Raw genomic sequence first — 72,089 nt, 5'->3', positions numbered from 1 at the left:
GGAACGTGAGGGAATGATGTCACTTCTGTGGGGGATAGATCCGCTGCCCGGGGGTCTACATTTTCCAGAAACTAGAGAGTCCCTGCTTTCGGGTGGTACCTGGGTCAAGCAGATCTAGCTGCTGTTTCCACAGATATTAGGGGTCAAAGATCAAGCAAACGCTATCCAGGAAGCTGGACGTGTCTCTGGTGTGGAGCTGGTTCCGGGACCCAATGCTTGAAATGCATCTGTGCTGCCCAGAGTGCCCTCACTTACCCTGCAGTGTGTAGAGCTGCCAGGAGTGTTAGTGCAGCTCTTCACTTTCCACTGCCAATGCACAGCCCCCTTGTGTGACATCACAGGTTCGAGGGCGGCACAGGGCAAAAGTGAGCTGTGCTCCACCACTGCTCTCAACACAATCTAGATGCATCTACAAAGATTCTATGCAATCATGCTGGAACCATGCATCATTTTCTCTCATCTAATCACATTGAAGTTTGTAGCTACTTTATCTTGATTCTAATAATGATGTCTCATCTTCCCACAGAGTGGGAGCTGGGAACAGGAGGAGGACGAGGACAGATAGGGCTGGGCTTGCAGCTTGTGTATCATCCAGCACAGTGGGTATCTGGCAATTATTTTTACTTGCGCTAGATCTGCATGGTGAGCTGGAGCAACTGCCCAGTATTTGTCTGCCTGACATAAAGGTACAGAGCTACTGTTTTACAGCCGGACCTGATTCATAGGTGCACGCATTTGCATGTACTAAAGACTCAGCCGCTGTCTTGTGCACAGAGAAAGCAGAAACATCGATAACAGAGCGCACATAAATCTGACCATTGGACCGATGAGTAATCTCCTGCTGTATCAGACAGATCGGCTTTAGTAAGCTGTTGAGGTCTCTCCATCTGTGAACAAAGTCACAGTGGATGAATTTGCAACACCAAGAAAATTATCCCAACACATCTGCTTTTTTCTAGCCACTCCCGGTTACCTCCTGTAAATGCTGACTACCAGTCACTCACTCTAAGGGGGTTATTCAGACCTGATCGTAGCAGCAAATTTGTTAGCAGATGGGCAAAACTGAGGGGGTCATTCCGACATGATTGCACGCTGCCGTTTTTCACAGCGCAGCAATCAGGTCACTACTGCGCATGCATATGCAATGCGCAGGCGCTTCGTATGGGTACACAACGGATCGTTGCTGGGTGATGGATTTAACAAAGAATCCATTTGCACAGTCGATCGCAAAAAGATTGACAGGAAAAAGGTGTTTATGGGTGTCAACTGACCGTTTTCAGGGAGTGGCTGGAAAAACGCAGGTGTGTCCAAACGTTTGCAGGGCGGGTGTCTGACGTCAATTCCGGACCAGACAGGCTGAAGTGATCGCAGCGGCTGAGTAAGTTCAGAGCTACTCAGAAACTGCACAAACTATTTTTGTAGTGCTCGGCTGCACAGGCGTTCGCACACTTGCAAAGCTAAAAAACACTCCCCAGTGGGCGGAGACTATGCGTTTGCAAGGCTGCAAAAAGTAGCTAGCGAGCGATCAACTCGGAATGACCCCCCATGTGCATGGCAGGGTAGACGACAGATATAACATTTGCAAAGAGAGTTAGATTTGGGTGGGTTATAACTTATTTTGTGATTTCAGTTTGAACACACCCCACCCAAATCTAACTCTCTCTGCACATATTATGTCTACCTCCCCTGCAGTGCACATGGTTTTGCCCAACTGCTAACAAAAATAAGATTTTACTCACCGGTAAATCTATTTCTCGTAGTCCGTAGTGGATGCTGGGAACTCCGAAAGGACCATGGGGAATAGCGGCTCCGCAGGAGACTGGGCACAACTAAAAGAAAGCTTTTAGACTACCTGGTGTGCACTGGCTCCTCCCACTATGACCCTCCTCCAAGCCTCAGTTAGGATACTGTGCCCGGAAGAGCTGACACAATAAGGAAGGATTTTGAATCCCGGGTAAGACTCATACCAGCCACACCAATCACACCGTATAACTCGTGATACCATATCCAGTTAACAGTATGAAACATAACTGAGCCTCTCAACAGATGGCTCATAACAATAACCCTTTTGTTAACAATAACTATGTACAAGTATTGCAGACAATCCGCACTTGGGATGGGCGCCCAGCATCCACTACGGACTACGAGAAATAGATTTACCGGTGAGTAAAATCTTATTTTCTCTAACGTCCTAGTGGATGCTGGGAACTCCGAAAGGACCATGGGGATTATACCAAAGCTCCCAAAAGGGCGGGAGAGTGCGGATGACTCTGCAGCACCGAATGAGAGAACTCAAGGTCCTCCTCAGCCAGGGTATCAAATTTGTAGAATTTTGCAAACGTGTTTGCCCCTGACCAAGTAGCAGCTCGGCAAACGTGTAAAGCCGAGACCCCTCGGGCAGCCGCCCAAGATGAGCCCACCTTCCTTGTAGAATGGGCTTTAACTGATTTAGGATGCGGCAGTCCAGCCGCAGAATGCGCCAGCTGAATTGTGCTACAAATCCAGCGAGCAATAGTCTGCTTATAAGCAGGAGCACCCAGTTTGTTGGGTGCATACAGGATAAATAGCGAGTCAGTTTTCCTGACTCCAGCCGTCCTGGAAACATAAATTTTCACGGCCCTGACTACATCCAGTAACTTGGAATCCTCCAAGTCGCTAGTAGCCGCAGGCACTACAATAGGTTGGTTCAAGTGAAAGGCAGATACCACCTTAGGGAGAAACTGGGGACGAGTCCTCAATTCTGCCCTATCCATATGGAAAATCAGATAAGGGCTTTTAAATGACAAAGCCGCCAATTCTGATACACGCCTGGCCGAAGCCAAGGCCAATAACATGACCACTTTCCACGTGAGATATTTTAGATCCACGGTCTTTAGTGGCTCAAACCAATGTGATTTTAGGAAACTCAACACCACGTTGAGATCCCAAGGTGCCACTGGAGGCACAAAAGGGGGCTGAATATGCAGCACTCCTTTTACAAATGTCTGAACTTCAGGTAGTGAAGCTAGTTCTTTTCGGAAGAAAATCGACAGAGCCGATATCTGTACCTTAATGGAGCCTAATTTTAGGCCCATAGTCACTCCTGCCTGTAGGAAGTGCAGCAATCGACCCAGCTGAAATTCCTCTGTTGGGGCCTTTCTGGCCTCACACCAAGCAACATATTTCCGCCATATGCGGTGATAATGTTTTACAGTTACATCTTTCCTGGCTTTAATCAGCGTAGGAATGACATCCTCCGGAATGCCCCTTTCCTTTAGGATCCGGCGTTCAACCGCTATGCCGTCAAACGCAGCTGCGGTAAGTCTTGGAACAGACAGGGCCCCTGCTGCAGCAGGTCCTGTCTGAGCGGCAGAGGCCATGGGTCCTCTGAGATCATCTCTTGAAGTTCCGGGTTTCTTCTTGGCCAATCCGGAACCACGAGTATTGTTCTTACTCCTCGTTTTCTTATTATTCTCAGTACCTTTGGTATGAGAGGCAGAGGAGGGAACACATAAACTGACTGGTACACCCACGGTGTCACTAGAGCGTCCACCGCTATCGCCTGAGGGTCCCTTGACCTGGCGCAATATCTCTCTAGTTTTTTGTTTAGGTGGGACGCCATCATGTCATGTCCACCTGTGGCCGTTCCCAACGATTTACAATCAGTGTGAAGACTTCTGGATGAAGTCCCTACTCTCCCGGGTGGAGGTCGTGCCTGCTGAGGAAGTCTGCTTCCCAGTTGTCCACTCCCGGAATGAACACTGCTGACAGTGCTAACACGTGATTTTCCGCCCATCGGAGAATCCTTGTGGCTTCTGCTATTGCCGTCCTGCTTCTTGTGCCGCCCTGTCGGTTTACATGGGCGACCGCCGTGATGTTGTCTGACTGGATCAGTACCGGCTGGTGTAGAAGCAGGGGTTTTGCCTGACTTAGGGCATTGTAAATGGCCCTTAGTTCTAGAATATTTATGTGTAGGGAAGTCTCCTGACTCGACCATAGTCCTTGGAAGTTTCTTCCCTGTGTGACTGCCCCCCAGCCTCGAAGGCTGGCATCCGTGGTCACCAGGACCCAGTCCTGTATGCCAAATCTGCGGCCCTCTAGAAGAAGAGCACTCTGCAGCCACCACAGCAGAGACACCCTGGTTCTTGGAGACAGGGTTATTAGCCGATGCATCTGAAGATGCGATCTGGACCATTGGTCCAACAGGTCCCACTGAAAGATTCTGGCATGGAACCTGCCGAAAGGAATTGCTTCGTAAGAAACCACCATCTTTCCCAGGACTCGCGTGCAGTGATGCACCGACACCTGTTTTGGTTTCAGGAGGTCTCTGACTAGAGATGACAGCTCCTTGGCTTTCTCCTCCGGGAGAAACACTTTTTTCTGGACTGTGTCCAGAATCATTCCCAGGAACAGTAGACGTGTCGTCGGAACCAGCTGTGACTTTGGAATATTCAGAATCCAACCGTGCTGGTGTAGCACCTCCTGAGATAGTGCTACTCCTACCAACAACTGCTCCCTGGATCTCGCCTTTATTAGGAGATCGTCCAAGTACGGGATAATTAAAACTCCCTTTTTTCGAAGGAGTATCATCATTTCTGCCATTACCTTGGTAAACACCCTCGGTGCCATGGACAGTCCAAACGGCAGCGTCTGGAATTGGTAATGGCAATTCTGTACCGCAAATCTGAGGTACTCCTGGTGAGGATGATAAATGGGGACATGCAGGTAAGCATCCTTGATGTCCAGGGATACCATGTAATCCCCCTCGTCCAGGCTTGCAATAACCGCCCTGAGCGATTCCATCTTGAACTTGAATTTTTTTATGTATGTGTTCAAGGATTTCAAATTTAAAATGGGTCTCACCGAACCGTCCGGTTTCGGTACCACAAACAGTGTGGAATAGTAACCCCGTCCTTGTTGAAGTAGGGGCACCTTGACTATCACCTGCTGGGAATACAGCTTGTGAATTGCCTCTAGCACAGCCTCCCTGCCCGAGGGAGTTGTTGGCAAGGCAGATTTGAGGAAACGGCGGGGGGGGGAGACGCCTCGAATTCCAGCTTGTACCCCTGAGATACTACTTGAAAGATCCAGGGATCCACCTGTGAGCGAGCCCACTGATCGCTGAAATTTTTGAGGCGGCCCCCCACCGTACCTGGCTCCGCCTGTGGAGCCCCACCGTCATGCGACGGACTTGGAAGAAGCGGGGGAGGACTTTTGCTCCTGGGAACCTGCTGTTTGTTGCAGCCTTTTTCCCCTACCTCTGCCTCTGGACAGAAAAGACCCGCCTTTTTCTTGCCTGTTTTTCTGGGTCCGAAAGGACTGTACCTGATAAAACGGCGCTTTCTTAGGCTGTGAGGGAACATGGGGTAAAAATGCTGACTTCCCAGCTGTTGCTGTGGAAACTAGGTCCGAGAGACCATCCCCGAATAACTCCTCACCCTTATAAGGCAAAACTTCCATGTGCCTTTTGGAATCTGCATCCCCTGTCCACTGCCGAGTCCATAAGCCTCTCCTAGCAGAAATGGACAATGCACTTATTTTAGATGCCAGCCGGCAGATCTCCCTCTGTGCATCTCTCATGTATAAGACTGAGCCTTTTATATGCTCTGTGGTTAGCAGAATAGTGTCCCTGTCTAGGGTGTCAATATTTTCTGACAGGGAATCTGACCATGCAGCGGCAGCACTGCACATCCATGCTGACGCAATAGCTGGTCTAAGTATAATGCCTGAGTGTGTATATACAGACTTCAGGATCGCCTCCTGCTTTCTATCCGCAGGCTCCTTCAGGGCGGCCGTATCCGGAGACGGAAGTGCCACCTTTTTAGACAAACGTGTGAGCGCTTTATCCACCCTAGGAGGTGTTTCCCAACGTGCCCTATCCTCTGGCGGGAAAGGGAACGCCATTAGTAACTTTTTAGAGATTACCAATCTTTTATCGGGGAAAGCCCACGCTTCTTCACACACTTCATTTAATTCTTCAGATGGGGGAAAAACTACGGGTAGTTTTTTCTCCCCCAACATAATACCCTTTTTAGTGGTACCTGGGTTTATATCCGAAATGTGTAACACCTCTTTCATTGCCTCAATCATGCAACGAATGGCCCTAGTGGACATTAGATTAGACTCATCGTCGTCGACACTGGTATCAGTATCCGTGTCGACATCTGCGTCTGCCATCTGAGGTAGCGGGCGTTTTAGAGCCCCTGATGGCCTTTGAGACACCTGGGCAGGCACGAGCTGAGAAGCCGGCTGTCCCGCATTTGGCATGTCGTCAAATTTTTTGTGTAAGGAGTCGACACTTGCACGCAATTCCTTCCATAAAACCATCCACTCAGGTGTCTGCCCCGCAGGGGGTGACATCACTTCTATAGGCATCTGCTCCGCCTCCACATAATTTTCCTCATCAAACATGTCGACACAGCCGTACCAACACACCGCACACACACCGGGAATGCTCTAACAGAGGACAGGACCCCACAGAAGCCCTTTTGGGAGACAGAGAGAGAGTATGCCAGCACACACCAGAGCGCTATATAATGCAGGGACTAACTGAATTATGTCCCCTATAGCTGCTATAATATTTACTGCGCCTAAATTTAGTGCCCCCCCTCTCTTTTTTACCCTTTCTGTAGTGTAGACTGCAGGGGAGAGCCAGGGAGCTTCCTTCCAGCGGAGCTGTGAGGGAAAAATGGCGCCAGTGTGCTGAGGGAGATAGCTCCGCCCCTTTTTCGCGGACTTTTCTCCCGCTTTTTTAAGGATTCTGGCAGGGGTAATTATCACATATATAGCCTCTGGGGCTATATATTGTGATTGTTTTGCCAGCCAAGGTGTTTTTATTGCTGCTCAGGGCGCCCCCCCCCCAGCGCCCTGCACCCTCAGTGACCGGAGTGTGAAGTGTGTATGAGGAGCAATGGCGCACAGCTGCAGTGCTGTGCGCTACCTTGGTGAAGACAGAAGTCTTCATGCCGCCGATTTTCCGGACTTCTTCTTGCTTCTGGCTCTGTAAGGGGGACGGCGGCGCGGCTCCGGGAACGAACACCAAGGCCAGTTCCATGCGGTCGATCCCTCTGGAGCTAATGGTGTCCAGTAGCCTAAGAAGCCCAAGCTAGCTGCAAGCAGGTAGGTTCGCTTCTTCTCCCCTTAGTCCCTCGTTGCAGTGAGCCTGTTGCCAGCAGGTCTCACTGTAAAATAAAAAACCTAAAATATACTTTCTTTCTAGGAGCTCAGGAGAGCCCCTAGTGTGCATCCAGCTCGGCCGGGCACAAAAATCTAACTGAGGCTTGGAGGAGGGTCATAGTGGGAGGAGCCAGTGCACACCAGGTAGTCTAAAAGCTTTCTTTTAGTTGTGCCCAGTCTCCTGCGGAGCCGCTATTCCCCATGGTCCTTTCGGAGTTCCCAGCATCCACTAGGACGTTAGAGAAATTGCTGCTACGATCAGGTCTGAGTTACCCCCTAAAGCAGGCATGTCCAAACTGCGGCCCTCCAGCTGTTGTGAAACTACATATCCCAGCATGCCCTGACACAGTTTTGCTGTCAGAGAATGCTAAAGCCTTGTCAGGGCATGCTGGGATGTGTAGTTTCTCAACAACTGGAGGGCCGCAGTTTGGACATGCCTGCCCTAAAGCCTCTGTGCATCTGCAAATTGCTAATTGTTCCCTGACATATGCAGTGCAGTTTTCGTACTTGCACAGTGACAAGAAATTGCTCCACTGCGTCCAACATAGCCAATCAGAATCAGCTTTATTGGCCAGGTGTACTCACATACACTAGGAATTCTTTGTGGCACAATGCATTGCCAAGCAGCAACATGAAGGGGAAATACATAGCATAAGAAGGGGGAAAAACGTAGCTGCGTGCGCCTCTGCATTACATTATGAGAATGAGATATGTTCAACTGAGCATTTACAAGTGTAATGATTTGGGGGGTAATTAGCTTGGTAAAGGGGTGAATTTGTGCAGTGTTATCTTAAATTCTACAAAAGTAGATGAAAATTAACATTTTCTAACCTTCTTTTGTAAAAATTTAGTTTTGTGGCCAATTATCATGAAGGTAGGGTTAGGGTTAGGCTGCGGGTGAGGAGGGTTAGGTTTAGTCAGCGGGGAGGGGAGGTTAGAGTTAGGTACCACTGGGGAGGATTAGGGTACGGCTGCAGATAGGGAGGGTTAGGGGAATTAAAGATTAAGGCTAGCCTACTTACCTGTTTGGTGTCAGGATCCTGAGCATCAGGATGCCGCTGTCAGTATTTTGACTGTTGGCATCCTAAGTGCCGGGATCCCGATACCATCTCAATTAGACAGGGAAGCTAGAGATGTTATTAAATTAACCAACAAAGTTAAAATTTAGTCTCTGATTTACTGATTAGTTAAACCAGAGCCATAACTAGACTTTTGGTGCCGTGCCAGAGAGAGAATTGGTGGCGCCCCCCGCCCTCCCACGAGGCATGCGCACAGCGTCTATTCACCGCTGCTCTGCTAAGCAGGGCAGCGAGTGCAGGAGCCTCCCAATTGCCCCCCCCCCCCCCCCACCCCGCGACACTGCAGTCCATGGGTGGGACAGCGGGACAGTCCTCAAAAAAGGGACTGTCCCGCGAAAATCGGGACAGTTGGGAGGTATGCTGTATACTGTATATTAAAGACTGTGTGTTGTTGAGCTGAATAAGATGCATGAAATAACCTGAGAGTTAACTACATAAACTAAGTAATATCATGTTTAACAACTGTCCTGGCTGTTTCCAGCAGTGAGAATGATAGTAAAAGGAGATTTATGGTAGACTTACTATGGTTAAATCTCTTTCTGCGAGGTACGCTGGGTTCCACAGGGAAAACATCAGGGTGTAGAGATGATCTTGATCCAGAGGCACCAACAGGCTAAAGCTTTAGACTGTCCCAGGATGTATTGCGGGGCCTCCTCTATATAACCCCGCCTCCAGGCACTGTGAGCTCAGTTTAGTTAACCAGTCCAATGCAGAAGCAGGTAAAAGAGAAGGCAGATGTTAGTCACATAGAACCACGTTCTCACGACAGGAGAAGGGACTAACGGCTAATGCCATACAAACCCCAAAAAGCTAAGTGCGTCAGGGTGGGTGCCCTGTGGAACTTAGTGTAACCTTGCAGAAAGAGATTTAACCATGGTAAGTCTACCATAAATCTCCTTTTCTGCAGCGGGGTACACTGTGTTCCACAGGGAAAACATCAGGGATGTCCTAAAGCAGTTCCTCAAGGGAGGGGATGCACCTTAACGGGTATGAGAACCTGGCGTCCAAAGGAAGCATCCTGAGAGGCGGAAGTATCAAAGGCATAGAACCTATTGAACGTGTTCACTGAGGACCACGTAGCCGCCTTGCACAATTGATCTGCGGATGCGTCACGGCGGGCCGCCCAAGAAGGTCCAACAGACCGAGTAGAATGGCCCAGCCTGCGCATAAGCTTGTGCAATCACCATTCTAATCCATCTGGCCATGGTTTGCTTATTCGCAGGCCAGCCACGTTTATCGAAATCAAAAAGTACAAAAAGGGTATCTGACCTCCTGAGAGAGGCAGTCCTCTCCACATAAACACGGAGAGCCCTTACCACATCCAAAGACTGCTCTTTGGAAGACAAGTCAGAAGAGTGAAGGCCGGAACCACAATCTCTTGGTTAAGGTGAAAAGATGACACCACCTTAGGCAAATAACCGGGACGAGTTAGGAGAACTGCGCAGCCACAATGAAATATCAAAAAGGGTGGACGACAGGACAAAGTGCCTAAGTCCGAGATACCTTCTGACAGAGGCAATAGCCAATAAGAAAAGGACCATAGCCGTAAGCCATTTAAGGTCCACTGACTCAAGAGGTTCAAATGGAGACTCTTGCAGGGTATTTAGGATAAAAGACAGATCCCATGGAGCCACAGGAGGGACATAGGGAAGCTGAATCCGCAGTACACCCTGAGTGAATGTATGAACGTCAGGAATAGACGCAATTTTTCTCTGAAACCCCACCGACAATGCAGATATGTGAACCATGAGGGAGGCCAAATGAAGTCCTAAATCCAGGCCCTGTTGCAAAAATGCCAGAAGTGTGGAAGTACTAAACTTATAAGCATCGTAGTTCTTAGCAGCATACCAGGTGAAGTAAGAATTCCAGACCCTATAATAAATCCGCGCAGAAGCTAGTTTGCTGACCTCTAGCATAGTTTGGATAACCGCCTCAGAGAATCCTTTGGCCCTCAGGAGTGAAGCTTCAAGAGTCACGCCGTCAAAGCCAGTCTGGCCAGGTCCGGGTAGACACAAGGGTCCTGAACAAGGATGTCTGGGCGTTGAGGAAGTAGAAGAGGATGCTCTATCGATAGACCCTGCAGATCTGAGAACCAATGCTGCCTGGGCCACGCTGGAGTGACTAGAAGTAGTATTCCTCCTTCTTGCTTGAACATCCTTAGTACTCTGGGCAGGAGTGACACTGGAGGGAACACGTAGGGCAACCGAAAGTGGCATGGAATTGCCAGTGCATCCACGAACGCTGCTTGAGGAACCCACTTGTCAACTAGTAGTTGAAAGACTTCTGGATGAAGACTCCACTCTCCGGCGTGCACGTCCTGACGACTGAGGAAGTCCGCTTCCCAGTTGCGGACCACCGGAATGAACACTGCCGACATTGCTGGCAGATGGCGTTCTGCCCAACAAAGGATTTTTGACACTTCCATCATTGCCATGCGGCTTTGAGTGCCGCCTTGATGATTTATGTAAGCCACCGTGGTGGCGTTGTCTGATTGTACTTGAAAACGCCTGTTCCGTATAAGAGGCAGGGCAAGAGTCAAAGCATTGAACACTGCCCGCAATTCCAGAATGTTTATTGGGAGGAGAGATTCCTCCCTGGTCCACCAACACTGGAGAGAGTGTTGTCAGGAGGACCCAGTTGGGAATCCATAAGGGACGGCCTCTGCTCAAATGCTGGTCCTGTAGCCACCAGGTCAGTAACAGACGAACCTCCGGAGTCAAGGAGATCATTTTAGACCTGATCCGATGAGGCAGGCCCTCCCACATGGAAAGGATTAACCTCTGTAGAGGGTGGGAATGAAATTGAGCGTACTCTATCCTGTCCTGAAGTTTCAGGACTTTATCTGGAGACAGAAAAAGTCTTTGACTGTGTATGTCCACCAGTGCCCCCAGGTGCACCATGCTCCGAGCAGGGAGCAGTGAGGACTTCTTCCAGTTGACAAGCCACCCGTGGGCTTGTAGGAAGTTTACCGTCAGTTGTAGATGACTGAGGAGGACATCTTGGGAGTTCGCCAGGATCAGCAAGTCATCCAGATACGGCAGGATCCTGATTTCCTGACGACGAAGATGAGCAGTCATCACTGCCATGACCTTGGTGAAGATCCGAGGGGCCGTGGCCAGTCCAAACGGCAGAGCCTGGAACTGATAATGAAGGTTGCCAATAGCAAACCGCAGTTATTGCTGATGCGATATGGCAATAGATATAGGCAGATAAGCATCTTGTATATCCAGGGATACCATATAATCTCCGGGTTCCATGGCCAGTACAATCGAGCGCAGTGTTTCCATACACAATTTGGACACTCTCACAAATTTATTCAGTGATTTGAGGTTGAGCATAGGCCGGAAAGACCCATTGGGTTTCAGGCAAAGAAACAGGGTCGAGTAGTATCCTCCGACTCTCTGGGACAGGGGTACTGGCACTATGACTCCTGTATCCAGGAGGGAACGCACAACCAGGTGTAGAGCTTGCGCCTTCAATGGGTCCACAGGGATAAACGTTGTTCGTAAGTGACGAGGGGGACATCTCTTGAAAAAATGCGTACCCGTGAGAGACGACTTCACGCACCCATGGATCTGAAGTGGTCTTCAACCAGACCTGGGTGAATTGCAGAAGTCGGTCTCCCACCCTGGGATCCCCCAGGAGGAGGCCCGCCCCATCATGCAGCAGGTTTGCCTTGTTTGGAAGCAGGCTGACTGGCAACTCAGGATTGTTTTGCTTTGGGCTTAGTGGTTTTGGGAGCACATGATTGTCTCGGGTATGCCTGACCTTTTGCTTTCCCTTGAGGTCGAAAGGAATGAAAATTGGTACTCTTTGCCTTCTGTGCAGAAGGATTAGTATTTGGGAGAAACGCAGTCTTAGCAGCCGCTAAGTCAGTTACAATCTTATTCAGATCTTCCCCAAACAGGATGTTTCCCTTAAAAGGGAGTACCTCCAAGGTAATTTTGGAGTCCAGGTCCACTTTCCATGAATCAACCACAGAATTCGGCGAGCCAGGATGGACGTAGTCGACGCCTTGGCCACTATTACACCTGCCTCAGAGGACGCCTCCTGAATGTAGTGGGAGGCGGTGGCAATATGAGACAGATATAGTCTGGCACTGAGGCAGCTCTTCTTCTATTGCCTGAACCCATGCTTCAATTCCTTTTGCGGCCCAGGAGGCTGCTATAGTGGGTCTATGTACAGCACCTGTAAGGGCGTTAATAGACTTCAGGCATCCTTCGACACGCTTATCTGTCGGTTCCTTCAGTGAGGTGACAGTGGTGACAGGTAGAGTAGATGACACCACAAGACGGGTGACATAGGAATCCATTGACGGTGGATTTTCCCACTTGTTACACAACTCAGCGGAGAGAGGACAACAAGCTAGCATCTTTTTAGACAGGGAGAATTTATTTCCTGGAGAAGACCAGGGTTCCTGGCGTATGTCAACCAAATGGTCAGAATGTGGTAAGACTACTTTAGTTACCTTCTGACGTTTAAATTTATCAGGTTTCTTAGACGCAGTAGTGGGATCTACATCATCATCGATTTGTAGAATCAGCTTAATAGCCTCCACTAGGTCAGGGACATCAACTTGCGTTGTAGTTTCCTCGTCAGAAGCGACTGTATCAGTGTCTGACAGATCAGTATACTCCCCATCCTCATCAGAAGTATCATTTGAGATATTAGTGCATTGTGAGGAGGAGGAGGCCCGCTTAGATGACCCTCTAACCAAAGATTGAGTCAATTGTTGTATCTGGGTAGACAAAGTATCCGTCCAGGGCGGATTAACCATAGGGACAATATGTGGCTGCAATGGCACAGGAGGTCCCATAGTGGGCGTAAGGCTTGTCACAAGTGTATTAAGCATTTGAGAACGCCGCCCAATGTGGCTCCTGATTGGCTACAGGAGCAGCGGACTGACTGGTAGATGTATGGCACATATTACACAGACCAGTGGCGTGCGGTGAGGTCAGTGGCTGGTGAGGCACTGCAGCCACAATGTCCGCTGAGTCCCGCTGATGACACCTACCATCGCCAAGCTGATGCCCGCTACCGCCCCGAGCCAATACCAGCTACTAACACTGTCACTGATGCCCGCTACTGCCCCCGAGTCGTTGCCTGCTACTGCCACCGCCCCTGATGCCCGCTACCGCTAATTGCTGCCACCGCCACTAATGGCCTACAAAATCACCACCATCTAACTCCCCCGCTGCCATTTCACATCTCATTCCAATGTCACCAATGCCTGCAGCTTGCCTGCTCATCAAACAGGCGGCTAATATGTTGTACATTTTTATAAAAAAAAAAATATTAGTGTTTGGGACTGGGGAGGGAGTGGGAGTGAATGCTATTTTGTCCATTGCTGCAGTAATCCCCTTGCCATAAAGCCCTTCTCACCCCGCCAGGCAGACCTAGAAAGACAAGTCTGCAGTTGCCTTACAAGGTGCCTGTCAACCAGGCATAATCTGAGGTCACCGTGGCTGCGGACATGCCCCCAGTGCCAGATAACTGGAGCTGGAATTTATGATAGGCCTATTGTGTGCCGCCGCAGAGGATGTGACCAGTGTTGTTGGGGTGTGGTCTGCACAGAGGTTATAATAATGTATTGTGAGAGCCTATAAAGGGAAAAAAAAAACGTTTTAATGTGACCATAATCTGATAAAATAAATGAAAATGGCACTTGGTGATGATGTAAATCTGCTAAGGTCTGTCCTGTCTCTAACATGCATGCGCAAAAGGAGACGGGACAGATGTAGCCTAGGAGGAGGACCTGGCTGCCCGATGGAAATGGGGTAAGTATGGGAGAGGGCTGGGGTAAGAAAGAGAAAGAGGCAATACTAGACCGGGCGGGGCAGGGCAGGAGTGGGGGCATGATGGAAGCAGCAGATAGAGGGGTTGGGGTGGAGCTGGAGGCATACTGAGATGACTTGACAATACATATGCTAATGTATCTAATGTGTGTGTATAGATAGGCAGTATATTTCTATATACATCACACACATACGTATATAAATACAGGTTGAGTATCCCATATCCAAATATTCCGAAATATGTAATATTCCGAAATACGGACTTTTTTGAGTGAGAGTGAGATAGTGAAACCTTTGTTTTCTGATGGCTCAATGTACACAAACTTTGTTTAATACACAAATTATTAAAAATATTGTATTAAATGACCTTCAGGCTGTGTGTATAAGGTGTATATGAAACATAAATGAATTGTGTGAATGTACACACACTTTGTTTAATGCACAAAGTTATAAAAAATATTGGCTAAAATGACCTTCAGGCTGTGTGTATAAGGTGTATATGAAACATAAATGCATTCTGTGCTTAGACTTAGGTCCCATCGCCATGATATCTCATTATGGTATGCAATTATTCCAAAATACGGAAAAATCCCATATTCAAAATACCTCTGGTCCCAAGCATTTTGGATAAGGGATACTCAACCTGTATATATATATATATAGCAAAAGAGGGGTGACCTCACCGGGTTTTGTTAAGGTTCCCAAAGTTTTATTCAGCAAAAAGTCACAGTGGTGCAGGAGGCAGGTACAGCTAATTCTAACCCTCCCTCCCAGCAGCCTAACCGTAAGCCTCCCCTCCCTGCAGTGTAACCCTATCCCTCCACTCCCCGCAGCCTAACCTATACCTCCTCTCCACGCAGTCTAACCCTAACCCCCCTCCCCGCAGCATAACCCTATCTCCCCCCTCCTAGCAGCCTAAACCTAACTCTCCCCTCCCTGCAGTCTAACCCTAGCCCTCAGCGCAGCCTAACCCTAACCAACCCCTCCCCGCAGCATAAACCTAACCCTCCCCTCCCTGCAGTCTAACCCTAACCCCCCCTCCCCGCAGCCTAAACCTAACACCCCCTCCCCGCAGCCTAAACCTAACCCTCCCCTCCCTGCAGTCTAACCCTAACCCCCCCTCCCCGCAGCCTAAACCTAACCCTCCCCTCCCCGCAGCCTAAACCTAACCCCCCCTCCCCGCAGCCTAAACCTAACCCTCCCCTCCCTGCAGTCTAACCCTAACCCCCCCTCCCCGCAGCCTAAACCTAACCCTCCCTGCAGTCTAACCCTAACCCCCCCTCCCCGCAGCCTAAACCTAACACCCCCTCCCCGCAGCCTAAACCTAATCCTCCCCTCCCTGCAGTCTAACCCTAACCCCCCCTCCCCGCAGCCTAAACCTAACCCTCCCCTCCCCGCAGCCTAAACCTAACCCCCCCTCCCCGCAGCCTAAACCTAACCCTCCCCTCCCTGCAGTCTAACCCTAACCCCCCCTCCCCGCAGCCTAAACCTAACCCTCCCCTCCCTGCAGTCTAACCCTAACCCCCCCCTCCCCACAGCCTACCCCTAACCTTTTCCTCCCTGCAGCCTAACCCTAACCCTGCCCTCCCTGCAGTCTAACCCTAACCCTGCCCTCCCCGCAGTCTAACCCTAACCCCTCCCTGTCTGCCAGGATCCCGAACGCTGGGATCCCAACTAGGGTGGCCAATCCGGGATCGGGATCGGCGGGATCCCGGGATTTGAGGCCAAAAATGCCGGGATTTGAATCCCGGGATTGGAGCCTTCAATCCCGGGATTCACGTGCGCATGCGCACTAATGATTCTTGACCGGGCAGCGCCGCTGAGCACTAGCGCTCGGCTCAGCCTCAGACGCTGCCCGGACCCGGCTGCCCTGCTGTGTGCGGCGTGACGTCAGGGAGGTCACGCTGCACAGCCCCATACCAGCTATGGCCGCTCCTTCTGCCCTCCAATGCGCCTGCCTGCCAGCCAGCCCTCCTGCCCGCCATAATTTTAAAGTTACGAGGACTGTGAGTGATACTCACGCTACGCTGCTCTGCTGCCTGCCTCTGGACCCCTCTACTCCATAGTGAGTATTATATTTATCTATATATATAGAATTAATTAATGCTGCAGCACTCTGAGTCTTTTAAACATCAAATGTGTATTGGAAAAATCACATCATGATTTTTTCAGTACACCTTTGATGTTTAAACGACTCAGAGTGCCACAGCATTCATTTATCCCATTGCTTCCATCACTGAGGGCACTTTATTCCCTGAAGCAGAGTGCCCAGCTGTATGTACCGTACTGTATATATATATATATATATATATATATATAATACAATCCCGGGATCCCGGGAATCCTGGGATTGAGCATTTTTCAATCCCGATCCCCGGGATTGGAAAAACGGCCCGGGATTGGCCTCCCTAATCCCAACTACATCCCATTTTAGGACCTTTAGCACCATGACATTTTGCTGAATAAAACTTTTAGAACCTTTTAAAAAAATCTGGTGAGTGCACCCCTCTTTTGCATTATGTTGGATACTGGACTGATATCCATATCTCTTATGTGATGCACCCCTGTGTTTTTATACTTTTAAACATGCGAGGCTGAGGACACCATGATAAGCAGCCAGCAGGACACAGACACCTAAAGATCAGTTACTCGACCCAGAGATGATCTTGGGCTTGACTGGTTATGGGTGCTACTGTGGGGTGGCACCTACATGATGTCACACGGCATGGAGAAGGCGCTTGCCGGAAACACTGTGTGGTGCAGGGAGGGCCAGTGAATGCGTCCAAGCCATAATTATGACTTTTTTGGCACTATACCAAAATTTTAAAGGTGCCATCAATGCCTCTAGAGCATACTTGCCTACCCTCCCGGAATGGCCGGGAGGCTCCCGAAAATCGGGTGAGCCTCCCGGCCCCCCGGAAAGGTGGGCAAGCCTCCCGCTTTCCCCCTCGGCCGCCCGCAGCAGAGAACAAGCGGGCGGCCCGAGGGGGTCCGATGACGCGATTCGCGCTGAATCGCGTCATCGTAGCTCCGCCCCCCGCTATGCAGCGGCTCGTTTCTCGCACAGCGGGGGGCGGAGTCACGATGATGCGACCCTGATGTTACGCCCCCAGACCGCCCATCCTGCTGCCGGCCACGCCCACAGACCGCCTATCCTGTGCCGGCCACGCCCCCCATACACTTACAATGCTGCCTCCTCCCGGAGGAGGAGGCAGCAAAGTAGGTAACTATGCTCTAGAGAGACGCCTTGCTCCGCAGCATTGCACCGGAGCTCTTTATAACATTGCCTACTTGGTAGACATAGGTGTATCTATATTGAGTGGGTCCTGTGCATTGCATGCATTTGCCACAGCGATGGGAATGCAGAGGACTGAGAACAGAGAGGGTAATAATGGGCAGGAGATGGGAGGGGAGGACAGTAGGGGAGGAGTGGTTGAGGTGACCTGGCAAGTGATCCATTTATTTACTAAGAGAGAGAGAGCGTGTTAAAAACAGTAGCGTAAACTAGTAATGCAGATAATGCTGTATTAAAATGACAATAATATGAAAGGTATGTACTCACATTTACATAAAAAAACAGTATCTGGTAACTCCTTCCCATGCTGAAGCAGTCTGTTATGACACTTGGGGGCAGATGTATTAACCTGTAGAAGGCATGAGGAAGTGATAAACCAGTGATATGTGCAAGGTAATAAAGGCAGCGGACAATCTGTTCCTAAATGTTCATTTACATATTGGAGCTGATTGGCTGGTGCCTTTATCACCTTGCACATATCACTGGTTTCTCACTTCCTTATGCCTTCTACAGGTTAATACATCTGCCCCTTGGTCTCTTCTTCCATTTTTCTGCTGGACCAGTGTTAGTGAGGACTAGGAGGAGGAGTGTGACTGTGTGTATGTTGACTGAGGGGGGTGGGGTGGGGGGCTGGGGGGTCGCGAGGGGGGCGGGGCATTTGGATCTCATCTGGGGAGGGAGAAAATGAAAGGGAAGCTGAGGAAAAAGGAGGAAGCTGATGGGAGAGGGGAGGGACATACTGTACTAAGCAGGAGGGGTGGGCAGATGGCTAACAGAACGAGATTGGTCAGCAGGGAGGGAAGGAGGACCCACAGGAACTAACCACTGTATCCTCTGCTTGTGTTGACTTGATGCTGGACGAGCTGTGTGATTAGGGTAAGTGAGCCCTGGAGCAGCTTCATGTCCCTGCGTCTTTCACAGTGTTCCACAGCTGCAAAGATCATTGGCCGAGACACGGGAGAAGCGGTGATGGGGGAACAGGAGCACAGAGATCTGTGCACCTGTCAGACACAGTCCAGAGTGGGTTGTGGTAATGGTAGGGCCGGCCCTGCTCTCTGTCAAGTCATATCTGTTTCAGTGACAGGGGCGTGCTTTCATATGAGCTTACAGCACGCCCCTGTCACAGAGGCACTGCTATAAGGTGCCGCTTACAGGGTTTTTTGTAATGGGTTTTTGATGCCCGATGCTTGCCCCCCCCGCTTCCGGCCCATTCACTGTAAGATCGGGAGGCACCAAGAAGGGTGCCTCCAACACACATGAAAAACTGTTTTATACATCGTAAAAATAAAATAAAAAATTAAAATAATATAAAAGCAAAAGGAGTCATTATTAAAATAATACTAAGAAGATATTCTGTGCCATAACTATCTTCTTAGTATTATTTTAATCATTAATGACAGGGGAGGCACTGCCTCCCCTGACTGCACATCCCTGACACAGATCATCATTCAAAGCTTCCCCCTCAGGCAAATCCATGGCGCATGCGCTGCATGATACAGGAGCGTCCGCAGATTTCACGCCCTTTGTGTTAGACATTTTAGTGAATGTAACTGCAGAACGTATGAGTACGATACAGCCAGACAGAGTACAATACCTGCGAATAAATCCTCTAGTATGTGACAGTGTACACAGTACACAACACCAGCGTCTAAATCCGGTACTATGTGACTGCGTACACAGTACACAACACCAGCGAATAAATCCGGTATGATGTGACTGAGTACACAGTAGAATACACTTAACGGTAAATACTGTGCAGCACTATATATGAGACCCTGACGCACCTAGTCCTAGAGTACAGAATACAGTGATAGATACAGCTGGGATACACTGAAAGTGAAATCCACACGGTAGATACAGGCACACACAGTCACAGTGACAATGCAGATACATTTTTGCAGCGGGGTACACTGTGTTCCACAGGGAATACATCGGGGTTTAGAGATGGATCTTGATCCAAAGCCACCATTGTGGAGCCTCCTCTATAATCTCGCCTCCAGGAACTGTGAGCTCGGTTTTAGAGTTGGTGCCTGCATGAAGCAGGTCACTTAATAGGGGGGCTGCGCTAGGCAGCCCTGAAAAAGCTTTTTAGAAGACTTCAAGGGCTGCAGCACTTCATATGTCAGTGTGACATACTATGCTGCGGCTCCGTCACCTCCCCAGCGGCATTGCATACCCCCGCTGGCTCTGTTCTCGGGTACTTGCGGCGGAGACGCTCCAGCTCTAGGCACACGGTCGCAGACGCTCTCCTGGTTCGCGTGGTTGCTACAGAAGGGAGTAGGTAAGAGGGTCCCCCAGGCGGGACCCGCCATTAAATAACGTTCTGATCGCAGTCTAGGAAGATGGACAGCGACGCTGGCGTGGACACTTTCACCGAGCAGGGACCCCACTATATCCACCAGGGCATAGGAGTACAGGTCGGATATACTAATATCCATTTTAATAAGACTCCATAATATCAGATGGTGAAGTCCAGCATAGGGGAGCCGGCGCTTGACCTGTAGCCTCTCCCCCGGCCCAGGGCGCCATCTACTGCAGGTGTTCCCACCCTGGAGCTGCCTCACACTCAACCTCACTCCCTGACTGAGACACTGGGCGCCATTTTCTAAAATAGATGCGACTGGCCTCCGGGGCTGTAGGGCAAGGTCTCCTTTAAGTGTTCTACATGTCGATATTAATACAGCGTTAATTAAGAACAAGTGTACCTGTGCCAGAATATATATATATTTAGATGTGTTCACTGCGGTGTATTCCAGATTTATCTATCACTGTATACTGTACCCTAGGGGACTAGGTGTGTCTGGGTCAATATATATTGTACGTCACAGTATTTACCTATTACGTGTATTTTACTGTGTACTCAGTCACATAATACCGGAGTTATTCACAGGTGTTGTGTACTGGTTACTCAGTCACATGCTAACGGATTTATTTGCAGGTATTGTACTCTGTCTGGCTTCATCGTACTAAACCGCTCTCTGTTGCATTTGTGTGCAGAGCATGCGCAACGGATTTACCTGAGGAGGAATTTGTGTGATGGTCTGTGTACTATGTCTCATACATCTCCCAGTCAGTCTGCAGCTCCTGTAATCAATCAGAAGCCAACCTGGGCTGCGTTCTCAAACCTACTGGGTACTCTAGTTGAACGCTTTATGCCCCCTATGGGACCACCTGTAACATTACAGTCACTCCGCTTTGGGCGGGAAATTTTTGCCTCACGGGTTGTAGTGTATGACTCATTCCTTGGTCAGGCAAAACCCTATTCCTACTCGTGTCTCTGGGTCATCTAAGCGGGCTGCTTCCTCCTCCCTATTCAATAATCTCTCTGATATTTTATCTGAAGAGAGGGCGATCATGCTGTCCTGTCAGTCCCTATATTTGGTGATCCTGAAAAGGATTTTCCATTGCTAAATGATATCACTGCCCTTGTGGTTACTGGGAAACAAATCCTACAAATCACTGATGATAAGAGGATTTCCCTACTGTAGTTAAGCAAACTGATATGTTCACACGTCAGAGGGTAAATAAAACTCTGTTACCACAATCTGACCATTAAGTGTACATCAGACAAGACCCCTGGTCTAATCCAGGGAAGACATTCACCCTGTCTACAACGGGCATTAGCTCGATATCATCCCTCTGCAGAGTTATATAACAAGTAGGTAATTCACTGCTAGTGAACTCATGTGTCACCCATCAGGTGTCGTCCACTCTGCCTCTCACCACTGTCCCCTCACTGTAGGTACTGACAGATAAGCGTGACTGTGGAGGGATGCCTAAAGTCTATTACTCCCTTACGGGTTTTGTACATAGACCACGATTGTGTCCTCCTGGGGCTGCAAAATAGATTGATGACTGGATCAGGCATTAGAGCAGTGATTTTCAACCTTGTTTTACTCGCGGCACACCGAACAACATTTTAAAATTGCCAAGGCACATCATCAGTTCCCCACAGAAAAAAACAAAGCACACACTTTGGCCCTCATAGTAAAAAAATAAATAAATCCACACATACATTGGCCTACACAGAAAAAACAATCACATTGCTCCCCACATAAATCCTATTGCTCCACACATAAATCAATCACATTTTTCCCCACATAAATCCTATTGCTCCCTACATGAATTATTCACATTGGGGGTCATTCCGAGTTGTTCGCTCGCTAGCAGATTTTAGCAGCATTGCACACGCTAGGCCGCCGCCCTCTGGGAGTGTATCTTAGCTTAGCAGAATAGCGAACGAAAGATTAGCAGAATTGCGAATAGAAAATTCTTAGCAGTTTCTGAGTAGCTCCAGACCTACTCACAGATTGCGATCAGCTCAGGCCGTTTCGTTCCTGGTTTGACGTCACAAACACGCCCTGCGTTCGGCCAGCCACTCCCCCATTTCTCCAGACACTCCCGCGTTTTTCCCTGACACGCCTGCGTTTTTCCGCACACTCCCAGAAAACAGCCAGTTTCCGCCCAGAAACACCCACTTCCTGTCAATCACACTCCGATCACTACAACAATGAAAAATCTTTGTTCGGACGTGAGTAAATCTACTAAGTTTTGTGTTAAAATACTTAGCGCATGCGCACTGCGTACCATGAGCATGCGCATTTTAGCCTTAATCGCTCCGTTGCGAAAATCGGCGACGAGCGATCAACTCGGAATGACCCCCATTGTTCCCCCCATAAATCCATACATTTTTATTCTCTCCACATAAATCCTATTGTTCCCCACAGGAGAAATAAAATAACAAATATTATTATCAGCTGTCCTCCCTGTCCCTCAGTGGCGGGGGTTGTTCATTGTGGAGTGCTGCGAATACTGAGCAGCAGGTGGTCAGGCAGGTGTGGATGTGGGTGGGCAAGGAAAGCTGTGTATGCAGGCGGGTGGGCTGGCTGGGTGGTGAGATGCGGCGGCTGTGAACTATGATATCACATCGTTTTCAAGGCATAGGTCATGGCCGGAGCACGACTGATCCTCTAAGAAGATCCCGGGCCAACAGTTCACTCTGAAGGTGCAGGAAGCTGCTCTGGCTCCGCGGCACACCTTGCAACTGGTCGCGGCACACTAGTGTGCCACGGCACACTGGTTGAAAAAGCCTGCATTAGAGGAAGAGCTATCCGAGGATATATCTGACAATGCCAGACATTCCCTGTCTCAAAATACCACCGCCACCTTTTTCTATACCAGGAGGCGTCCCCTGAGGCGGGTGTGTTGGATGCCAAGGCGTCGAATACGTCTGTCCTGGCTCGCCGTATTCTGTGGATGAGGTCATGGAAGGTGGACCTGGACTCCAAAAGTCCTTGGAGGTGTTAGGGTATGTTAACCTGTTCAGGTCTGGTCTATAAACTCTCTGCAGTCATCAGTCAGAATTCTGTTCCTTTAGCAACCGGTTGGAGGTCAATGAATGATAAGATGACACAAATTCATGTGTAACCGAAGCAAATCATAAATGACCTGCTAGGGGCCGTCATAGCTTTATTATTTATAGCTTGAAAACAAAGGATTCATGTTTGCCAATACATTTAGCCAATCAGAATACATCATGTATGTCTTGAAATACATCGATTGTCATACAATGTTCCAAGTGGCAACTAGAACAGCCTTGAAAATGGTTATTGTTTCGTTTATCAGTCTTTCGGACATAAACTCAGTAGATTTCTTTCAGCATTCTTCTCAATTAGCCTTGGATATATCTGGTGTTGCTTTGTCCGCCTTGGATACATTTAATGTTGCATTTGTCTTTGTACAAGTCATGCTTTAGGACAAGATATTCAGCAAATATAGTATTCTGACCAACTCAGCAATATTTTTCTTAAGGACACATGAACCCATTTTGTGATTAACAGTAAATATCTTAATAAATGCTAAAAAGCGTGAATCAATATATATTTGCTATACTGCGGAAGCTCCTACACTATCATTTCCCCTCTTTTTGATTCCACTTTTTCTCCCTATTCTACCTACACTAGGCCTGAACTATTCCCTTTCAGTAAACCAGTTGCCTGGATTTATAGTCCAAACCTTGGGGATTACCCTTAACAACAACCAAAGGATAAGCAACTTCATTCTTCTGGCTGGAGAGTCACTGTCAGCTTCTTCGAGTGGGAGGCGTGTAATCAGGTATCACGACTTTTCACCTTAATTTGAGGTAGGCATGGTTAGCAGCATTTTCCTCCACATCTGACGATTCACCATCATTACCATTTCCCCCTCTCCTCCCCTCTTTTGAATCGTTGATGGGAAGGAGTGTAGCTGGGTTTAGTACAGTGCATCTTGTGATGGTGACATGGGAGGCGCTTAATAGCGCTACTTCATATTTGGTAAGTCTGGCTGCAGAAAGATGCTTGGTTTTTGCTTGACTTAGTATTTCTGTGACAGCGTGCGGTACTTGTATACACAGTGGATGATCAAGCACAAGGTCTGTCACCTTTTCCCTCAGTATTGCTGCTGCTGCTGCCACTGCTCGGACACAGGATGGTGCTCCTCTGATAATCAGATCCAGCTGGGCTGAACAGTATGCCACTGGTCTTTATTTTGGTCCGTATTTCTGGGTGAGCACCCCTAAAGAATGCCCTCTGTTTTCATGGCAGAATAGGTTAAAAGGCTCGTTGTAATCAGGCAATCCTAATGCTGGGGCTGTTATTATGGCTTGCTTTAGTTTTCTTACTGCTTCTTCAATGGTGTCCCTGTTTTCTGCTGACGCCTCCTTTTTTGTTAATTCATATAGGGGATGCATCAGTAATGAGGCTGAGGGTATCCATTCTCTGCAAGAACCAATAAGGCCCAGGAAAGCTCTGATATCTTTTAATGTTCTTGGGTTTTTTGCTTGAGTTATTGCTTTTGTTCTTTCATCAGTAAGATGCCTTGTTCCTTGGGATATGCAGTGTCCTAAAAAGATAACTCTTTTCTGTACTAGCTGTAGTTTGGCATTTGACACTCTGCAATCTTCTTCTGCCAAAAAGATGAGTAGTGATGCTGTTTCCTTTTTGTAGGATTAATGCCATTGCCTCTGAGAAATCTGATGGACTGGTTGCTCCCCCTTGGGGTAATCGTGTCCAACAATATTGTTTACCTTCGTGAGTGAATGTTAGAAACTTCTGGCTTTCCCATTCATCAGTAGATAATCTGTTTTTCCCTCCTTATGAATCTTGAGATTCAACACCTTTATTGATTAATGTTGGAAAAGGGTTGCTGAGTTGAGGGTAAATACATCTTCTGATGGTTACTTGTCGCACTCTGGCAGTGCTACTTCATACATGGTCAACCTTGCCACTGACAGGTGTTTGGTTCTTGCTTGTTGAAGCTTCTCTGTACCTGCATGTGGACCCTGGATGATAAGTTCATGATTCAGCACTATGCCTGTGCTCTTGTCCTCTTCTAGGACTACTGATTCAGCACTGTGTTTGTGCTCTTTGATTACTGCTGTCAAGCTTGCTTGAGTTGTAGGCCACTGGTCTTCACCTCAGTCCATGATTTTGCGTAAGGACTTCTATGTATGGCCTCTTTCTTTAATAGTCAGGTAGTTCTAGGGCTTGAGATGAGGCAACTGCTGTTTCCAAGTGTTCAATAGCTTAATTCATCTGTTGCTGTATGTAGGATGCGGACCCTCCTCCCTTTCAGTGTTGTCATACAATGCTTGCATGTAGACTGGTGCTAGAGGTATCCATGTTCTGTAGTGTCCTACTAGGCCCAGGAATGATCATCTGACTTGCTTGACACTAGTTGGCATCTTAGCTTGCAGTATAAATCTTTTTCTTCTCACTTTTGTTAGATGTCTGGTACTTTGAGTGTCCTAGGAAGATTAACTCTTGCTTGACTAGCTGCAATTTCTCCTTTTGAGGATCTGCAGTCTTGTTCTTCCAGAAACTTCACTAAGGACACTGCCCCTTCTTGGTGCTTCTTTTAGTAGTGGTGGCAATCAACAGTTCATTCACATCCTGTATTTAGCTGTGTGTTTTGTGGATAAATCACTTGGTGATATAGCCCCTCCACAGGGCTATCCTGGTCCAGTAGTATTGCTTACTTTCTTCTACAACTGGTACTGCGGGAATGAGCCAATACTGAACTTCTGTTCTAACTTGCTGCTAAATGGCTTTTTGTTCTTTCCTTTGATAAGTTGCTGGAAAGTTAAACTTCTACTGGTGTGTACTGTATTCTCCTTGGATAAGCTTTAGTACATTGTGCTTCAGCAAAGTCACTGGACATGTACTCCGAGGTCAAGAACTGGGCTGGTATTGGTGACTGTAGTTCTTGCATCTCCTGTCCTTTTAAGAATTTCTGAATTCATCAGTTCTTGTGGTATCTCCCTCTGCTGTCTTCTGCGTGTGCAGGCTCCAGTATTCATTAGGCACAAACGTATTTCTCCAGTGGGCAAGGTGACTGTAATCATACCTTCTGCTGTTTCCTCTGGAGACATTATGTTCACTGGGGAGTACCTGAAGAAGCTTGTACTTCATATTGGCAGAAGAAGCATCATTCATTTGTCTTCTGGAACTTTTTCTGTCTTGTTCCTTATTATTTGCTTTAAACCCCGGAGCTTCTGTTGCTTTAAATCATGGCATTATCTCTGTAATCTTGCCATGTAGTACTGACCACTTGTCAGATGTCTTTCTTTGTCCTTTTTAAAGCAGACTTCTTTTAGTCTCCAAACTTTCATGCGGCCTTCATATTGTTTCTCAACTTTTCTTTTTCCAATCACCTCTCTTTATGATTCATTCATTATTCTTCATACTTTGTCCTTTCTTCACTTGCATATTCTTTCTCACTGCTGCTGGCATGTCATCTTCTTAGTCCAAGTCCACCCAGGCTGGTGTTCAACATAATGATGTTCATGCTGGGAGTTGTTGTTCCTCTTTGTCTTACTTTTCCTGTGAGAGATAGACTTGTATAGCAAGCTTGTATTTCAGGTTACATCTTTGCTTTCTTGCAGGGGTAGGGCTTAACCTCCCAATCCAGTCGTTGCAATGGCCTGATCTGTAAGTAAATGTAGAGGAATCTGGTTGTGCATAAAAACAGCTCTTGAAACCCTTGGGTCTCCTGTGGGTAAAGTCACTTTTATTGAACTGCCAGTGGTGACTGAGTACACTGTTGCCGACACGGGAGTTGCACACCCTCATATTCTATCATCTTGTGTGTCGTATAGTGACTTTATCATAGTAAGTTCTGATGGACTCAGTCTTCTCCTGTTTCAAGTCTGGGGCTGCTGGTGCCCTGAGTGTCTGTGCATGACACCATCTCTTAAGTCTTGTCATGTACATCTTTCCACTTTCAAACGTTGTTCTATTTTCCTGTTTCATCTCTTTTCAATTTCACTGTTAGTGAGCTTGCAGATGATTCAATTCTGTTCATACTAGGGGTACCTGGGTGTGCATGCATGTCTGGGTATAGGGGTGGGGTATAGTGTGGAGGTGCTGTTGCTGGACTAGGTCTCAGTGGTCATTATTTCACTTGGTACCTCTTGCTGCTTTAAAATTGTTCGGCTTGCTCCCGAATCTATAATGCATTGATATTGGTGACCTGTTGGCAGTACAAGGGTCACTTGATCATTTTCTTGTTCAGATGGTGTTTTGGCAGGGAGGTACCTCGGGAAGCCACTTCTTCATGCTTTAGGTTTTTCTTGCTGGTTTTCACACCATTCCTTGTATTTTCTGCAATTCTTCTTGAAATGTCCTTTTTGCTTGCAGTAATAACACTTTCTGTCATCTTGCTTGGTTCCTTCTTTTGAGTTCCTTCCTGTGGCCCCTTGCGTTGGGCTTCTGATTTTCCACTTGCTTTTTTCCTGGACAACGTGAACTGTTACCTTCGGTATGGCATTCTTTTCAACGTCTTCAATGGTTAATACCATAGGTTTACTTTCCTTTAATTTCACTGTAGTTCCTTCTAAACCAGTTGCTAGAAGTGTCTCAGTGGCATTCTTTTCTTTGGCTTTTCTTATTTTTTTATTTTCTCTTTCTTGTGCTACAGTGATCCAGATGGATACTTGATCTCTACAATTATGCTTAATTATCCAACTCTTGTTACAGGAGGCAAATTTTTCCCATTTCTCTAAGTCTAGTGTCCCTTCTGACGGAAAACCTGCTCTTTTGAAAATTTTACTTATTCCTTTCAAAGCTTTCCTCCCCTCCCTGTTACTAACAATATCCACGGGTTTGTCGGGCCCTGACATCTTTACAGACCGCGCTCCCATGCCTGGGTGAACGTGCGCGGAACCCCTCCTGATGTGGTATTTTAGTAACTCCTTATGAGGGACTTAAAATCTCCTTGTGAGACGCTGACTCTGAAGAATCTCTTCTATCCTTGTACCTAAAGAGCTCCTTAAATCCGTCTGTGGACAAATGACTGGGGTTGTAGTGTTGCCCCTTCCTCCCTGTATTGGTGGAAAATCTATTAGTACTCCTCCCCAAGTGAGACCTGCATAATAGATTATTTCTTCTGGATCACTGAGATGCGTCCCTAATATTATTGTTACGTTACTCCAAGGGTCTATCCCCCTGCCTATAAAGATTCCTGCTTGTACCAATACCCCTGTTGTTCCTTGTGTTCTTGGTAAACTCCCCACTATTCTTGGAATTCGTTCACCTTGTGTCTGGAAAATGATGTGTCCTGTGCACCGCAGGCAATCATACCTGAGACTCCTTTCTATTGGGGTTACCATGTGTTATGCACACCAGTGCCAGCAGGAAAGTACTGGTGTCAGAACTGTTATGCACTCCAGTGTCTGCAGGAATGTACTGGTGTTTGAACTGTTATGCAAAACAGATGGACTCACAGACAAACTGGGGGATATGACATAACGTACACAGAAGGTGATAGGGTAACAAAATACACACAAAGTGAACAGAGAAGCCCAGAGGCTAAGGAACTGGGTATCTCCCTTGTATTAGAACTGCTAAGATGGAAAAAGCAAGATGTTGTGTTTTAATACATAGAGTACCCGAAATGCTGTTGCTAAGGGCAACAGCAAAACCCTAAAGGGTTACCAACGGGTGTGGCAGTAAACTCCTTGGTCAGAGATGGAATGATAGACACAAGGAGAATCTCCACAATCCTAATTCTCACTTGCAGTGCACAGGTTTTAGCTTACTGCCACTAAACTGACCCCTGACACCTAGCACAGTGAGACAGGATTAGACAGGCAAGTCTTAGAATACAGCCGCAAACTTGCTAAGTTCACAGAGTAGAAACAGAACCCCAGCAAGCTAAACGACTGACTCCAGTCTTACTGCTAGGTCTGGATTGGCAGAGTGTAATACCAAATTCCCAGGCCTATTTGCAGTAAGCAACAAACAAATACAAAGCTACACAGTACTGGCTAACGTTCATGAACTGACTAAACAACAAAGATTCAGCAGCATCTGCTTACCCTGAAAAGAGGCCTTACAAAGCAGGTGCTGTCCACGCCCCACTCAGACCTCACAGACTGTGAGCACAAAAACCAGCACCGGATCCCCTGCCGTGCACAGAGCCTATAACCACTGCACAGCAAAAGACCCGAACCGGAGTATCAGCTGCGCTCAGGTTACTCCACTAGCACTTGTCTCCCGGTTGCCATGACGACGTGGCAGCACAGGGCAGGAGACCCTAACAGTACCCCCCCTCTGACGAGGGGTCAAAGAACCCCTACCACCGGGTTTATCGGGGAACTGCGAGAAGAAAGAGCGTATCAGTCTGGGGGCATGAAGATCACAACTGCGCACCCACGACCGCTCCTCCGGGCCATACCCCTTCCAGTGCACCAAAAATGACAGCCGACCCCGAACCACCTTGGAGTCAAGAATCCTTTCAACAACAAACTCCCTCTGGCCACGTATCAGAAGAGGGGAAGGTCTTCCACTGGTAGAAGGATTACTAATCGCCCGTTTTAAAAGGGAACAATGAAATGTTTTATTGATACCCAAAGAACGGGGCAGATCTAACTGAAATGCCACCGGATTGATAACCCTGGTGATCTTATAAGGGCCGATGAACCGGGGCCCTAACTTATGAGATGGCTGTCTCAACTTCAAATTCTTGGTAGACAACCAGACGAAGTCTCCTAATTTGAAGCTGCAGGGTCTTTTCCGCTTATCAAAAACCCTTTTGGTCACTAATGACACAGACACAAGGGCTTTCTTCACTTTCCGCCAAATACCTCTAAGGACCGAAACCACAGAGGAACCACCAGCCGTGGAGTCCACGGGGTCAAAAGAATTGGCCTTAGGATGATGCCCATACACACAAAGGAAGGGAGAGATCCCTGTAGCAGAGTGAGCCGCGTTGTTATAGGCAAACTCCGCCATGAACAGATGAGCAACCCAGTCAGTCTGACACTTGGAGACATAACACCTGAGGAACTGCTCCAAGGACTGGTTCACCCTTTCAGTCTGCCCATTAGACTGCGGATGGTAGCCTGACGACAAGCTGACAGAAATCTGGAGATCGGAACAAAATGCCCTCCAGAATTTGGCCACAAACTGGGATCCACGGTCAGAGACCACATCAAGTGGCAACCCGTGGAGACGCACAACATGCAGCATAAATAATTCAGACAGGCGTCTGGCTGATGGCAGCCCAACCAGTGGAACGAAGTGCGCCATCTTCGAAAACCTGTCAACGACAACCCAGATGGCTGTCATCCCCGAGGATTTGGGCAAGTCCACCACAAAATCCATTGAAATGTGGGTCCATGGCTTAGATGGGATAGAGAGTGGATGTAATGGGCCAACAGGAACCCCTCTAGGAGTCTTATTTCGGGCACAGATGTCACATGCCCGAACCCACTGATCCACATCCTTAGCCACCGAGGGCCACCACACCGCCCTAGATAGCAACTCCCGAGTTCTGGCAATACCCGGGTGACCTGCCGACTTCTTGGCATGGAATTCCAGGAACACTCGCTGTCTTAACCTAGGAGGCACAAACAAAAGACCTACCGGAAGGTCTGGAGGAGCCTGCTCCTGTGCTCTAAGGACTAATGATAAGAGGTCCTGGGTAATGCCCACTTTAATACATGATGGGGAAACAATGGGCAACGGCTCCTCGGTGGTCTCCTGGATTGGAGCAAAACTCCGCGAGAGCGCATCAGCCTTGATGTTTTTTGACCCAGGGCGATATGTTATCAAAAAATTAAAGCGAGCAAAAAACAAAGCCCATCGTGCCTGCCTGGCATTGAGACGCTTCGCTGACTCTAAATATGCCAGATTCTTATGGTCAGTGAGAATTGAGACCACAAACTTAGCCCCCTCAAGCCAGTGTCTCCACTCCTCGAGTGCATCCTTAATAGCCAACAATTCCCGGTTACCCACGTCATAATTCATCTCGGCAGGCGAAAATTTACGGGAAAAGTAAGCACAGGGATGAAGGCGATTATCAGACACTCCCATCTGAGAAAGCACTGCCCCAATACCCATCTCAGAGGCATCCACCTCCACCACAAAAGGACGCTCTGGATCTGGGTGTCGCAGCACCTTGGCCGAAACAAATGCCCTTTTGAGACGGGCAAAAGCCGCTTTAGCCTCACAAGACCAGTGAGCAACATCCGCCCCTTTCTTAGTGAGTGCCACCAAGGGCGCCACTATAGACGAAAATCCAGCGATAAATCGTCTATAAAAATTCGCAAAGCCCAGGAAACGCTGAAGCGCCTTCAAACTAGTGGGCTGCACCCAATCCAGGACTGCCTGTACCTTGGAACCCTCCATTTGGAAACCTTCTGGGGAGATAATATATCCTAGAAATGCGATTTGCTGAACTTCAAATTCGCACTTCTCCAGCTTCGCCCCAAGCCGGTGGTCTCTGAGTTTCTGGAGGACTAAACGTACATGCTTCCGATGTTCCTCCAGGGAATGGGAGAAGATTAGGATGTCATCTAAGTATACAACTAAGAATCTATCCAAATATTCCCTGAGCACATCATTCATGAAATCCTGGAAGACTGCCGGGGCATTACAGAGCCCAAAAGGCATCACCAAATATTCATAATGCCCTGAGTGGGTATTAAAGGCAGTCTTCCATTCATCCCCCTCTCTTATTCGGATTAGATTGTACGCACCGCGTAGGTCAATCTTAGAAAAAATGGTGGCAGTACGAAGCTGGTCAAACAAGACCGAAATGAGAGGCAGTGGGTATGAGTTTTTAATCGTGATACGGTTCAATTCCCTGAAGTCGATGCAGGGTCGCAACGAACCGTCCTTTTTACCCACGAAGAAGAACCCCGACCCAACTGGAGACTGTGAAGGTCTGATAAATCCCTTAGCCAAGTTCTCCTGAATGTACTCTGCCATAGCCTGAGTCTCAGGACGTGACAGGGAGTACAACCTGCTCTTGGGAAGCTTAGCATTTGGCAACAAATCAATGGCACAGTCATAGGGGCGATGGGGAGGTAGTACCTCTGCAACTTTTTTGGAGAACACGTCCGCAAAATCTGCATAACACCCTGGCAATCCTGGCAAACTTAGCTGCGAGAGCCTGACTGGAAGGCTCAAGCAACTCCTGAAACAATCAGTACCCCAACTAAGAATCTCCCCAGAGACCCAGTCAAATTGAGGATTGTGGGCCCTTAACCAGGGTAACCCCAACACCAATGGGGCAAAAGTACAGACAGTCACATAAAAGGACAATTTTTCAGAGTGTGTGGCTCCAATAAACAAAGAAATCTGGCTAGTGCAAGAGGTAATTTTACCTTGGGATAATGGTTCCCCGTTTAACCCACAAATCTCAATTTCCGATGCCAAGGGTACTAAGGGAACAGAGTGTTTCAGGGCGAATTGGCGGTCCATAAAAACCCCGTCGGCCCCACTGTCCACAAAGGCCTCAGTCTTGACAGTTTGACCGAGGATCTTCAAGGTCACCGGAATGATAAAAGTCTTCTTGGGAAATTCTGACTTCTGGCCTGACAGGATATTTCCCATCACCCTCAGGCCCTGAAGTTTTCCGGCTTTTCTGGGCATGATACTACCACATGACCTTTATTCCCACAGTACAAACACAACCCCTGCTGTCTCCTCCGCATCTTCTCACGCGAGGAGAGGCGGGTAGCCCCAATCTGCATAGGCTCCTCAGAAAATTCCTCAGAGTCTGAGGTTCCCTTGGGAAGGAAGGAAATCTCAGTCTCCCTTTCAAGCCTACGCTCTCTCAGCCGTCTATCCACCCGGATGGATAACTGCATGAGCTGATCCAAGCTATCAGGCAAGGGATATTGTACCAGTTGGTCCTTTATCTGGTTAGAAAGACCTCTTCGGTACTGGTGTCTCAGGGCTGGGTCATTCCACTGGGTATCATGGGCCAACCTCCGAAACTCCGTACAGTAAACCTCAACTGGCCTTCGCCCTTGCTTAAGGATCGAAATCTGAGCCTCGGCTGAGGCCGTCTTGTCAGGGTCATCATACAACATGCCCAGTGCCGTAAAAAAAGCATCAACACTTTTAAGCGACGGACAGTCAGGCTGCAACCCATATGCCCAGATCTGTGGGTCTCCTTGTAGCAAGGAAATCACTATGCCCACCCGCTGAATCTCCGACCCAGAAGACTGAGGCCTAAGCCGGAAGTATAGCTTGCAGCTCTCCTTGAAACAAAAGAACTGCGAGCGATCCCCAGAAAAACGATCCGGGAGATTTACTTTCGGCTCCTTAACCCCTGCAGGTGCTGCTGCTGCGGGAGCTCCGCCAGCAGCCTGGGAGGTGTGCATTTTAATGGACAAATCATTAAATTGTCGAGTCAGGACCTGCACCTGATCGACCACCTGTTGCAACGTATTTTGAGGGGTATGCTCCATATTCCCACAAAATTTCAACAGGAGTATTAGGCTGCTGAATATGTTATGCACACCAGTGCCAGCAGGAAAGTACTGGTGTCAGAACTGTTATGCACTCCAGTGTCTGCAGGAATGTACTGGTGTTTGAACTGTTATGCAAAACAGATGGACTCACAGACAAACTGGGGGATATGACATAACGTACACAGAAGGTGATAGGGTAACAAAATACACACAAAGTGAACAGAGAAGCCCAGAGGCTAAGGAACTGGGTATCTCCCTTGTATTAGAACTGCTAAGATGGAAAAAGCAAGATGTTGTGTTTTAATACATAGAGTACCCGAAATGCTGTTGCTAAGGGCAACAGCAAAACCCTAAAGGGTTACCAACGGGTGTGGCAGTAAACTCCTTGGTCAGAGATGGAATGATAGACACAAGGAGAATCTCCACAATCCTAATTCTCACTTGCAGTGCACAGGTTTTAGTTTACTGCCACTAAACTGACCCCTGACACCTAGCACAGTGAGACAGGATTAGACAGGCAAGTCTTAGAATACAGCCGCAAACTTGCTAAGTTCACAGAGTAGAAACAGAACCCCAGCAAGCTAAACGACTGACTCCAGTCTTACTGCTAGGTCTGGATTGGCAGAGTGTAATACCAAATTCCCAGGCCTATTTGCAGTAAGCAACAAACAAATACAAAGCTACACAGTACTGGCTAACGTTCATGAACTGACTAAACAACAAAGATTCAGCAGCATCTGCTTACCCTGAAAAGAGGCCTTATAAAGCAGGTGCTGTCCACGCCCCACTCAGACCTCACAGACTGTGAGCACAAAAACCAGCACCGGATCCCCTGCCGTGCACAGAGCCTATAACCACTGCACAGCAAAAGACCCGAACCGGAGTATCAGCTGCGCTCAGGTTACTCCACTAGCACTTGTCTCCCGGTTGCCATGACGACGTGGCAGCACAGGGCAGAAGACCCTAACACCATGTAAGTTTATCCCTTGTTTTCCTTCAGACAGTAGCTGTTCTTTATTACTGACCCAATCCTACCCCTTAACTGTCTTGCATAGGGACATACAATATATACAGTACATTGTGTGCAGGAGAATCTAGTTACTGACACTGGTTTCATTATTCAGCAGACAACCCGACTCCCCCCCCACCTTTTCAAAAGCATATTGACAGAATACATACAACAGTGCAAGGATCCAAAAAACAAGGATGACAATAAATGCTATCTTCTGACAGACGACCACTTCTTATATCTGATTTCTCTGTCTTCTGGATACCCTCTTACTGCTATGTCTGTTATTTGTGTGCACGGCAACTGTTTGAGGCTGTACGGGCAAATGGGTCTTAGACCTGGGATTATGTGGTTCCTAGGCCAATAGGTTATGATATTAGACCAATCATTCTCAATGCAATGTTCCAACAATTCTCTTTTTAAATGACAACCTATTGTACAATAAAATTCATCATCATTTTCCACATAACCAAATGAGACTTCAGTGCTTGTAATTGCCACCAATCTCGGTGCTACAGACCCTTTGTATTTTCTTAACACAACAACACAGGTACAAGATTTGCATACACCTCTTTGGTTATTTATCAATTCAAACTGTTTATCAGCATTAGAATACACCTTGGCCATACGCCACCTTTTAAAAATGTAAAATTTTTCTGAATATTTGATTAATTCCCCCTGTACACTTGTGACAAATTAGCTGAAGATATTTACCCACAATTCAACAATATAACATCACAATATATATTTTTTTACCTTAAAAAAAAATTCTTCTTCTGACTGACACTGGGCTCTTTAAGATATTCTCTGATCTTCTCGACTGGACTTTCTCAGATGCATTCAAGAAACGCTGATTCAAATGAGCAGGTAGAAATCTACACATTGAATCTCACTTACCGGTTTTTGTTATCAGCGGTTCCTGAAAGATCAGAGGATTTGTTGCCAGTGGAGGAGATGCTGGAATATCCCCGGACGATGTCCCCAAATGTTAGGGTATGTTAACCTGTTCAGGTCTGGTCTATAAACTCTCTGCAGTCATCAGTCAGAATTCTGTTCCTTTAGCAACCGGTTGGAGGTCAATGAATGATAAGATGACACAAATTCATGTGTAACCGAAGCAAATCATAAATGACCTGCTAGGGGCCGTCATAGCTTTATTATTTATAGCTTGAAAACAAAGGATTCATGTTTGCCAATACATTTAGCCAATCAGAATACATCATGTATGTCTTGAAATACATCGATTGTCATACAATGTTCCAAGTGGCAACTAGAACAGCCTTGAAAATGGTTATTGTTTCGTTTATCAGTCTTTCGGACATAAACTCAGTAGATTTCTTTCAGCATTCTTCTCAATTAGCCTTGGATATATCTGGTGTTGCTTTGTCCGCCTTGGATACATTTAATGTTGCATTTGTCTTTGTACAAGTCATGCTTTAGGACAAGATATTCAGCAAATATAGTATTCTGACCAACTCAGCAATATTTTTCTTAAGGACACATGAACCCATTTTGTGATTAACAGTAAATATCTTAATAAATGCTAAAAAGCGTGAATCAATATATATTTGCTATACTGCGGAAGCTCCTACACTATCAGAGGTATTCCCCTTTACTGGGGGCATCTTATTTGGGGAAGACCTAATTAAAAATTGGATCTGAATCGGCGTCTACTATGACTGCCTTTCTCCCAAATGCTACTCCTTCTGCACAGAAGGCAAAAGATACCACTTTTCTCTGCTTTCGGCCATAAGGGAAAGCGAAGGTCAGGCATACCCGAGATTGTCCCGTGCTCCCAACAACCCTAAGCCCAAGGCCTAACAATCCTGGGCTGCTCGTCAGCCTGCTTCTCATGACAAGCCTGCTGCATGACGGGACAGGTCTCCCTCTGGGGGGATCCCAGGGTGGGGGGCCGACTTCTACGATTCAACCAGGTCTGGTTAATGACCACTTCAGACGCATGGATCCGAGAAGTTATCTCTCACGGGTATGCAGTCTCTTTCAAGAGACGTCCCCGTCGCCAGTTCTGCACAATAGTTATCCCTTTGGATACGTTAAAGGTGCAAGCTCTACAGATGTTTGTGGATACAGGAGTGGTAGTGCTGGTACTTCTGTCCCAGACAGGCAGAGGATACTACTCGACCATGTTTCTAGTCCCGAAACCTGATGGGTCTTTCCGGCCTATCCTCATCCTCAAATCACTGAACAAGTTTGTGAGAGTGTCCACGTTCCGTATGGAAACACTGCGCTCAATTGTACTGGCCATGGAACCCGGAGACTAGATGGTATCCCTGGATATACAAGATGCTTATCTGCATATACCTATTGCCGGGTGTGGTTCATCAAATCGACAGTATCTAATTTGGGATCCCGGTCACTCTACGAAGAAAACGACACAAAAAAATAATAAAAAAATCCTCATGTCGACCTTTAGACCTGTCGACCTAGCACATGTCGACCTAGAAACCCTGTCGACCTTCCATCCATGTCGACCTAGTGACTGTCGACCTACAGTGGTCGACCTAAACATTGTCGACCTAGATACTGTCGATCTTCAGACCGGATCCCTTATTGCCATATAGCATCAGCAATATCTGCGGTTTGCTATTGGCAACCTTCATTATCAGTTCCAGTTCCAGGCTCTGCTGTTTGGACTGGCCACGGCCGCTTGGATCTTCACCAAGGTTATGACCGTGATGACGGCTCATCTTCGTCGTCAGAGAATCAGGATCCTGCCGTATCTGGACGACTTGCTGATCCTGGCGAACTCCCAAGATGTCCTCCTCAGTCATCTGCAACTGACGGTACGCTTCCTACAAACCCACGGGTGGCTCGTCAACTGGAAGAAGTCCTCACTGGTCCCTGCTCGGAGCATGGTGCACCTAGGGGCACTGCTGGACACACACAGCCAAAGACTGTTTCTGTCTCCAGAGAAAGTCCTGAAGCTTCAGGACAGGATCAGATACTACCTCACTTGCCCAAGAGTGTCGATACACTCGGCAATGCAAGTACTAGGCTTCATGGTGTTGGCTTTCGACATGGTAGAGTACACTCAATTTCATTCCCACCCTCTATAGAGGTTAATCCTTTTCAAGTGGGATGGCCTGCCTCATCGGATCAGATCTCAAATTATCTCCTTGACTCCGGAGGTTCGTCTGTCACTGAGCTGGTGGCTACAGGACCAGCAGTTGAGCAGGAACCATCTCTTCTGGATCTCCAACTGGGTCCCACTGACAACGGACGCCAGTCTGAGAGGTTGGGGCGTGGTGCTGGAGCAACACTCTCTCCAGGGTCGGTGGACCAAGGAGGAATCTCTTCTCACGATAAACATTCTGGAATTGCGGGCAGTGTTCAGTGCTTTGTACTTCAACAGGCCTGTTCTGTATCAGAGGCAGGGCAAGAGTCAATCAGACGCCACCACGGTGGCATACATAAACCATCAAGGCGGCACTCGAAGCTGCATGGCAATGATGGAAGTGTCAAAAATCCTTTGTTGGGCGGAATGCCATCTGCCAGCAATATCGTCAGTGTTCATTCCGGGAGTCCTCAACTGGGAAGTGGATTTCCTCAGTCATCAGGATATACACACCGGAGAGTGGAGTCTTCATCAGGAAGTCTTTCAGCTTCTAGTGGACAAGTGGGGTCTATGAGATGTAGATCTGATGGCGTCACGACACAATCACAAAGTTTCAGTCTTCGGATCAAGAACAAGGGATCCTCAAGCAGCGTTCGTGGATGCACTGGCAACTCCATGGAACTTTCGGCTACCCTACGTGTTCCCTCCAGTGTCACTTCTGCCCAGGGCACTACGGAAGTTCAAGCAAAAAGGAGGAATACTACTTCTAGTCGCTCCAGCGTGGCCCATACGGCATTGGTTCTCAGACCAGCAGGGTCTATCGATAGAGCGTCCTCTTCTACTTCCTCAACACCCAGACCTCCTCGTTCAGGGCCCTTGTGTCTACCCGGACCTTGCCAGACTGGCTTTGACGGCGTGACTCTTGAAGCTTCACTCCTGAGGGCCAAAGGATTCTCCGAGGCGGTTATCCAAATTATGCTAAAGGCCCACAAACCGTCTTCTGCACAGATTTATTATAGGGTCTGGAATTCATATTTCACCTGGTGTGCTGCTAAGAATTATGATGCTTCCAAGTTTAGTACTTCCAGTCTTCTGGCTTTTCTTTGCAACAAGGCTTGGATTTAGGACTTCGTCTGGCCTCCCTCAAGGTTCACATATCTGCCTTGTCGGTGTGGTTTCAGAGTAAAATTGCATCTATACCTGATGTTCATACATTCACTCAAGGCGTACTGTGGATTCAGCCTACCTATGTCCCTCCTGTGGCTCCATGGGATTTGTCTGTTGTCCTGAATGCCCTGCAAGAGTCACCATTTGAACCTCTTGACTCAGTGGACCTTAAATGACTCACAGCCAAGGTCCTGTTTCTGCTGGCTATTGCCTCTGCTAGAAGGGTGTCCTGTCGTCCACCCTTTTTGATATTTCATCGTGACCGAGCAGTTCTCCGAACTCGCGCTGGTTATTTACCTAAGGTGGTGTCATCTTTTCTCCTTAATCAAGAGATTGTGGTTCCAGCCTTCATCTCTTCTGAATTGTCCTCCAAAGAACTGTCTATGGATGTGGTACGGACTCTCCGTATATATGTGGAGAGGACTGCCTCTATCAGGAGGTCAGATACCCTCTTCGTACTGTTCGGTTTCGACAAACGTGGCTGGTCTGCGAATAAGCAAACCTTGGCCAGATGGATTAGAATGGTGATTGCACAAGCTTATGTGCAGGCTGGACTCCCAGCTCCTGCTGCTATTAAAGCCCATTCCACTCAGTCTGTTGGACCCTCTTGGGCGGCTCGTTGTGGCGCGTTCGCAGAACAATTGTGCAGGCGGCTACGTGGTCCTCAGTGAACACGTTTATTAGGTTCTATGCCTTTGATACTTCCGCCTCCCAGGATGCTTCCTTTGGACGCCGGGTTCTCATACCCGCTAAGGTGCATCCCCTCCCTTGAGGAACTGCTTTTGGACATCCCCAATGTATTCCCTGTGGAACACAGTATACCCCTATCAAGAAAAGGAGATTTATGGTAGACTTAACATGGTTAAATCTCTTTCTGCGAGGTACACTGGGTTCCACAGGGCGCCCACCCTAACGCACTTAGCTTCTTTGGGTTTGTATGGCATTAGCCGCTAGTCCCTTCTCCTGTCGTGCGAACATGGTTCTATGTGACTAACATCTGCCTTCTCTTTTACTTGCGTCTGCATTGGACTGGTTAACAATACTGAGCTCACAGTGCCTGGAGGTGGGGTTATAGAGGAGGCCCAGCATTGCATTCTGGGACAGTCAAAAGCTTTAGCCTGTTGGTGCCTCTGGATCAAGATCCATCTGTACACCCCGATGTATTCCCTGTGGAACTCAGTGTACCTCGCAGAAAGAGATTTAACCATGGTAAGTCTACCATAAATCTCCTTATTTAATTCAGACAATAAAACTGCACTGGACTAGGGGGGTCATTTTGAGTTGATCGCTCGCTGCCGATTTTCGCAGCGCAGAGATCAGGTGAAAAAAACGTCATTTCTGCGCATGCGTATGCCCCGTAATGCGCAGGCGCGATGTACGGGTACAAAGCCCTTTGTGGTTGTGCTCAGGTTGTAGTGAAGTTTTCAGTTGCACTGACAGCCGCAAGAAGATTGACATGTGTCAACTGACCGTTTTCAGGGAGTGTTTGCAAAAACGCAGGCGTGTCTGAAAAAACGCAGGCGTGGCTGGGCGTTTGCTGGGCGGGTGTATGACGTCAAATCCGGACACGAACAGGCTGAAGTGATCGCAAGCTCTGAGTAGGTTCAGAGCTACTCTGAAACTGCACAAACTGTTTTTGCAGAGCTTGGCAGCACATGCGTTTGCACTTCTGCTAAGCCAAAATACACTCCCCAGTGGGCGGCGGCATAGCGTTTGCACGGCTGCTAAAAACTGCTAGTGAGTGATCAACTCTGAATGACCCCCTAGATGTATATATATAACAATGCGCGGTCTGAGACCGGATGTATATATCAGAATACTCGTACAATATATTCTGGTAGAGGTAATGAGGTCTTAAAATGACATGTAGAATACTTAAGTGTTTGTAGAATCACAGCGCTGATAAATCAGGTGGATTTACAGAGGAGACCATGCACTGCAGTCCCGGAGACCAGTCGCAGCTACTGTGAGAAGATGGCGCCCAGCGTCCCAGTCAGGGAGTGAGGGAGAGGGTGGGAACACCAGCAGTAGATGGCGCCTGGAGCTGGGGGAGGGGCTACAGGTCAAACGCCTTATTCCCTATGCTGGTCCTCACCACCTGGTACTATGGAGCCTTATTAAACATGGATAATGTATTATCCGACCTGTGCTCCCCTGCCCTGGTGGATATAGTGGGGTCCCTGTACAGCCACAGTGTCCACGCCAGCGTCGCTGTCCGTCTCCGGAGACCACGTCTGGAACGTGATTTAATGGTGGGTCACGCCTGGGGGACCCTCTTACCTCCTCCCTTAGTAGCAGCCACGCGATCCAGGAGAGCGTCTGTGGTGGTGTGCCTAGTAACCGGAGCGTCTCCGCCACAAGTACCCGGGAACAGAGCCAGCGGGAGTATGCAACGCCGCTGGGGAGGTGATGGAGCCGCAGCATAGTTTGTCACACTGACATATGAATTGCTGCAGCCCTTGAAGTCTTCAAAATAGCTTTTTCAGGGCTGCCTGCGCAGCCCCCTCTGTTAGGTGACCTGCTTATGCAGGCACCAACTCTAAAACTGAGCTCACAGTGCCTGGAGGCGGGGTTATATAGAGGAGGCCCTGCAATGCATCCTGGGACAGTCTAAAGCTTTAGGGGTATATGCAATTGCGGTCGAATTGCAGCAAATGTCGAAAAACGGGGCATTTTCGACACCCAAAAAAAATTCGACAATGCAATACAGTACTTTTCGACAAAAAAACGGACGTTTCAGATTCGACTTTTTGAAATTCGACAGTTGTCAAATTCGACATGTCTGCAATGGTAAAAATGCGGCTTTTCGACAAAAGTATATTCAATTGAAGAATGTCGATTCGACAACAGTGCTTTTCGACAGTAATTTCGTCAATTTCATTCCGCCTCACTTTGCTGGTGGAATCTAATAAAAAAATTTAAAAACATGTTTTTTTGTGTTTTATTTATTGCTAATAGCATATCTATTTATATTAGAAGGGATTATGTACTTGGTTTGTCTATTAGGAGACACAAGTATTATTTATATATTTTTTAAAATAATATATCTTTTTTTTAACTGACTAAAATAATATGGAGAGATCAGAGCATGGTTTTCAGTGGGAAGGAATGGGAATGGTTTAAAATCAAGAAATAAAAATGCGTGGGGTCCCCCCTCCTAAGCATAACCAGCCTCGGGCTCTTTGAGCCGGTCCTGGTTGTAAAAATACGGGGGGGGGGGGGGGGGGGGGGATGACAGGGGATCCCCCGTATTTTCACAACCAGCACCGGGCTCTGCGTCCGGTCCTGGTGCAAAAAATACGGGGGACAAAAAGCGTAGGGGTCCCCCGTATTTTTAACACCAGCACCGGGCTCCACTAGTCAGAGAGATAATGCCACAGCCGGGGGACACTTTTATATCGGTCCCTGCGGCCCTGGCATTAAATCACTAACTAGTCACCCCTGGCCGGGGTACCCTGGAGGAGTGGGGACCCCTTAAATCAAGGGGTCCCCCCCTCCAGCCACCCAAGGGCCAGGGGTGAAGCCCGAGGCTGTCCCCCCCATCCATGGGCTGCGGATGGGAGGCTGATAGCCAAGTGACACAAAGAAAGAATATTGTTTTTTGTAGCAGAACTACAAGTCCCAGCAAGCCTCCCCCGCAAGCTGGTACTTGGAGAACCACAAGTACCAGCATGCGGGGGGAAACGGGCCCGCTGGTACCTGTGCCTGGTACCTGTAGTTCTACTATAAAATTATACTCACCAAAATCCACTGTAGATCTGTCCTCTTCTGTTTTGCAATCCACGTACTTGGCAAAAAAACAAAACGCATTTACCCGGACCACGCACTGAAAGGGATCCCATGTTTACACATGGGACCCCTTTCCCCGAATACCGGGACCCCCCGTGACTCCTGTCACAGAGGGTCCCTTCAGCCAATCAGGGAGCGCCACGTCGTGGCACTCTCCTAATTGGCTGTGCGCGTCTGTGCTGTCAGACGCGCATAGCACATACCGCTCCATTATCTTCAATGGTGGGAACTTTGCGGTCAGCGGTGAGGTTACTCGTGGTCAGCTGCTGACCGCGAGTGACCTCACCGCTGACCGCAAAGTTCCCACCATTGAAGATAATGGAGGGGTTGTGCGATGTGCCGTCTGACAGCTCAGACGCGCACAGCCAATCAGGAGAGTGCCACGAGTGGCGCTCCCTGATTGGCTGAAGGGACCCTCTGTAACAGGAGTCACGTGGGGTCCCGGCATTCGGGGAAAGGAGTCCCATCTGTAAACATGGGACCCCTTTCAGTGCGTGGTCCGGGTAATGCGTTTTCTTTTTTTGCCAAGTACGTGGATTACAAAAAAGAAGAGAACAGATCTACACTGGATTTTGGTGAGTATAATTTTATTTTCAGGTACACCGTGGATTCTACTTGGAGAAGTGGACCGAACCTCGTGTGAACATAGCTAAGTATGTATGTGTCGGCATGTATGTAATAAAGTTTTACTTTCACGGTGTGCATGTACTGTTTTTATTTGGGTATTTTTTTTGCAGTAGAACTACAGGTACCAGCGAGCCTGTTTCCCCCCCGCATGCTGGTACTTGTGGTTCTCCAAGTACCAGTTTGCGGGGAAGGCTTGCTGGGACTTGTAGTTCTGCTACAAAAAACAATACTCTTTTATTTGACACAAGGCTATCAGCCCCCATACGCAGCCCTTGGATGGGGGGACAGCCTCGGGCTTCACCCCTGGTCCTTGGGTGGCTGGAGGGGGGGACCCCTTGATTTAAGGGGTCCCCACTCCTCCAGGGTACCCCGGCCAGGGGTGACTAGTTGGGGATTTAATGCCACGGCCGCAGGGACCAGTATAAAAGTGTCCCCCGGCTGTGGCATTATCTCTCCGGCTAGTGGAGCCCGGTGCTGGTGTTAAAAATACGGGGGACCCCTACGCTTTTTGTCCCCCGTATTTTTTGCACCAGGACCGGACGCAGAGCCCGGTGCTGGTTGTAAAAATACGGGGGATCCCCTGTCATTCCCCCCCCCCCCCGTATTTTTACAACCAGGACCGGCTCGAAGAGCCCGAGGCTGGTTATGCTTAGGAGGGGGGAACCCACCAATTTTTTTCTGGGTTTTTTAAACACTTTTGTGCCGTCCAAAAAGTCGAATCCAGGACGCACTCTATCCGTCAATTGGTCCGTTTTTCGACAGCGGGACTGTCGAATCCGTTTTTTATTGAATATGTCGAATTCGGGTCCCGGCGGGAGGGTATGTGACTGTCGAATTGTGTAGAATTTAAAAACGGTCGAATTCCAGCCGGAATTCGACCGCAATTGCATATACCCCTTAGCCTGTTGGTGCCTCTGGATCAAGATCCATCTCTACACCCCAATGTTTTCCCTGTGGAACACAGTGTACCCCGCTCCAGAAAAGAAAACACTTAGGCCCTCATTCCGAGTTGATCGCTCACTAGCTACTGTTTGAAACCGTGCGAACGCATAGTCGCCGCCCACAGGGGAGTGTATATTTGCTGTGCAAGGGTGTGATCGCTTTTGCAGCTGAGAGATGCAAACACAATTTGTGCAGTTTCTGAGTAGCTCAGAACTTACTCAGGTGCTACGATCACTTCTGCCTGTTCAGTCCCGGAATTGACGTCAGACACCCGCCCTGCAAACGCCTGAGCACGCCTACATTTCTCCAACCACTCGCGGAAAACGGTCAACACCCAGAAATGCTTCCTTCCTGTCAATCTCCTTGCGAATGCCCGCGCGAACGGATTCGTCGTAGAATCCATCGCTGGGCGCCGATCCACTTTGCACTCGTATGACGCGCCTGCACATTGCGGTGCATACGCAGTTCTGACCTGATCGCTGCGCTGCGAAAATCCGCAACGTGCGATCAGGTCGGAATGACCCCCTTAGTGTCACGGGTTGGAGTTCCAGATCCAAATCAAATTATGTATGGTTCATGTGATAGGCATAACCAGAGCTGGTGGCTGCCAATCATAAAATACGTCGACAAACAACAGTTCAGCCCTGTCCACTATCACATACTGTAACTGACCCTACAGATGACAGGTAAGCACAAATTACTTAATGTAATACATTTTGCTGATTTTCTCAATAAGAATCTTTTGATCTAGGGGCAGGGGCAGATCTACTAGGAAACTAATGAAGCTTAAGCTTCAGGGCCCCTAATCCCAGAGGGGCCCATTTTTACCTCTTGGTTTTATGTACTGTATGGTTTTAGCTTGTCACCAATAACACCATGACAACCAGGCTTTTAGTACAGCATAGTTGCTATTACAGCTTGGATGTGCATCGCTTGGTACCGCGGGAACTGTTGGGTGTTGTAGTCTAGCTCTGTGATTTGCGCCCTGTAAATACTGTAGCATGAAACGTGTATCCATATTAAACTGCAATTCCCGACAGCCTGCAGAACTTCTCACAAGCGACATTCCCAGGAATGGCAGAGCCTGAGAGGGCCCGTCCTAGGAAGGAGGCTGGGAGCAATGAGAGGTGAGAAGGAGTCCAGGACAAGGAGGCATCTAATAAGGTTTGTGTGCTGTCAGGTGTTTATTAAAGAAGAGGGTGCTTTGAATTGATTAATGAAGTGGGGGTTCTGTGAGGTGATTACTGAAAGGACGGTGCTGTTAGCTGATTATAGAAGGAGGAAGTACTGTGAGAGGTAGATCTGCCCCGCAGACTCTCTCACCCGTCACCCCGCCAAGCACCTTTTTCTAGAACAAGAGAAAGATGGAGGTGCATTTGGCTTGGGTAGTGAAGGGCAACTGTGGTTGACACAGCAATGCCAGTCACCACTGACCGCTTTATTATTGGTGGCTGATGATGCACCAGCAGTTACAATTGTGATTCCACAACCTTATATATCAAGTGTTCCCCAGTAGGTCCAGTGGGAGTCCTCTCTGTACTATTATGACATTTTTTTTTGAATCATAGAATTTTATTAGGAGAAATAAACAGAGTTAACAACATTTGGTAACAGAGGGAATAACAGTACAGTAAATGTGTTGTGAGTTAAATTTCACGAGATTCGTCATGTAGAGTATTATAACAATAGAAATTCATGAGTGACCAGGAGAGAAAACATCAGGAGAGTGTGAATCCAATAAGTACAATCATCAAGTCATAGTAGGAGATCTAGTCAGAGTGAGTAGGGGTGGCGGGTGGGGAGATGAAGGGAAGGAAGGAGAGACGAATAGAAGAGAGACCTCCGACAAGCTAGGAGCCCAGGTGATAGGGAGCAGGGAAAAGGAAAGAGAGAGAAGAGAAGTATGAGAGAGAAGAGGAAAAAAAAAATGGTAGGGGGGGATGGGACGGAACATCAATTGCGCCCAATTTGAGTTACAATCTAGTTAAGTCCTGGAAGGGGTGAATTTTGATATCTGTACCAGGGAAGCCAAGTGGAGTGGAATTTTTGTACTGTGTTGTGTTGGAGGCTAGTGATGTATTCCATTTGTGCAATGAACCAAATCCTGTTTGTTAGTGCCTGACGGTTGGGTGCGTCTGGTGCTATCCAGTTACGCGCTATTTGGTATTTGGCCGCACAGGAAATGTGGAGGATCAGTCTATTTGAGTCTTTGGGTACCTGGTCCAGGGGGGCACAGAGGAGTAGGTTGACAGGTGAAAGAGGCTGCGTCAGGTCTAGCAGCTGGGCAAGGAGGGCACGGACCATGGTCCAGTAACGGGTGATCACTGGACAAGACCACCATGTGTGGAAGAACGTGCCCACCTGACCACAGTTTCTCCAGCAAAGGTTAGAAGTGCCAGGAAACATTCTATGCAGGCGGTCTGGAACCAAATACCATCTTGTATAGATTTTAAACGAGTTTTCGCGGATGGCCACGCTGATGGAGCACTTTGAGACCGCGGCCCGGATAATTTCCCATTCCTCGTCCTCGAAATGTCGCCCCAAGTCCGTTTCCCAGGCCTGTTCGTGAAGTTCGAGGGCGGGGGTTTCGGGGGACAAGATGGTTTTGTAAAGGAGAGAGATGACGCCTCTGACAGTGGGATTATGCAAGCAAAGCCTTTCAAAAGAGGAAGGGATTGGAAGTGAGAATAGAAGGTGTAAAGAGGAAATGTAGTGTCGTATTTGTAGATATTGGTAGTGCAGGGAGTTGGGTAGGCCATATGTAGTCTGTAGGTCAGAAAATGATCTGATGGCGTGGGTTCCTGTAAAGTGGTGGATCCTAGTGACACCAGCAGAGATCCAAGGACGGGCCATTGCTGAAGATAGGCCTGGGGGAAATGCCAAATTGTTCGAGATAGGGGTTAGGGGGGAGGGGTAAGTAGACAGTTTACATTTTTTGTTCAGGAGCTCCCAGTTCCCGAGTGTTACCTCTACAGTTGGTGTAGGGAGGCTAAATTGAGGGTAGTTTTTGCGGTGAACCCAAGGCAGATAGGAGACCGAAGGGACGCCAATTAAATCACTCTCTAAATCGACCCATCGCTTAGTATGCTTCGGAGCGTGCCAAGCAACCATTTGGCTCAGTTTAGTCGCAGCAAAATAACGCTGGAGGATGGGGAGGCCTAGGCCGCCCAGCTGAGAGTGTTTGGCCAGGGTGTCTCGTCGGAGTCGGGGTTTTGTGTGGTTCCATATAAAGTCACCTAGCGAGGACTGAAGAGAGCGGAGGGTATGCGAGGGGATCTGAATCGGGAGCGTTTGGAACAAGTACAGGAGTTTGGGGAGTGCGTTCATTTTTATGGCATTAATACGTCCAATCCAAGAGAGATAATAAGATTCCCATTGGCGGATGTCCTTGAGAATTGAATTTATGATTGGGGTGTAGTTAGCTCGATAGAGAGAGTTGTAAGATTTAGTTATGAAGACTCCTAGGTATTTAAGTGAATGTTTACGCCATGAGAATTCAAAGTTTGCTTGTAACAGAGTCTTGGTACGCTTGGGGATGTGTAAGGAGAGGGCCTCGGATTTTGATTGGTTGATTTTATATCCCGAGAGGTTGCCGTAGATAGTCAGTTCTCGAAATAGATTGGGAAGAGAGATGGTCGGGTTCGTCAATGTGAGGAGTATGTCGTCTGCGAATAGGGAGACAGTGTAATGGGTGCAGTTAACGGTGATCCCGGAAATATCTGGGTTGGCCCTGATGCGGCACGCGAGGGGTTCGATTATCAGTGCGAAAATTAGGGGGGATAGCGGGCACCCTTGTCTAGTTCCATTAGAGATCGTAAAAGGATCCGACAATAGACCATTTGAGTGTACTGAAGCCGAGGGGTTATGGTATAGGGCTTGTATGGCCTGAAGGAATTTACCTCGAAAGCCATAGTACTGCAGGGTTTGCAGCATGAAAGGCCAGGAAACCCTGTCGAAGGCCTTCTCTGCGTCCAGAGCAAGCGCCAGAGATGGGATCTTGTGAAGGTTAATATAATGAATAATGTCAATCTTGCGTCTGGTGTTATCAAGCGCTTGTCTGGACGGGACAAAGCCCACCTGGTCAGGCTGAATCAGGGAGGGGAGAATAGGATTAAGCCTGTTAGCCAATATTTTGGCAAAAATTTTAAGGTCTGTATTCAGTAGCGAAATGGGCCGGTAGTTAGTAATTAGATGGGGATCTTTATTTGGTTTTGGGATTACAGTGATAGTAGCCTTGGTGGTTTGAGAGTGGAAGGGGGAGCCTTCCAATATCAGGTTAAATACCTTCGTGAGATGGGTGAGTAAGGAAGATTGGAAGGTTTTGTAGTATGACATAGGAAAGCCGTCTGGGCCAGGAGCTTTAGACGGTTTCGGGAATTTAATAGCGAGAGCTATTTCTTCTTCAGAAATAGGCCTGTCCAAGCCTGATGAAGTCTCTGAATCTAAGCGGGGCAGGTCGCACGATGTCAGGTAGCCAGAAGCAGGCGGGTAGGTCGGGTCGGGGGTGGGCGGTTGAACTGGGAGATTGTAGAGTCGCTCATAGTAAGTTTTAAAAAGGGAGTTAATAGTGGAAGGGTTATATTGGAGTGAGTCATTGTTATCCTTGATAGCCGGTATGGCAGATTGCGCTTTCCGAGCCCTCAGTCCGTTGGCCAATAAAGTGTCAGCTTTGTTGCTCTTTTCGTAGAATCTTTGTTTCAGCCAACGGAGTGAGTACTCAGTTTTTTCGGCTAACAAAGCGTTTAAGGCCGCTCTAGCAGTGGTGAGTTGTGCATATAGAGGGCGGGAGGGCCGCTGTTTGTGTTGGGTTTCCAGATTGTGGACCTCTTCCGTGAGGGAGGCCAATTTTTGTTTATGTTCCCTGTTTCTGTGTGAGGCGTAACTGATGATGTGACCTCTGATAACAGCCTTGTGTGCCTCCCATATCAATGGGGTACAAGAGGAGTCAGTAATGTTCAAGGTAAAATAGTCTACAAGCGCAAGTTTGATTTTTTCCTGGAATTGAGGAATTTTCAGCAGCGTCTCGTTTAAACGCCAAGTAGGTCGGGATGTCGGGGTGTCAAGGAAATCAAAGGTGGCGGTGACAATGGAGTGGTCCGACCACGGGTTGGTGATGATGGACGAGTCAGATATGTGTTTGGAGGCCAGGGTGCTGCAGAAGAAGAGATCGATGCGGGAGTAAGATTGGTGTGGGATCGAAAAGAAAGTGTAATCCTTGGATGTGGGGTTGAGGGCCCGCCATACGTCGACGAGACCGGATTCCCGTGCGTGCTTGTTTAAAGCTCGGGATGAGGAGTCACGGTGTAGGCGTGACTGGTGAGTAGATTTATCTAGTTGGGTATCCGGGACAGTATTAAAATCCCCACCTAGTATTAAATAGCCTTTTCTGACTCTGGACAGTGTGGAGAAGAAGGAGTTGAAGAAGTACGCTTGCCCAGAGTTAGGGGCGTACACAGTGGCTATTGTGCATTCTAAGTGACCGAGTCTACCCGTTAAAATGATAAACCGTCTGTCTTTATCCATGTGTGAGGAACCCAAAACAAACGGAATTTTAGAGTTTATCAGTATGGCCACCCCATTATGTTTGGATTGGCTCGAGGAGTATAAAGCCATCGGGTAACGTTTGGAGGTGAGGGTCGGGTGTGATTGGGATTTGAAATGATTCTCCTGGATGAATACTAGTCCCGCCTTAAGGGTACGGAGGGATCGAAATAAGGAGGAGCGTTTCTGGTGGGTATTGAGGCCCTTGACGTTCAGAGACGCTAGCAACAGAGGCATTGCGAGTTGCGATTAAGAGGAGGAGGAGAAAGGGAGAGGGAGAGAAGAGGAAGAAGAGAGAAAGAGAAGAAGAGAGAAAAAAAAAGGGGTAAAAAAGAAGGGGGGGGGGGGGAGGAGAGAGCAAGTGAAGGGTCCCGGCCCGTCGGAAGAAATAGAGGAGTTAGAGGTAATGAGCCAGAAGAGGGTAGTAGAAAGTAGTGATGAGCACCGGAAATTTTTCGGGTTTTGTGTTTTGGTTTTGGGTTCGGTTCCGCGGCCGTGTTTTGGGTTCGAACGCGTTTTGGCAAAACCTCACCGAATTTTTTTTGTCGGATTCGGGTGTGTTTTGGATTCGGGTGTTTTTTTCAAAAAATCCTAAAAAACAGCTTAAATCATAGAATTTGGGGGTCATTTTGATCCCAAAGTATTATTAACCTCAATAACCATAATTTCCACTCATTTTCAGTCTATTCTGAACACCTCACACCTCACAATATTATTTTTAGTCCTAAAATTTGCACCGAGGTCGCTGGATGACTAAGCTCAGCGACCCAAGTGGCCGACACAAACACCTGGCCCATCTAGGAGTGGCACTGCAGTGTCACGCAGGATGGCCCTTCCAAAAAACACGCCCCAAACAGCACATGACGCAAAGAAAAAAAGAGGCGCAATGAGGTAGCTGTGTGACTAAGATAAGCGACCCAAGTGGCCGACACAAACACCTGGCCCATCTAGGAGTGGCACTGCAGTGTCACGCAGGATGGCCCTTCCAAAAAACACCCCTAAACAGCACATGACGCAAAGAAAAAAAGAGGCGCAATGAGGTAGCTGTGTGACTAAGATAAGCGACCCAAGTGGCCGACACAAACACCTGGCCCATCTAGGAGTGGCACTGCAGTGTCAAGCAGGATGGCCCTTCCAAAAACTACTCCCCAAACAGCACATGACGCAAAGAAGAAAAAAAAGAGACGCAATGAGGTAGCTGTGTGAGTAAGCTAAGCGACCCTAGTGGCCGACACAAACACCTGGCCCATCTAGGAGTGGCACTGCAGTGTCACGCAGGATGGCCCTTCCAAAAAACACCCCCCAAACAGCACATGACGCAAAGAAAAAAAGAGGCGCAATGAGGTAGCTGTGTGACTAAGCTAAGCGACCCTAGTGGCCGACACAAACACCTGGCCCATCTAGGAGTGGCACTGCAGTGTCACGCAGGATGGCCCTTCAAAAAACTACTCCCCAAACAGCACATGACGCAAAGAAGAAAAAAAAGATGCGCAATGAGGTAGCTGTGTGACTAAGATAAGCGACCCTAGTGGCCGACACAAACACCTGGCCCATCTAGGAGTGGCACTGCAGTGTCACGCAGGATGGCCCTTCCAAAAAACACCCCCCAAACAGCACATGACGCAAAGAAAAAAAGAGGCGCAATGAGGTAGCTGTGTGACTAAGATAAGCGACCCAAGTGGCCGACACAAACACCTGGCCCATCTAGGAGTGGCACTGCAGTGTCACGCAGGATGGCCCTTCCAAAAAACACCCCCCAAATAGCACATGACGCAAAGAAAAAAAGAGGCGCAATGAGGTAGCTGTGTGACTAAGATAAGCGACCCAAGTGGCCGACACAAACACCTGGCCCATCTAGGAGTGGCACTGCAGTGTCACGCAGGATGGCCCTTCCAAAAACTACTCCCCAAACAGCACATGACGCAAAGAAAAATGAAAGAAAAAAGAGGTGCAAGATGGAATTGTCCTTGGGCCCTCCCACCCACCCTTATGTTGTATAAACAGGACATGCACACTTTAACCAACCCATCATTTCAGTGACAGGGTCTGCCACACGACTGTGACTGAAATGACGGGTTGGTTTGGACCCCCACCAAAAAAGAAGCAATTAATCTCTCCTTGCACAAACTGGCTCTACAGAGGCAAGATGTCCACCTCATCATCATCCTCCGATATATCACCGTGTACATCCCCCTCCTCACAGATTATCAATTCGTCCCCACTGGAATCCACCATCTCAGCTCCCTGTGTACTTTGTGGAGGCAATTGCTGCTGGTGAATGTCTCCACGGAGGAATTGATTATAATTCATTTTAATGAACATCATCTTCTCCACATTTTCTGGATGTATCCTCGTACGCCGATTGCTGACAAGGTGAGCGGCGGCACTAAACACTCTTTCGGAGTACACACTTGTGGGAGGGCAACTTAGGTAGAATAAAGCCAGTTTGTGCAAGGGCCTCCAAATTGCCTCTTTTTCCTGCCAGTATAAGTACGGACTGTCTGACGTGCCTACTTGGATGCGGTCACTCATATAATCCTCCACCATTCTTTCAATGGGGAGAGAATCATATGCAGTGACAGTAGACGACATGTCCGTAATCGTTGTCAGGTCCTTCAGTCCGGACCAGATGTCAGCATCAGCAGTCGCTCCAGACTGCCCTGCATCACCGCCAGCGGGTGGGCTCGGAATTCTGAGCCTTTTCCTCGCACCCCCAGTTGCGGGAGAATGTGAAGGAGGAGATGTTGACAGGTCGCGTTCCGCTTGACTTGACAATTTTGTCACCAGCAGTTCTTTGAACCCCAGCAGACTTGTGTCTGCCGGAAAGAGAGATCCAAGGTAGGTTTTAAATCTAGGATCGAGCACGGTGGCCAAAATGTAGTGCTCTGATTTCAACAGATTGACCACCCGTGAATCCTTGTTAAGCGAATTAAGGGCTCCATCCACAAGTCCCACATGCCTAGTGGAATCGCTCTGTGTTATCTCCTCCTTCAATGTCTCCAGCTTCTTCTGCAAAAGCCTGATGAGGGGAATGACCTGACTCAGGCTGGCAGTGTCTGAACTGACTTCACGTGTGGCAAGTTCAAAAGGTTGCAGAACCTTGCACAACGTTGAAATCATTCTCCACTGCGCTTGAGACAGGTGCATTCCACCTCCTATATCGTGCTCAGTTGTATAGGCTTGAATGGCCTTTTGCTGCTCCTCCAACCTCTGAAGCATATAGAGGGTTGAATTCCACCTCGTTACCACTTCTTGCTTCAGATGATGGCAGGGCAGGTTCAGGCGTTTTTGGTGGTGCTCCAGTCTTCTGTACGTGGTGCCTGTACGCCGAAAGTGTCCCGCAATTCTTCTGGCCACCGACAGCATCTCTTTCACGCCCCTCTCGTTTTTTAAATAATTCTGCACCACCAAATTCAAGGTATGTGCAAAACATGGGACGTGCTGGAATTTGCCCAGATTTAATGCACACACAATATTGCTGGCGTTGTCCGATGCCACAAATCCACAGGAGAGTCCAATTGGGGTAAGCCATTCCGCTATGATCTTCCTCAGTTGCCGTAAGAGGTTTTCAGCTGTGTGCGTATTCTGGAAAGCGGTGATACAAAGCGTAGCCTGCCTAGGAAAGAGTTGGCGTTTGCGAGATGCTGCTACTGGTGCCGCCGCTGCTGTTCTTGCGGCGGGAGTCCATACATCTACCCAGTGGGCTGTCACAGTCATATAGTCCTGAGCCTGCCCTGCTCCACTTGTCCACATGTCCGTGGTTAAGTGGACATTGGGTACAACTGCATTTTTTAGGACACTGGTGAGTCTTTTTCTGAGGTCTGTGTACATTTTCGGTATCGCCTGCCTAGAGAAATGGAACCTAGATGGTATTTGGTACCGGGGACACAGTACCTCCAACAAGTCTCTAGTTGGCTCTGCAGTAATGATGGATACCGGAACCACGTTTCTCACCGCCCAGGATGCCAAGGCCTCAGTTATCCGCTTTGCAGCAGGATGACTGCTGTGATATTTCATCTTCCTCGCAAAGGACTGTTGGACAGTCAATTGCTTGGTGGAAGTAGTAAAAGTGGTCTTACGACTTCCCCTCTGGGATGACCATCGACTCCCAGCAGCAACAACAGCAGCGCCAGCAGCAGTAGGCGTTACACGCAAGGATGCATCGGAGGAATCCCAGGCAGGAGAGGACTCGTCAGAATTGCCAGTGACATGGCCTGCAGGAATATTGGCATTCCTTGGGAAGGAGGAAATTGACACTGAGGGAGTTGGTGGGGTGGTTTGCGTGAGCTTGGTTACAAGAGGAAGGGATTTACTGGTCAGTGGACTGCTTCCGCTGTCGCCCAAAGTTTTTGAACTTGTCACTGACTTATGATGAATGCGCTGCAGGTGACGTATAAGGGAGGATGTTCCGAGGTGGTTAACGTCCTTACCCCTACTTATTACAGCTTGACAAAGGCAACACACGGCTTGACAAATGTTGTCCGCATTTCTGTTGAAATACTTCCACACCGAAGAGCTGATTTTTTTGGTATTTTCACCAGGCATGTCAATGGCCCTATTCCTCCCACGGACAACAGGTGTCTCCCCGGGTGCCTGACTTAAACAAACCACCTCACCATCAGAATCCTCCTGGTCAATTTCCTCCCCAGCGCCAGCAACACCCATATCCTCCTCATCCTGGTGTACTTCAACACTGACATCTTCAATCTGACTATCAGGAACTGGACTGCGGGTGCTCCTTCCAGCACTTGCAGGGGGCATGCAAATGGTGGAAGGCGCATGCTCTTTACGTCCAGTGTTTGGAAGGTCAGGCATCGCAAACGACACAATTGGACTCTCCTTGTGGATTTGTGATTTCGAAGAATGCACAGTTCTTTGCTGTGCTTTTGCCAGCTTGAGTCTTTTCATTTTTCTAGCGAGAGGCTGAGTGCTTCCATCCTCATGTGAAGCTGAACCACTAGCCATGAACATAGGCCAGGGCCTCAGCCGTTCCTTGCCACTCCGTGTGGTAAATGGCATATTGGCAAGTTTACGCTTCTCCTCCGACAATTTTATTTTAGATTTTTGAGTCCTTTTTTTACTGATATTTGGTGTTTTGGATTTTACATGCTCTGTACTATGACATTGGGCATCGGCCTTGGCAGACGACGTTGATGGCATTTCATCGTCTCGGCCATGACTAGTGGCAGCAGCTTCAGCACGAGGTGGAAGTCGATCTTGATCTTTCCCTATTTTTGGAACCTCAACATTTTTGTTCTCCATATTTTAATAGGCACAACTAAAAGGCACCTCAGGTAAACAATGGAGATGGATGGATACTAGTATACTTATGGATGGACGAGCGACTGCCGACACAGGGGTAGCTACAGCCGTGGACTACCGTACTGCGTCTGCTGCTAATATAGACTGGATGATAATGATATAAAAAATATATATATATCACTACTGCAGCCGGACAGGTATATATTATATAATGACGGACCTGCTGGACACTGTCAGCACTGCAGACTCCTAAAGTAAGCTACTAGTATCAAGAAGATAGAGAAAAAAAAACACAACAGGTAGGTGGTATACAATTATGGATGGACGAGCGACTGCCGACACAGAGGTAGCTACAGCCGTGGACTACCGTACTGCGTCTGCTGCTAATATAGACTGGATGATAATGATATAAAAAATATATATATATCACTACTGCAGCCGGACAGGTATATATTATATAATGACGGACCTGCTGGACACTGTCAGCACTGCAGACTCCTAAAGTACACAAAATGGAAAGCTGCTCAATCAGATTGTAATGTCACTCAGGTGCTAAAAGGGGAGGGGTAATTCTGTGTAGGAAAAAAACTGTGTTCCCTAATGCACACCGAGTGAATAATATTACTACATAATGATAGTCAGATTATACGGAGATCTTAGTTGCGTATATCTGCAGATATAGGGTTAAGCCCCCAGGCCGATCGACAAGGCTTCTCCGTCACTGGGGGTCCCTAATACTAGGTATGGGCCTGGGGTGCAGGACCCCACGATGTCTGCACAGGTCGGCCACCCCAGGTCAGCACACAGGTGAAAATTAATAGGGGTTAATAAGAAGCACAGAAGTGCTATGTAAGTGGTGTGATTAAAATAATATATACAAAGTGATAGGAAAAATAATAAGTGTTAATAAAGTGTTAGGGTGTGCCGACCTGAAGCAGCCCAGCCATACCGACAAAGGGGCCACCGCACCCCACACCCACCCCATAAATAATTACAAATATATCTGGGTTAAATTCCCAGTGTAAGGCCACATGGTAATGGCACCTACAGCATCTGAGAGCCAGCTTACCTGGGGATACCCCTGGCTTCCCCTATGGCACTTCTGGAGTCAGCAATCCCTCCTAATGCTGACCCATTTATGGCTCTCTATATACAATGCACAAAATGAAAAGCTGCTCAATCAGATTGTAATGTCACTCAGGTGCTAAAAGGGGAGGGGTAATTCTGTGTAGGAAAAAAACTGTGTTCCCTAATGCACCGAGTGAATAATATTACTACATAATAATAGTCAGATTATACGGAGATCTTAGTTGCAACTAAGATCTCCGTATAATCTGACTATTATTATGTAGTAATATTATTCACTCGGTGTGCATTAGGGAACACAGTTTTTTTCCTACACAGACTCCTAAAGTAAGCTACTAGTATCAAGAAGATAGAAAAAAAAAACACAACAGGTAGGTGGTATACAATTATGGATGGACGAGCGACTGCCGACACAGAGGTAGCTACAGCCGTGGACTACCGTACTGCGTCTGCTGCTAATATAGACTGGATGATAATGATATAAAAAATATATATATATCACTACTGCAGCCGGACAGGTATATATTATATAATGACGGACCTGCTGGACACTGTCAGCACTGCAGACTCCTAAAGTAAGCTACTAGTATCAAGAAGATAGAAAAAAAAAAAAACACCACAGGTAGGTGGTATACAATTATGGATGGACGAGCGACTGCCGACACAGGTAGCTACAGCCGTGGACTACCGTACTGTGTCTGCTGCTAATATAGACTGGATGATAATGATATAAAAAATATATATATATCACTACTGCAGCCGGACAGGTATATATTATATAATGACGGACCTGCTGGACAGTGTCAGCACTGCAGACTCCTAAAGTAAGCTACTAGTATCAAGAAGATAGAAAAAAAAAACACCACAGGTAGGTGGTATACAATTATGGATGGACGAGCGACTGCCGACACAGAGGTAGCTACAGCCGTGGACTACCGTACTGCGTCTGCTGCTAATATAGACTGGATGATAATGATATAAAAATATATATATATCACTACTGCAGCCGGACAGGTATATATTATATAATGACGGACCTGCTGGACACTGTCAGCACTGCAGACTCCTAAAGTAAGCTACTAGTATCAAGAAGATAGAAAAAAAAAAACACCACAGGTAGGTGGTATACAATTATGGATGGACGAGCGACTGCTGACACAGAGGTAGCTACAACCGTGGACTACCGTACTGTGTCTGCTGCTAATATAGACTGGATGATAATTATATAAAAAATATATATATATATCACTACTGCAGGACAGGTATATATTATATAATGACGGACCTGCTGGACACTGTCAGCAGAATGCGTTTATAGAATAAAAACACCACACGACGAGTGTTTAACTTTTTCAGGCAGACAATCACAATATACTGGTGGTCAGTGGTCACTGGTCAGTCACACTGGCAGTGGCACTCTGGTAGCAAAAGTGTGCACTGTTAATGTACTCCTGCTATAACTGCTCCCCAGTCTCCCCCACAATTAAGCTGTGTGAGCAGTGAGCACTCAGCACAGTCAGATATACATAGATGATGCAGCACACTGAGGCTGAGCACAGATATGGTATACTGTGTCACTGTGTATCGTTTTTTTTCAGGCAGAGAACGGATTATATTAAATAATAATAAAACTGCACTGGTGGTCACTGGTCAGTCACTAGTAAACTCTGCACTCTCTGAGTACTCCTAAGCTCCAGTAAATCAAGTGTCTCACTCTCACTCTCTATCTATTTCTATTCTAAACGGAGAGGACGCCAGCCACGTCCTCTCCCTATCAATCTCAATGCACGTGTGAAAATGGCGGCGACACGCGGCTCCTTATATAGAATCCGAGTCTCGCGATAGAATCCGAGCCTCGCGAGAATCCGACAGCGGGATGATGACGTTCGGGCGCGCTCGGGTTAACCGAGCAAGGCGGGAAGATCCGAGTCTGCCTCGGACCCGTGTAAAAAGGCTGAAGTTCGGGGGGGTTCGGATTCCGAGGAACCGAACCCGCTCATCACTAGTAGAAAGGGGGGGGGAATCCGTGCTAAGGTTCCTCACGACCAGCGAGGAGGAGCCAGCACAGAAAGTAGGACCGACTGGTCCAAAGTGGGGAAGCACTGGGTGATAACCGTACTCCCTCCAAGGGGATAAGGTGAAGGAGGAGTGTGTTTACAGGTGAGAGTTCAGCAATATGAACTCGTGGGTTATATAGAATGAATGAGGGATCATGGCCCTCCAGTGGTGAGGTATTCAGCAAGTGAGCTAACAGTGGCCTTAGGATAAAAGCATCAGAGAGAAGTGACATGGAATAAACATATAAGCAATAAAGAACATAGCATTAACATTGGTTAAGTATAAGCAGAGCAAAACAAGGTAGGTCCGTCAACAACATCCAGTGCACTAGGAGCTCAAACATATTATCAAAGAGATCGGTTCGCACCCAATCGAGGTGCTCCGAGTCATACGCCCAAATATTGCTAACATGACCAAGGCGTTGGCTTAAAAGTAAATATGAAAACAGGGCGGGGAGGGTCCTATAACAAATTTGTAGCTATACCGTTGCACTAAGCATCGTGGAACAGCTAGATGGTTGCTATATAAATTTAAAAAAACAAAAAAAGGGGGGGGGTGTAGCAACAGAGCTATACAATGCTTGAAACATGAAAGACATTAAAAAATAAAATTAAAAAAAATAACACAAACAGTAGCAACCAATATATAATATTTGCAATAAACGTCAACTGGCTGAGTGGACCTAAGCAAATAGAACCAAGACCCAGGTGGGCCAAGGTACTTCTACCAAACGAAAAGTGTAGGCAGCATTGGAAGTGAGGGTAGTTAGGTCGTCTGGTGATTGGAGGTTGCCGTCGGTACTGAGTCGGAGTCCTCCAGGTGTGACAGGAAGTCCCTACCCTCCCTCGGGTCTCTGACGATCAGTGTTTTTCCATTGAAGTCGACCAGTAGCTTGAAGGGGAACCCCCCAGCGATATCGAATTCCCCGCGTGCGAAGCGCGGAAGTCAGATCTTTAAGCTCTCTCCTTTTGAGTAGCGTGGAGGGAGATAAATCTTGAAAAAATTGTAGCTTAGCATTTTCGAATAGGATGTATGGCTTGCTCCGGGTTGGATTAAGAACCAGTTCTTTATCTTTAAAGTTGAGAAAGTGCAACATTACATCTCTGGGGGGATCACCATCACGTGGTTTGGGTCTGAGAGCTCTGTGGGCTTTTCTAGTGGTAGCTCACGGAAACCTAAGGTCGGCACTACGGTGGAGAATAGCTTGTGTAGGTATGCTTCAAGATTCGCGGGAAGAACTGATTCCGGGACATTCCGTATGCGGAGATTATTTCTCCTTTCGCGATTCTCCAGGTCCTCGTTCTTGTCGCGCAGTTCCGAGATGTCCCGAATAAGATGGTCGATGTCTCTAATGGTCTCGCTCTGCTCTTTGTGAAGAGTGTCTTGTTGGGATTCAAGTTTGGAGGTTCTAGAGGACAGAGACGTTATGTCCGACTTGATGGTGGCAACCACGTTGTCCAGTTTGGACTCCAGTGATTCCTTGAAGTCCATGATGAGCGATTTCAGAGCTAGGATGTCCTCCTTGGTTGATAGAGCGGGGGATGAGGACGAGTCTTCCTTGTCGGACACCGAGAGGCTAGGGGAAGGGGGACCAGAGAGCGAGGACTGTTTGTCATTTTTGTCGGCCCTGGTGAAATGTTGGGATATGTCCGTCCCCGCCTGCTTTCTAATGGAGGCGGCAGACTTAGACATGGTAGCAGCCCAGCAGATTGAGTCGGGATGGGTCAGATAAAGTGTCGGAGCGGCTCGTGGAGGTATGCAAGCGAGAAGGCCTGAGAATGAACCACTGGAGGGCTAGAATAAGGTATGTTCAGAGGTGCATGGGGTCCGTCGGCAGTAGTGTAGAAGAAGAATCACAAGGTGTAGAATGGTGCACAGTGGGCTGTAGCAGAAGGTAGACTAGCAGTAGATAGGGCAGGAGGTACAGTCTCTTAATTATAGAATTAGGAAGCAATCAAAGTTCCAGTAGCAGGTAATTATAAGCCAGCTTTGCGGGACATGGGGGAGGGGGTCCAAGATCGGGAGCAGGGGCCGCTGAGTGGTTCCACTTCGTCACAGTGCACTGCGGCCGTGCACTCAGCATACAGTAGCGGGGGGCCGTAAGGGCGTGGTTGCAGTGTTCCCACTCACAGGGACAGGTCACAAAAGGGGTGCAGCAGGTGGTGGGGAAAAGAGTCCAGAGTCAGGGACACGATGTGGCCTCTCCTCACCTTGTGTTGTTGTGGCCTCTTACAGCGTCCAGCTCAGCGGGGAGCTTCAGCAGCAGGAGCTTCAGTGGTAGTGAGCCCGGAGCAGTGCCGGGGGTCTCAGGAGGCCCAAGATGGTTGCCGCCCGTCGGGATCCGGTGGCCGCCGTCCCCGCAGCGTCCGGCAGAGGGGAGGCGAGTTGGGGGGAGCCTCCGCCAATCCGCAAGCCCCCCAGCTAGGGCACCTGCAGCAGGAACGTGGGGGGGATCGCGGCACGCGAGGTCCGCGGTTCAGCAGCCAGGCGTCCCCGGCAGCAGGCGGCACCCAAGGGTGCGGTCTTGGGGGGGCAGGTGGGCCGCAATCCGCGGGAGCTCCAGGAGTGCTCCCCGATTCCGCGGGCCTCACCCGGTAGCAGCAGGAGGGGCAAGAGGGCGAGGGGTCTCAAAGAGTGGAGCACAGGCAGTCCCAGCCCCTTTATTTATTTATTTATTTTTTCTTCCCCCTCCCTCTCCTTTCCTCTCTCTTTCCTTGAAGTAATTCCCTGCTGGAACAGTAAGCTGGCTCCTTTATTAACACAAAAGGGACAGCACAGTATAGGGAAGCTTGATTTGCCCCCTCCAAGATGGCCGCCATCAGTAATATGTGATGTGTCCCTCCAGACTCCAGTGAATGTCACTGACACTTATATGTGGGGGTAGGGACCAGCCGTCACCCCCACTGACTTCATTAATACCCCACTGGTAATTGTGTGCGGCAGGCGGGCCGCTCGTGGAGGCGCAGCACTCGCGCTGCACTCACCTCCACAACCAAGATGGCCGCCGCCACCGGACCACCGCTGTTCGGCTTAGCTCCGGGCCCGCAGCTCCAGGGGCTTCTCTCGCCGCTTCCACTGCTCGGCTGGGTCCCCCCAGGTAGGAGAGGAGAAGTGGGGCAGGCTGTACAGCGGCGCACGGCGCCCTGCTTTCGTCCGAACTCGGATGGGTGGGTGTCCAACTCGAGGTCCCGGCAGCAGCACGAGGGGAAGGCCGCAACCTGCAAGCACAGGACAAGCCTGTGCTCCGGCTCCGCAGCTCACCCCCAGCGTCCACAAAGCAGCAAGGACTGCAATGGGAAGCTGCAGGAGGGGAACACACCAGGGTAGGTCGACAAAAAGGGGGTAAAAGGGCTCAATCGGGCAGGAGCTCCCCTGGGACACAACCTTCCAGTCAGGATGCAAGCCACACACCCCCCCTATTATGACATTTTTGTGTGTCAGAATCCCCTTAATGTACAGCATTATGTAATATTTTACTGTTTTATACATAACAGATAATAATAACAACAGACCTCCCAACTTCAGAAAGTTGGGAGGAGGGACACTGATGCGCGGCAAAGGCGCGCGCATGAAAATAGGGGACGTGGCCTCATGAGTGTGGCCATGCAGAAGTGCCGCGATCGCAGGTCACGCCCCCACTTTCGCAGCTTTTCGCAGCTTTGGGGGGCATGCCAAGCTCACTGTGAACTGCTGGCATGCCCCCTGTCCCTCACCCCAGTGAACAGATGCTGTGCATGCTTCTATTCACCGCTTCTCTGCTTAGCAGAGCAGTAAGTGAGAGAGGGTCCCCCAACTGCCCCCCCACCGCAGGACACTCCGAACCGCAGTTGGGACAGTGGGACAGTCCCCAAAAAACTGGACTGTCCCCCCAAAATCGGGACAGTTGGGAGGTATGTAATAATAATAGTAATAATCATCATCATCATCATCATCATCATCATCATCATCATCATTATTTAACTTAAATTACTGTAGTTTTCACTTGTTGGCATACCATAATAGGCCCCAAATGTATTAAGCTTTAACAAGAGATAAAGAGAGATAAATGACCAGGCAATCAGCTTCCTAACTGTCACTTTTCAAGCACAGCATGTGACATGGCAGTTAGGAAGCTGATTGGCTGGTAATTTTTCCTTTCTTTATCTGTCTCCACTTTATCTCTTGTTAAAGCTTAACCCCTTCAGTGGCGGGTTTCCAATTTAAAAACACACCCTGGGGGTGTGTGTGTTTTTAAATTGAAGTGGGAGTGGGGGTGGAAGGTGCAGAGGGGGCGAGTGATGGGGCAGGGTGAGGTGATCGCCAGCCCCAGCGCTAATTCCCAGCTGCCTTGTGGCGCCCGGTAATCATCATAAGGCAGGCATGTCCAAACTGCGGCCCTCCAGCTGTTGTGAAACTACAAATCCCAGCATGCCCTGACACAGTTTTGCTGTCAGAGAATGCTAACGCTGTGTCAGGGCATGCTGGGATGTGTAGTTTCTCAACAGCTGGAGGGCCGCAGTATGGACATGCCTGGCATAAGGCATTTTATAGCTAATCCCGCCCCCCGGCCAATAGAAGTCCGGGGGGGTGGGCTAAACTCCATGGGGTAAATTTACTAAGATTCGTATTTTCCCGTTTCAGGTCAAAGTTCAATCACGAATGACATCGAAAGTGTAAAACTGCAACTTTTTGAATTTATTACGACTAATTTACTAAGCTGTCGTATTCGGATTTTTCTTTTGTTCCGATGTCGATGTCATTCGTGTTTTTATTTTTATTTTTACGGCAGTGATTAGCAAAACACTGCCGACTTTTTAAAAATGAATCTCGGCCGGATCTGTGTGATCCGTGCTGGGGTTCATTTTTTTTTTTTTTTAAATTAAACCCTGTAAAATCACAAAAAAAAAATGCGTGGGGTCCCCCCTCCTAAGCATAACCAGCCTCGGGCTCTTTGAGCCGATCCTGGTTGCAAAAATATGGGGGGAAAAATGACAGGGGTTCCCCCATATTTAAGCAACCAGCATCGGGCTCTGCGCCTGGTCCTGGTTCCAAAAATACGGGGGACAAAAAGAGTAGGGGTCCCCCGTATTTTACGTTGTAGCACTCTCCTGATCGGCTGTGTGCTCCTGTACTGAGTGACAGGCGGCACACGGCAGTGTTACAATGTAGCGCCTATGCGCTCCATTGTAACCAATGGTGGGAACTTTCTGCTCAGCGGTGACGTCACTTTAGGTCAACCGCAGGGCAGAAAGTTCCCACCATTGGTTACAATGGAGCGCATAGGCGCTACATTGTAACACTGCCGTGTGCCGCCTGTCACTCAGTACAGGAGCACACAGCCGATCAGGAGAGTGCTACAACGTGGCGCTCCCTGATTGGCTGAAGAAACCCACTTAGACAGAAGTCAGAGTGGGTTTCTGGCATTCGGGGAAAGGAGTCCCATGTAAAAACATGGGGCCCCTTTCAGTTCGTGGCTCGGGTCTCCGTTTTGTTATTTTATTCAAGTACGTGGATTACAAAAGGATGCTACGAGGAGCCTGGGACCCTGGATCTGGTGAGTAGAATTTTTTCAACAGGTACCCCTTGGATTCTACTGGAGAAGAGGACCGACCTGCGTGTGAACATAAGGTAAGTATGTGTATATGTTTGTGTGGATGTATGTAATAAATCTTTACTTTCAAGGTGTGTGTGTCTTGTGTTTATTTGGGTATTTTTTTAGTAGTAGTACTACAGGTACCAGCGGGCCCGTTTTTCCGCCGCATGCTGGTACTTGTGGTTCTCCAAGTACCAGCATGCGGGGGAGGCTTGCTGGGACTTGTAGTACTGCTACTAAAAACAATATCTTTTCATTTTAAACAAAGGCTATCAGCCCCCCATCCGCAGCCCATTGGATGGGGGGGACAGCCTCGGGCTTCACCCCTGGCCCTTGGGTGGCTGGGGGGGGGGACCCCTTGATTGAAGGGGTCCCCACTCCCCCAGGGTACCCCGGCCAGGGGTGACTAGTTGGATTTTTGATGCCACGGCCGCAGGGCACTATATAAAAGTGACCCCCGGCTGTGGCATTATCTGTCCAGCTAGTGGAGCCCGGTGCTGGTTTTAAAAATACGGGGGACCCCTACTCTTTTTGTCCCCCGTATTTTTGGAACCAGGCGCAGAGCCCGATGCTGGTTGCTTAAATATGGGGGAACCCCTGTCAATTTTTTCCCCATATTTCTGCAACCAGGATCGGCTCAAAGAGCCCGAGGCTGGTTATGCTTAGGAGGGGGGACCCCACGCAATTTTTTTTTTTAAAATAACCACTTTCCCACCCCTTCCCACTGATATACATGCACGGATCTCATGGATCCGTGCATGCCTATCCAATCACGGATATAAAAAGCAGGTCTGGTTTTTTTTTGCACTTTTTTACGAGTTGTAATTTTTCACGGCAGTGTTTTTTTTTTTTTTGCTTGGCACTTCTTAGTAAATGACCGAGATTCATACTTAAACAGCCGCGTTTTGACCGATGGTGTATTCATTCGTATTTTTTTGGATGACCTTCCAAAAAAATACGAATGCCCTCATCACTGCCGTGATTTAAGTTTAGTAAATGACCGAGATGACACTTTGAAGAAAAAACGGCATCTCGGTCAAAATCGGGACCTTAGTAAATTTACCCCCATGATGGAGTAGATTTCTGGCCAAACCACTGTAGAGGTTAATACATTTGGGCCTATAACTGAGAGGCGGATGTCAGTTGTATGTAATGGCATAGTAATACTAAATATTTTGCTTTTTGATAGCGCTGCAGTTGACTGTTATATATGAAAATGTAAATTCTGTTGTTTAGAGGGATTTTTATCAAAGCTTGGAGAGAGTTAAAGTGTAGAGATATAAAGCACTAACAAATCAGCTTCTAACTGCCGTGTTACACGCTGTGGGGCAGATGTATGAAAGTGCATTATGGGCTTTGTAGCCAACAGCACGCACTATGGGGGTCATGCTGAGTTGATCGCTCGCTAGCTAGTTTTAGCAGCCGTGGAAACGTTATGCCGCCGCCCACTGGGGAGTGTATTTTAGCTCAGCAGAAGTGCGAACACTTGTGCAGCCGAGCTCTGCAAAAACAGTTTGTGCAGTTTCAGAGTAGCTCTGAACCTACTCAGCGCTTGCGATCACTTCAGCCTAGAGATGTGCACCGTTAATTTTTCGGGCTTTGGTTTTGGATTCGGTTCCGCGGCCGTGTTTTGGATTCGGATGCGTTTTGGCAAAACCTCCCTTAAACTTTTTTGTCGGATTCGGGTGTTTTTTTCAAAATACCCTCAAAAACAGCTTAAATCATAGAATTTGGGGGTAATTTTGATCCTATAGTATTATTAACCTCAATAACCATAATTTCCACTCATTTCCAGTCTATTCTGAACACCTCACAATATTATTTTTAGTCCTAAAATTTGCACCGAGGTCGCTGGATGACTAAGCTAAGCGACCCAAGTGGGCGGCACAAACACCTGGCCCATCTAGGAGTGGCACTGCAGTGTCAGACAGGATGGCACTTAAAAAAATTGGCCCCAAACATCACATGATGCAAAGATAAATAAATAAATAAAAAGAGGTACAAGATGGAATTGTCCTTGGGCCCTCTCACCCACCCTGATGGAATTGTCCTTGGGCCCTCCCACTAGTGATGTGCACCGGACATTTTTCGGGTTTTGTGTTTTGGTTTTGGATTCGGTTCCGCGGCCGTGTTTTGGATTCGGACGCGTTTTTGGCAAAACCTCACCGAAATTTTTTTTGTCGGATTCGGGTGTTTTTTTTTCAAAAAACCCTAAAAAAACAGCTTAAATCATAGAATTTGGGGGTCATTTTGATCCCATAGTATTATTAACCTCAATAACCATAATTTCCACTCATTTCCAGTCTATTCTGAACACCTCACACCTCACAATATTATTTTTAGTCCTAAAATTTGCACCGAGGTCGCTGGATGGCTAAGCTAAGCGACACAAGTGGCCGACACAAACACCTGGCCCATCTAGGAGTGGCACTACAGTGTCAGGCAGGATGGCACTTCAATAAAATAGTCCCCAAACAGCACATGATGCAAAGAAAAAAAGAGGCGCACCAAGGTCGCTGTGTGACTAAGATAAGCGACACAAGTGGCCGACACAAACACCTGGCCCATCTAGGAGTGGCACTGCAGTGTCAGACAGGATGGCACTTCAAAAAAATTGTCCCCAAACAGCACATGATGCAAAGAAAAAGAGAGGCGCACCAAGGTCGCTGTGTGACTAAGCTAAGCGACCCAAGTGGCCGACACAAACACCTGGCCCATCTAGGAGTGGCACTGCAGTGTCAGACAGGATGGCACTTCAAAAAAATAGTCCCCAAACAGCACATGATGCAAAGAAAAAAAGAGGCGCACCAAGGTCGCTGTGTGACTAAGCTAAGCGTCACAAGTGGCCGACACAAACACCTGGCCCATCTAGGAGTGGCACTGCAGTGTCAGACAGGATGGCACTTCAAAAAAATTGTGCCCAAACAGCACATGATGCAAAGAAAAATGAAAGAAAAAAGAGGTGCAAGATGGAATTGTCCTTGGGCCCTCCCACCCACCCTTATGTTGTATAAACAGGACATGCACACTTTAACGAACCCATCATTTCAGCGACAGGGTCTGCCACACGACTGTGACTGAAATGACTGGTTGGTTTGGGCCCCCACCAAAAAAGAAGCAATCAATCTCTCCTTGCACAAACTGGTTTTACAGAGGCAAGATGTCCTCCTCATCATCATCCTCCGATTCCTCACCCCTTTCACTGTGTACATCCCCCTCCTCACAGATTATTAATTCGTCCTCACTGGAATCCACCATCTCAGATCCCTGTGTACTTTCTGGAGGCAATTGCTGGTGAATGTCTCCACGGAGGAATTGATTATAATTCATTTTGATGAACATCATCTTCTCCACATTTTCTAGAAGTAACCTCGTACGCCGATTGCTGACAAGGTGAGCGGCTGCACTAAACACTCTTTCGGAGTACACACTGGAGGGAGGGCAACTTAGGTAGAATAAAGCCAGTTTGTGCAAGGGCCTCCAAATCGCCTCTTTTTCCTGCCAGTATACGTACGGACTGTCTGACGTGCCTACTTGGATGCGGTCACTCATATAATCCTCCACCATTCTTTCGATGGTGAGAGAATCATATGCAGTGACAGTAGACGACATGTCAGTAATCGTTGGCAGGTCCTTCAGTCCGGACCAGATGTCAGCACTCGCTCCAGACTGCCCTGCATCACCGCCAGCGGGTGGGCTCGTAATTCTTAGCCTTTTCCTAGCACCCCCAGTTGCGGGAGAATGTGAAGGAGATGTTGACGGGTCACGTTCCGCTTGACTTGACAATTTTCTCACCAGCAGGTCTTTGAACCCCAGCAGACTTTTGTCTGCCGGAAAGAGAGATACAACGTAGGTTTTAAATCTAGGATCGAGCACGGTGGCCAAAATGTAGTGCTCTGATTTCAACAGATTGACCACCCGTGAATCCTGGTTAAGCGAATTAAGGGCTCCATCCACAAGTCCCACATGCCTAGCGGAATCGCTCTGTTTTAGCTACTCCTTCAATGTCTCCAGCTTCTTCTGCAAAAGCCTGATGAAGGGAATGACCTGACTCAGGCTGGCAGTGTCTGAACTGACTTCACGTGTGGCAAGTTCAAAGGGTTGCAGAACCTTGCACAACGTTGAAATCATTTTCCACTGCGCTTGAGTCAGGTGCATTCCCCCTCCTTTGCCTATATCGTGGGCAGATGTATAGGCTTGAATGGCCTTTTGCTGCTCCTCCATCCTCTGAAGCATATAGAGGGTTGAATTCCACCTCGTTACCACCTCTTGCTTCAGATGATGGCAGGGCAGGTTCAGGACTGTTTGGTGGTGCTCCAGTCTTCTGTACGCGGTGGCTGAATGCCGAAAGTGGCCCGAAGAATTGCATCTCTTGCACGCCCCTGTCGTTTTTTAAATAATTCTGCACCACCAAATTCAATGTATGTGCAAAACATGGGACGTGCTGGAATTTGCCCAGATGTAATGCACGCACAATATTGCTGGCGTTGTCCGATGTCACAAATCCCCAGGAGAGTCCAATTGCGGTAAGCCATTCTGCGATGATCTTCCTCAGTTTCCGTAAGAGGTTGTCAGCTGTGTGCCTCTTCTGGAAAGCGGTGATACAAAGCGTAGCCTGCCTAGGAAAGAGTTGGCGTTTGCGAGATGCTGCTACTGGTGCCGCCGCTGCTGTTCTTGCTGCGGGAGGCAATACATCTACCCAGTGGGCTGTCACAGTTATATAGTCCTGAGTCTGCCCTGCTCCACTTGTCCACATGTCCGTGGTTAAGTGGACATTGGGTACAACTGCATTTTTTAGGACACTGGTGACTCTTTTTCTGAGGTCTGTGTACATTTTCGGTATCGCCTGCCTAGAGAAATGGAACCTAGATGGTATTTGGTACCGGGGACACAGTACCTCAATCAAGTCTCTAGTTGCCTCTGATTTAACGATGAATACCGGAACCACGTTTCTCACCGCCCAGGCTGCCAAGGCCTGAGTTATCTGCTTTGCAGCAGGATGACTGCTGTGATATTTCATCTTCCTCGCAAAGGACTGTTGGACAGTCAGTTGCTTACTGGAAGTAGTACAAGTGGTCTTCCGACTTCCCCTCTGGGATGACGATCGACTACCAGCAGCTACAACAGCAGCAGCAGTAGGCGTTACACTCAAGGATGCATCGGAGGAATCCCAGGCAGGAGAGGACTCGTCAGACTTGCCAGTGACATGGCCTGCAGGACTATTGGCTTTCCTGGGTAAGGAGGAAATTGACACTGAGGGAGTTGGTGGTGTGGTTTGCAGGAGCTTGGTTACAAGAGGAAGGGATTTAGTGGTCAGTGGACTGCTTCCGCTGTCACCCAAAGTTTTTGAACTTGTCACTGACTTATGATGAATGCGCTGCAGGTGACGTATAAGGGAGGATGTTCCGAGGTGGTTAACGTCCTTACCCCTACTTATTACAGCTTGACAAAGGCAACACACGGCTTGACACCTGTTGTCCGCATTTGTGTTGAAATAATTCCACACCAAAGAGCTGATTTTTTTTGTATTTTGACCAGGCATGTCAGTGGCCATATTCGTCCCACGGACAACAGGTGTCTCCCCGGGTGCCTGACTTAAACAAACCACCTCACCATCAGAATCCTCCTTGTCAATTTCCTCCCCAGCGCCAGCAACACCCATATCCTCATCCTGGTGTACTTCAACAGTGACATCTTCAATTTGACTATCAGGAACTGGACTGCGGGTGCTCCTTCCAGCACTTGCAGGGGGCGTGCAAATGGTGGAAGGCGCAAGCTCTTCCCGTCCAGTGTTGGGAAGGTCAGGCATCGCAACCGACACAATTGGACTCTCCTTGGGGATTTGTGATTTAGAAGAACGCACAGTTCTTTGCTGTGCTTTTGCCAGCTTAAGTCTTTTCATTTTTCTAGCGAGAGGATGAGTGCTTCCATCCTCATGTGAATCTGAACCACTAGCCATGAACATAGGCCAGGGCCTCAGCCATTCCTTGCCACTCTGTGTCGTAAATGGCATATTGGCAAGTTTACGCTTCTCATCAGATGCTTTCAATTTTGATTTTTGGGTCATTTTACTGAACTTTTGTTTTTTGGATTTTACATGCTCTCTACTATGACATTGGGCATCGGCCTTGGCAGACGATGTTGATGGCATTTCATCGTCTCGGCCATGACTAGTGGCAGCAGCTTCAGCACGAGGTGGAAGTGGATCTTGATCTTTCCCTATTTTAACCTCCACATTTTTGTTCTCCATTTTTTAATGTGTGGAATTATATGCCAGTATCAATAGCAATGGCCTGCTACTAAATATATTGCGCACAACTGAAATGCACCACAGGTATGGATGGATAGTATACTTGACGACACAGAGGTAGGTAGAGCAGTGGCCTTCCGTACCGTACTGCTATATATACTGGTGGTCACTGTCAGCAAACTGCAAAACTAAAATGCACCACAGGTATAGAATGTAGATGGATAGTATACTTAATGACGACACAGAGGTAGGTACAGCAGTGGCCTTCCGTACCGTACTGCTATATATAGTATACTGGTGGTCACTGTGTCAGCAAACTGCAAAACTAAAATGCACCACAGGTATAGGATGTAGATGGATAGTATACTTAATGACGACACAGAGGTAGGTACAGCAGTGGCCTTCCGTACCGTACTGCTATATATAGTATACTGGTGGTCACTGTGTCAGCAAACTGCAAAACTAAAATGCACCACAGGTATAGAATGTAGATGGATAGTATACTTAATGACGACACAGAGGTAGGTACAGCAGTGGCCTTCCGTACCGTACTGCTATATATAGTATACTGGTGGTCACTGTGTCAGCAAACTGCAAAACTAAAATGCACCACAGGTATAGAATGTAGATGGATAGTATACTTAATGACGACACAGAGGTAGGTACAGCAGTGGCCTTCCGTACCGTACTGCTATATATAGTGGTGGTCACTGTGTCAGCAAACTGCAAAACTAAAATGCACCACAGGTATAGAATGTAGATGGATAGTATACTTAATGACGACACAGAGGTAGGTACAGCAGTGGCCTTCCGTACCATACTGCTATATATAGTATACTGGTGGTCACTGTGTCAGCAAACTGCAAAACTAAAATGCACCACAGGTATAGAATGTAGATGGATAGTATACTTAATGACGACACAGAGGTAGGTACAGCAGTGGCCTTCCAGACCATACTGCTATATATAGTATACTGGTGATCATTGTGTCAGCAAACTGCAAAACTAAAATGCACCACAGGTATAGAATGTAGATGGATAGTATACTTAATGACGACACAGAGGTAGGTACAGCAGTGGCCTTCCGTACCGTACTGCTATATATAGTATACTGGTGGTCACTGTGTCAGCAAACTGCAAAACTAAAATGCACCACAGGTATAGAATGTAGATGGATAGTATACTTAATGACGACACAGAGGTAGGTACAGCAGTGGCCTTCCGTACCGTACTGCTATATATACTGGTGGTCACTGTGTCAGCAAACTGCAAAACTAAAATGCACCACAGGTATAGAATGTAGATGGATAGTATACTTAATGACGACACAGAGGTAGGTACAGCAGTGGCCTTCCGTACCGTACTGCTATATATAGTATACTGGTGGTCACTGTGTCAGCAAACTGCAAAACTAAAATGCACCACAGGTATAGAATGTAGATGGATAGTATACTTAATGACGACACAGAGGTAGGTACAGCAGTGGCCTTCCGTACCGTACTGCTATATATAGTATACTGGTGGTCACTGTGTCAGCAAACTGCAAAACTAAAATGCACCACAAGTATAGAATGTAGATGGATAGTATACTTAATGACGACACAGAGGTAGGTACAGCAGTGGCCTTTCGTACCGTACTGCTATATATACTGGTGGTCACTGTGTCAGCAAACTGCAAAACTAAAATGCACCACAGGTATAGAATGTAGATGGATAGTATACTAAATGACGACACAGAGGTAGGTACAGCAGTGGCCTTCCGTACCGTACTGCTATATATAGTATACTGGTGGTCACTGTGTCAGCAAACTGCAAAACTAAAATGCACCACAGGTATAGAATGTAGATGGATAGTATACTTAATGACGACACAGAGGTAGGTACAGCAGTGGCCTTCCGTACCGTACTGCTATATATAGTATACTGGTGGTCACTGTGTCAGCAAACTGCAAAACTAAAATGCACCACAGGTATAGAATGTAGATGGATAGTATACTTAATGACAACACAGAGGTAGGTACAGCAGTGGCCTTCCGTACCGTACTGCTATATATAGTATACTGGTGGTCACTGTGTCAGCAGACTGCAAAACTAAAATGCACCACAGGTATAGAATGTAGATGGATAGTATACTTAATGACGACACAGAGGTAGGTACAGCAGTGGCCTTCCGTACCGTACTGCTATATATAGTATACTGGTGGTCACTGTGTCAGCAAACTGCAAAACTAAAATGCACCACAGGTATAGAATGTAGATGGATAGTATACTTAATGACGACACAGAGGTAGGTACAGCAGTGGCCTTCCGTACCGTACTGCTATATATAGTATACTGGTGGTCACTGTGTCAGCAAACTGCAAAACTAAAATGCACCACAGGTATAGAATGTAGATGGATAGTATACTTAATGACGACACAGAGGTAGGTACAGCAGTGGCTTTCCGTACCGTACTGCTATATATAGTATACTGGTGGTCACTGTGTCAGCAAACTGCAAAACTAAAATGCACCACAGGTATAGAATGTAGATGGATAGTATACTTAATGACGACACAGAGGTAGGTACAGCAGTGGCCTTCCGTACCGTACTGCTATATATAGTGGTGGTCACTGTGTCAGCAAACTGCAAAACTAAAAT

The sequence above is a fragment of the Pseudophryne corroboree genome, chromosome 2 (assembly GCF_028390025.1).
Source record: "Pseudophryne corroboree isolate aPseCor3 chromosome 2, aPseCor3.hap2, whole genome shotgun sequence".
Taxonomy (NCBI): domain Eukaryota; kingdom Metazoa; phylum Chordata; class Amphibia; order Anura; family Myobatrachidae; genus Pseudophryne; species Pseudophryne corroboree.
Note: the sequence above shows the minus strand (reverse complement) of the source record.